This window comes from Bos indicus x Bos taurus, chromosome 13 (assembly GCF_003369695.1).
Source record: "Bos indicus x Bos taurus breed Angus x Brahman F1 hybrid chromosome 13, Bos_hybrid_MaternalHap_v2.0, whole genome shotgun sequence".
Taxonomy (NCBI): domain Eukaryota; kingdom Metazoa; phylum Chordata; class Mammalia; order Artiodactyla; family Bovidae; genus Bos; species Bos indicus x Bos taurus.
The window spans coordinates 29,957,722-30,029,810 of record NC_040088.1 but is presented as its reverse complement, the minus strand read 5'-3'; the positions used below and the strand labels follow the sequence as shown (position 1 = coordinate 30,029,810).

Here is a 72,089-nt window from a genome sequence, read left to right as displayed (position 1 = left end):
TAGGTACAGAAAACAGTAGATACTAAGGACAGCTAGAAATCAAAATCCCTTCCAGAAAGGTGATAATCAAGACTGGTTCATCTGACAGTTTCTAGGAGTTGATTTTAAAGAGTGGCCAGAATTCTTGACAGGATTACCTGGGAAGTTGGAGGGTGCAGGGGCAGGCTTCTCATTCTCTCTTTTTTTGCTATCTCTTTTGCTCATTTGTTTGCTCTCTATCACTTCTGTCTCAGGCTATTTTTTCTCTCTTCTCCCCTCCTCTGTCCCTCATTTTTCTTCTCCTTCCCTTTTCCCTCTTTCTCTTCCTTGTTGTTGTTTTAGTTGCTAAGTCATGTCTGATACTTTTTCGACCACGTGGACTGTAGCCTTGCAGGCTCCTCTGTCCATGGGATTTCCCAGGCAGGAATACTGGAGTGGGTTGTCATCTCCTTCTCCAAAGAATCTGCCCCACCAGGGATTGAATCCACATCTCCTGGATTGGTAGGTGAATTCTTTATTACTGGGCCACAAGGGAAGCCCCTTTCTCTCTGTGTATGCTTGGTAAGTCGCTTCAGTTGTGTCTGACTCTTTGCGACCCTGTAGACTTTGCCCACCAGGCTCCTCAGTCCATGGGAATTCTCCAGGCAAGAATACTGGAGTTGGTTGCCACGTCCTTCTCCAGGGGATCTTCCCAACCCAAGAACTGAACCCATATCTCTAATGTCTACCTGCACTGGCAGGCGGGCTCTTTAACACTAGCTCCACTTGAGACTCTTTTAAATCTAAATCTATCTTCTCTGAACCTTTTGTGTGCTAGATGACATTCTCCACTAGAGGGAGCTGCCCACCAGCCCTTCAAACCCTGGGGCCAGATCTGCTTTCCCTGGTCCTGGTGAATCAGCTTGGGAGAATGAGTGACTGGGCCAGAGGGGCTGTGTTGGGGAGGGGAGAAGAGACAGGAATATTGGAAATGGCCAGACCTGGACCAGCCAAGGGTGAACCAGAATCCACTGACAGCTCTCCAGAACAACAGGAAGTGGGATAAGATAACTCCCTACAGGCAGTGTGAGCTACTTGGTCTTTAGCACCAGCAAAAGGGCAGACAGGTTGCTGGGCTGCAAAACCACACATCTTCACAACAGGAGCACTGACCCTGCATTCGATCTCTCCCTGAAAGAACTGGCCTTTTCTGCTAACTCCGAGAATTCTCAGGGGGCAACGAGCCTATTACCTTTCGACTTCTCCATGGCCTTTTTTTTCTTGTCTAGAGGAAATGAGAAAAATGTCCACCCAGCAGGATATACAGTCTATGTGAAAAACTCCAAACTGCTCCTTTCTGACCAGAAGCAAGTTACATTATTTCGTTTTTTACTCATGCTGAGGTTTTTCTCTCTGTCTTATTTTTCTCCTTCGCCTGCATACATGTGTCTGACCCACTACTGCAAGGTTAGCCCCCTGAGAACATCACTTTGATTCTACCACCCCTCTGTGCAGCTGTTTGATGTGCCCTCTGGTCTGCAGTGGGGAAAGGGCAGCTTCTTTTTCTGGCATCAGGCCCTCTTCTGTTTGGTGTTCAGGTGCTTTTGCTGTAACACCTCCTCAGCCTGACCCCTAAACCCCTTCTTCAGCTCCCACCCCTTACACACTCCCAGTCCGTGCATCTGGTCATGTTCACTGACTCCTGTAGGGCATTACTGTGTGCCAGGCCTCTCACATATGTTGTCTGACATAATACAGTTGGGACAGGCAGGAGAGGAGCAGGTCTCAGGGGTCTCAAATAGTAGAACTTGGATTCAAAGGCAGGGCTGTCTGCTCACCAGTTCAATGTGTTTTCAGAAATTTCTCCCCCCTCCATCCTGCCTAGGCATACAAATATTAGTGTTATCTCAAGTCTTTTGTAAATTTCCCTCTTAAATACTCTGTATCATATTTATTTCCTTCTAAACTGTCATATCTGCCCACATCATTCCGTTCTCATAGTTGGCCCTGAAACTTTGGGACCTCTTCCAAGTCCAGACCAGGGTTCTGTCCATTTAGGCCTCTCCTCCGTGCTGAGACTCTCTCAGCCCTGAAGCAGACACAGGCTCTTATTTTCGGAGTGGCCAGATTTCTGAGTCCAATGGATCGGTATCATCTGGCAGGGTTGCCACAGGCATTCTGCGACCTCAGGCAAAGCACTGCCCTTCCTGAGCTCCGTTTCCTCCTCTGAGCGAGAACAGTTATGCCCTCCAGGTGGGAACCAGCTAGGGCTCCTTCCTTTGACCCATGCTTGGCATCTAGATATTGGGGTGCACAGAGGGTGCTTTTTGATGATCGTGATGGCAGTCTCTCTGATGCCCAGACCATGCTGGGTTGAAAGCAGGAAAATGCTGAAGTTCACTATTATTATGGAGAAGCTATGGAGAAACAGAGGCAGCTTCAGTGTAACAGAAAGAGGCCTTGATTTGGAGTCTGTGACGGGAATGTGAGTTCTGTTTGCTGTGAGGCCCTTGGGTGAGTTACTAATCTTCTCAGCCTTTTTCCCTTTAACATTAGGAATGCAATTAAAAATAATTCTTTAGGTGACTGTCATGAGTATTTGATGATAATAATTATCATTTGGGACTTCCCTGGTGTCTCAAATGGTAAAAAAAATCTGCCTGCAATGTGGGAGACCCAGGTTCGATCCCTGGGTTGGGAAGATACCCTTGAGAAGGAAATGGCAACCCACTCCAGTATGCTTGCCTGGAAAATCCCATGGACAGAGGAGCCTGGCAAGCTCCACAGGGTCACAAAGAGTCGGACATGACTGAGCAGCTAACACTCACACTCACACAATTGTGTTTATAGAGTGATTATAAATGATAATTATTTATAATTATCTCATATGCTTTACTAGTTATTGTATATTATTTTTAAACTAACACTGGGCATTAAGAATCATCCCCATGTCACAGATGAGGAAACTGAGTTAAGTTGTCATGCAGTGGAAGGACTGGGAATGCAAACTTGGGCTGAGTGTGACCCCAAATCCTATGCTCCTACCCCTTCTCTGTGCTGTTGTTATTGTTGTTCAGTCGCCAACTTGTGTCCAACTCTTTGCAACCCCATGAACTGCAGCCACCAGGCCTCCCTGTCCCTCACCATCCCCCAGAGTTTGCCCAAGTTCACGTCCATTAAATTCTCTGTGCTGCCTGCCTTCATATGACCTGTCCTGAGAGCAGTGATACACCCTTCCCTGTCCCAGGACTGAGGGAAGAGCTGAGTCTGGCCACTGAGCACAGACCCTGAGTCCTTACTTTCTGGCTAAGAACCCTGGTTCTACTGGCCAGTTTTGGAACTTAGACAAGGTACTTAGGCTCTGGACCTCAGTGTCTTCATCAGCAAAACGAGAATAGGAGCAGCTCCCTCCTCCTAGGTTTGCAGTGAGGACTAGGGTTAGGTCTCAAAGTCAGCAAGCAGTGTTGTGAGGTGTGGGTGGGAGTCAGGTCTCTTTGCAAACTGCTGTTGTCCCTGTAGCTTCATTTTGTCTGGCCTCTGATATCAGCTTCATAGTTGAACTCCTGTCAGAATGCAACCTACAAATACTGTGGAAGATGAGATGGTGAGGCTTGTCAGTGGAGATGCTGAGGGTTTGTTTGTACTGGGTTTGGGCTCCTCTGTACCTTCTCACAGGCTGGGTCTCCTCTACAGGCATGAGCAGCTACTCTTCTGCCCTGCAAGGCCCCTTTCAGCGCTCTGAGCCAGGCACAAACATCCAACTGACCTTCACATCCTCTGGATTCTCCACGGGTCAGGTTACTGTGACCTGGCTTAAAAATTCCCACCAGCTGTTAAAGTCCCAGACCAGCGTCCACCCTCGTGGAGACACCTACAATGTGACCAGCAGTGTGGTCATCCTTCTGCAGGCTGACGACGTGCATTCCCTTGTCCACTGCCAAGTCAAGCACATGTCCATACTGGTTTCCCAGAAAACCATCAGACTGGAGCAGTACCTCCGTGGTAAGGATGTTCTCTTTGTCCAGATGGCTTAGTGCAGAGTCAGGCTGGAAGTTTTCTGAGTCTTGGTTTCCTTGACTGATACATGGGACATCCCCTCACTTTGTTGTGGCAAGAATTCAGCATAATGAAACTGGTAAAGTAATTAACACATCTCTTGCTCGTATCAATCACAGAGAAGTGGCAATTATTATTACTCACATTTACTATTCATATCACCTCTCAGAACTCAGTTTATTCAGCTGTAAAATGGAGACAACATATCTTCTGGGAATTGAATTTTATTATGTTAATTAATATATATTAATTTTATTTATATATATAAATTTATAATTTTTATATGAAAAGAATTTAAAGGCCTTTGTGAACTTCTAAATTTTAGGTAGAATGATGACTGTTTTTATACTCATATGTAGGGAAGGGCCTAATTTTCTTTGTTTTTTTAGACCATTCACATTTTTTAATATAAATTTATGTATTTTAATTGGAGGCTAATTACTTTACACTATTGTATTGGTTTTGCCATACATCAACATGAATCCATGACGGGTATACACATGTTCCCCATCCTGAGCCCCCCCCTCCTCCCTCCCCATACCACCCCTCTGGGTCATCCCAGTGTACCAGCCCCAAACAACCAGTATCACGTATTGAACCTGGACTGGCGATTCATTTCATATATGATATTATACATGTTTCAATGCCATTCTCCCTAATCATCTCACCCTTGCCCTCTCCCACAGAGTCCAAAAGACTGTTCTACACATCTGTGTCTCTTTTGCTGTCTTGCATACAGGGTTATCGTTACCATCTTTCTAAATTCCATATATATGCATTAGTATACTGTATTGGTATTTTTCTTTCTGGCTTACTGCACTCTGTATAATAGGCTCCAGTTTCATCCACCTCATTAGAACTGATTCAAATGTATTCTTTTTAATGACTGAGTAATACTCCATTGTGTATACGTACCACTGCTTTCTTATCCATTCATCTGCTGATGGACATCCAGGTTGCTTCCATGTCCTGGCTATTATAAACAGTACTGCGATAAACATTGGGGTACATGTGTCTTTTTCAATTCTGGTTTCCTCGTTGTGTATGCCCAGCAGTGGGATTGCTGGGTTGTATGGCGGTTCTATTCCAGTTTTTTAAGGAATCTCCACACTGTTCTCCATAGTGGCTGTACTAGTTTGCATTCCCACCAACAGTGTAAGTGGGTTCCCTTTTCCACACACCCTCTCCAGCATTTATTGCTTGTAGACTTTTGGATAGCAACCATTCTGACTGGCATGAAATGGTACCTCATTGTGGTTTTGATTTACATTTCTCTGATAATGAGTGATGCTGAGCATCTTTTCATGTGTTTGTTAGCCATCTGTATGTCTTCTTTGGAGAAGTGTCTGTTTAGTTCTTTGGCCCATTTTTTGATTGGGTCATTTATTTTTCTGGAATTGAGCTGCAGGAGTTGCTTGTATATTTTTGAGATTAATTCTTTGTCAGTTGCTTCATTTGCTATTATTTTCTCCCACTCTGAAGGCTGTCTTTTCACCTTGCTTATAGTTTCCTTTGTTGTGCAGAAGCTTTTAACTTTAATTAGGTCCCATTTGTTTATTTTTGCTTTTATTTCCAATATTCTGGAAAGTGGGTCATAGAGGATCCTGCTGTGATTTATGTCGGGGAGTGTTTTGCCTATGTTCACCTCTAGGAGTTTTATAGGTTTTGGTCTTATGTTTAGATCTTTAATCCATTTTATTTTTGTGTATGGTATTAGAAAGTGTTCTAGTTTCATTCTTTTACAAGTGGTTGACCAGTTTCCCCAGCACCATTTGTTAAAGAGATTGTCTTTTCTCCATTGTATATTCTTGCCTCCTTTGTCAAAGATAAGGTGTCCATAGGTGCGTGGATTTATCTCTGGGCTTTCAATTTGTTCCATTGATCTATATTTCTGTCTTTGTGCCGGTACCATACTGTCTTGATGACTGTGGCTTTGTAGTAGAGCCTGAAGTCAGGCAGGTTGATTCCTCCAGTTCCATTCTTCTTTCTCAAGATTGCTTTGGCTATTCGAGGTTTTTTTATATTTCCATACAAATTGTGAAATTATTTGTTCTAGCTCTGTGAAAAATACCATTGGTAGCTTGATAAGGATTGCTTTGGGTTGTATACTCATTTTCACTATATTGATTCTTCTGATCCATGAACACAGTATATTTCTCCATCTATTAGTCCTCTTTGATTTCTTTCACCAGTGTTTTATAGTTTTCTATATATAGGTCTTTTGTTTCTTTAGATAGACATATTCCTAAGTATTTTATTCTTTTCATTGCAATGGTGAATGAAATTGTTCCCTTAATTTCTCTTTCTGTTTTCTCATTATTAGTGTATAGGAATGCAAGGGATTTCTGTGTGTTGATTTTATATCCTGCAACTTTACTATATTCATTGATTAGCTCTAGTAATTTTCTGGTGGAGTCTTTAGGATTTTCTATGTAGAGGATGATGTCATCTGCAAACAGTGAAAGTTTTACTTCTTCTTTTCCAATTTGGATTCCTTTTATTTCTTTTTCTGCTCTGATTTCTGCGGCCAAAACTTCCAATTTTCATCTGTATTTTTTAGAGAAGGTTAATTTTTGTTTTCTTGGCCTGGATCAGGCCTCACTGCTGCTGCTGCTGCTGTTGCTAAGTCACTTCAGTTGTGTCCGACTGTGTGCGACCCCATATACAGCAGCCCACAAGGCTCCCTGTCCCTGGGATTCTCCAGGCAAGAACACTGGAGTGGGTTGCCATTTCCTTCTCCAATGCATGAAAGTGAAATGTTAAAGTGAAGTTGCTCAGTCGTGTCCGACTCTTAGCGACCCCATGGACTGCAGCCTCCCTCCATGGGATTTTCCAGAAAAGAATACTGGAGTGGGTTGCCATTGCCTTCTCTGTGATCAGGCCTTGACTGGTCTGCAAATAACATGATTTGAAATTCTTTCATATAATGCCTAATAGGAGCTTAGTGATAATCTCATTATTTTCAACAATTCTAAAGCCCAGAGGAGGTAAGTGAGTTGTCCAAGTTTGCATGCACAACAGTAAAATTAATTTCTTAAATATTTATAGGACTTTAAAGTTTACAAAATATTTTCCTCATTTTATGCTATTCTTGTGGAATAAAATACATCATTTTACATGGATAAAATATTGATATTAATGACATTGTCAATATACACACTTGTGTGGATTGACTTATTTAATGTGTACAACCGCCCTGTACTGTTTATCCCATTCATGATTTTATAGAAGGAAACTGAGTTTGTAAGAAGTGAAGGTTGCCTGAGGATATGAAGCTGCTGAGTGAGAGAACTTGGATGTGAATTCAGGCTTTTCGGACTCCACCATTCACCAGCTGTGGGACCTCCTGCTGGTTGTTTAAGTTCTCTGAGTGTTGGGATCGCTGACTGTAAAATAGGAAAATGATACTGCAGGGACTCCCCCTTATCTGAAAATTTTTATATAATTCCCTGGAGTTAGAACAATTGTATAGAGAAGCAAATAGATAATAAGAATATTCACCATAAATTGATTATTTATAAATTATATTAATCAAACTAACAAAAATTAAACACAGAAAAAAATATTAAAAGCAGCAAGGAAAAAGCAACACAAAGCGTACAGGAGAATCCCCATAAAGTTAACAGCTGATCTTTCTGCAGAAACTCTGCAGGCCAGAAGGAAGTGGCAGGATATATTTAAAGTAATGACAGAGAAAAACCTACAGCCAAGATTACTCTACACAGCAAGGGTCTCATTCAGCTTCAGTGGAGAAATCAAAAGCTTTTCAGACAAGCAAAAGTTAAGAGAATGCAGCACTACCAAACCAGATTTACAACAAATGCTAAAGAAACTTCTCTAGCCAGGAAACACAAGAGAAGAAAAAGACCTATAAAAACAAACCTAAAACAATTAAGAAAACGCTAATAGGAACATATATATTAATAATTACTTTAAATGTAAGTGGATTAAATGCTCCAACTAAAAGACACAGACTGATTGAATGGATAAAAAAGAAGATCCATATATATGCTGTATGCAAGAGACCCACTTCAGACCTTGGGACACATGCAGACTGAAAGTGAGGAGATGGAAAAATAGATTAACCTCCTCTTTAAATCCTTACTGCTCATCACTGCCTGCATCAGGTTGGGCTTGCAACTACAGAAATAATTTTGTGTTGTTGTCTGGATTTCCTTGGAGGCAAAGCCTGAAATGAGGTGTTAGGTACAGGTGGTTAGGAGACGATTTAGTGAGACTGGGATAAGAGATGGAATGAGTGACACAAGGAAGAAGGGACACCCCAGAAAAGGTGAGTTATTGACCTGGGGGCCCCTGTGGATGACTGAGGCTTACTGCCACTGGGGACCCTCTGAGAAACTCTATAGACTATTCCTCAGGAGTGTCCATAGAGGAGGGAGCTGGAATGTGCCTTCAGGGGCTTTTGGGTGGCATTTCATGGTTGTGGAGAAATTCAGATGCAGAGCATTGAGGAAGAGCTTCAGGAATCTGAAATAGAACGTGGCACCACCCAGCACCAATGGGCTGAGGTCAGGTGGCTACAAGAGGTGGTGTGGAGCCCAGAAACCCTCTGCTTTAGGAGGAGGGTCTTTCCTTGACTGAAGTATGGCAAGCATCAGACCACACCGTGCAATTAGAACCCTAATTCACTGTTGCTAAGTGAAATCAGAGATTTGGCAAAGTGTATTTCAAGTAATTGATGTAAATGATGTGTTAGAACTGCTGGGGTCTCAGGTGAATTTTCTGGCCTTAAAAGATGAAAGAAGATGGAAAATTTCTATGATCCTAATGATTCTGTGGGCACTTTGAAAGATAACATTCTGGTTTAAAAATGCATGCCCCTTAAAATTGACAGAATAGTCAAATGATTTCAAATAATTTTTAAAAATTAACTTTTAGGCTGTGAGTGTGAAATTTGAAATGTAGGGTTTGATGGTATTGGCATATGTTTTTTAGGAAAATATTATGCCAACTTCCTTACGCTCCCAACACTTGTTTCTTCTAAAAGTTGGTGCATAGTTGTCATTATATGCTGCTGTGCTCAGTCACTTATTTGTGTCCAACTCTTTGTGACTCCATGGACTGCAACTTGCTGGGCTCCTCTGTCCATAGAATTCTCCAGGCAAGAATACTGGAGTGGGTTGCCATGCCCTTCTCCAGGGGATCTTCCCAACCCAGGGATTGAACCTCTGTCTCCTGCATTGCAGGCAGATTCTTTATCATTGAGCCACTGGGGAAGCCCAGTTGTCATTATATTCTATGTTTAATTAAAAGGTAAATTAAATAAAAATACTTGTATAATTGAAATGTTGTTCATGTTCAAGTTTGAATCAATTCCTTTTTGACAATTTCATTGAAATGGAGGCCTGAGTTGTGTAGGGTCCTTCTATTGGCTTTTTGTTGTCTTTTCTGATACCAAGTAGCACTTTGTGTTTATACCATTTGGTTGTGAAGAATAAATAGCACATGCACAGTGACTCAAGCTCTGTGCTCAGCACATGGGAGCAAATATCATCAGCTGGGTTTTGGTCTCTGTCCTCCCAACATTGTCCTGAATATCTTGCAGCCCAGAGAACTCACTGGTGGCTAGAATGGTCTATCTGAGACCCTCCATGCTCTTATTGGTCCTTGTCAGCCCCATGGCACTTGCTTGGTGGTACCTTGTTCTGGCCTGTCCTCCAGGCACTGCCTAGTTACCAGGCCATCACAATCCCTTCTCTGGATTTTGCTCTTTGCTTGGTAGGAATCCCTGCCCGTGGGCTGAAGGGGAAAGAATGACAAGAGATAGGGACATTCTAGGGATAGTGACAGGGACATTCTGGGGATGGTGTCTTGCTTGGCTGTCCCACCTATGAGCAGCATCATAGATGCAAGCATATAGGTCAAGGTGAATTGAGTATAAAAGAAATAATATTGGGGGAACAAACATACTCTTAGTTCTTTCAAATTGTACTACATGAAGAGTTATTTTCTCTACCCTAGACCAAGAGCCAAAGTCTGTATAACTAGACCCCTCAAGCTTAGACAATTTCGAATAAGAGTGTGGGAAACAAAGAGGTGACGGGCACAAGGTCTTGCATTTGACAATGGTGTCAGTGCAGGGACCAGAATCTGATGCTCACATCCCTTACTTTAATTTAGTGCTGTGTATTCCTATGAATTCTACTGAAACCCTTAATGTGTTTTTTAGCATTTAAAAATTTCTCCAATTTTCTTTAGTATGCATACATTTTCTTCACAGCTAAAAAGTCTGGTTGAAAAAATTCTAGAAGTTGTTAGGTCATAATTCCCAGGAGCCTGCAACCATAAATGATTATAGCCTTATAGTTTGGGTGTCAGCATAGCGAATGTTAAAACATACTGTCTCTGGTGGAACCCCTGCTTTGCCACCTGTGACCTTGGGTAAATACTTAACTTCTCCAAAAGTAAGCTCCTTTCTATGTCAAATATTAGTATCCTGCAGTCATGAAGATTAGAGGCTAGGAATCTTCATCAAGTCATAGAGTAAGTCTACTGATTCATAGGTTCTTAAATGACATTCAGGTTCACCTTTTCCTATTGAATGTCCACAGTGGAAAAGAAAGGAAAGATTAAGATGGATTCATCATTCCATGCTTCCGTCCAAGCATGCATTCACTCATGCACTTACTTATGCATGCATTTGTTAACCAATACCTAACTCCTCTATGGTAGGCCCTGAGCAGAGGACCTCTATCTTTAGGGAGCTTGCCGGTTCCCATGGTGAACTTCCTATAATACTTGTCTGCTTTCTTTGGGCTGTGACAGTCCCCCCTACAGTGACTGTGTCCCAGTCTTCACACTCCTTGGACATGGTGGCAGTTACCTGCCACGTGCAGAGATTCTATCCACAGAATGTGCATCTCAGCTGGTTGGAGAACTGCCATAGGTTCAAGGGAGCTGTGCAACCCTTGTCCAAGCAGAATAGTGATGGGACCTACACCTTGGAAAGCTTGCATCTGGTGAATGCCTCAGTGCGGGAGTCTGAACATGTACTTACCTGTAAAGTGCAGCATGAGACCCAGCCTCCCATCCAGGCCAGCCTCATACTGTCCACAGCAGTGCAGGACACATACAAATTCCTTGGGAGCACAGGTAAGCTTACCCCTACACCTGTGAGCAACTGGGTGGCCTCTGTCTCCAAGTGGAATGAGGTATTAACTCACAGAGTCCCGTTTTATATCTCCTCTGCCCCTTGTCACTTAGGTCCAGAGATGCCTGCCCTTATCTTGATGGCTTTCCTCCTGGGCTTCAAAGTGGTGCTGGTGATCAGTTTCATAGCCGCCTATTTTCACAGGTGGTGGAACCTGTAACAGGTGAGGTGGTGGCAGTCTTATTCTTTAAGGAAGGAGATCAGAGCCACCTTCCTGGGGTGGCAAGAGGAGTCAAGGCAAGCTCAAATATCTTATGGCAATCCAGCTTCAAAGGAGAGATGGGAACAGACTTATTTTCTCCAAATGTGTCTTGGAATTTCAGAGGTTTCCAACTCTCATTATTCTGTGCCTGGGAATTTGAAGTTTTTACAATTAAGTTAGTTGGGACCTGGCAGGTGAGAGTCCAAGGTATGTAGGACACTGGAGGTGAGGGTCCACAGTCAAAAAAGTTTGAGACCCAAACTCCAAAGAGCCCTTCCATAGACTGTTGTATATTCATTTATCACATGGTGTATCCTCGGAATGAATAAGGAAAGTGTTACTAAAATCAACTTATGGAACCTATCTTGGGGACTTGGATGTGCTATGTAATAATACAGATGGATGTGGGATGGGAGAGACTTTAGAACTCAGAAAGAGGTGTTTGGGGCTTCATTCTGGTCAGCACCATGAACCCAGGCCAAGCAAAGTGCCTCCCATACAGTATGTGCTCAAAAACACTTGTGGAAACAATGAATGAGTGTTTTTCCCTACAGGTCCTGCATACTCTGTGATACACCGCCTCCCTCCCTGTGCAAGGGGCTCAAGTGGAAATAAGCTATAAGGACTGGGGATGACTCAAGATTTCCCACCCTTCACTCTGCTTTCCCCACCTCCAACATGAACACACTCCCTTCCACACACCCTCCTATGTGCCTTCTCTCTGACCTTTGGAACTGAGTCAAGGATGGACATTGGTCATGTTGATCCAGAATGTCTGGACCCTGATGCACTGAGCTTCAAATTGTTCCTGCCTCCACCCCAAAGAGAATCAAGTAGATCAATAAAATAGGTTTCCATTGTGCCCCTGCTCACACACACTTAATTTTCAGAGCACTTTTTACTTTTATCCAGAGCTTTTGCAAGTGTGATTTCATTTTAACACACATGTATTTTAAATCACTAAGTTGAATAAGATGTTTCCATTCTGAAATTTATAATATAAAAATACCCACGTAACTACCTACCATGCTATGTTTGCAGACTGTTAACATTTTGCTATTGTGATCTGTTGTTCCTTTGAAAATTACTGTACTAGATTTGGTATTCATAATCTCAATCATGATTTTATACTTCTACAACATATGTATAAACCTTAAGCAATATATAACATTACTTGCATGTTTTAACTTTTATATAAATGTTATTATACTGTATAGAGCCTGCTGGAAATTTTATTTTTTATACACAACAAGTTTTTTTTCTTTATTCATAAATAAACGTATAAATGAATTTATACGTTCATTTATGTAGCTTAATTTTATTAATTTCCACTGCTGTATAAGTTCTACTGTGACAGTATGCCACAATTTTTGATTTTTCTTGTGATGGATATTAAATATTTATGTAATGTCTTGCTAGTAGAATTTTGCACAAATATTTTTGTCTTTGTTTCTTGGGCACATATGGGAGAGTTCCTCTTCGTCTGGTGTGTCCATAAAGTGGACTGCTGGTATCGTCTGGAGCTTTTGTTATACATTAAAAAAAAGATTTTCAAATCTTGATCAAGTTCTGCTCTTTCTATTTATGCCTTTGATCTCATTTTGTGTGTGTGTGCCTTTGATCTCATTTTTCATGTGTGTGTGTGTGTGTGTGTGTGTGTGTGTCTATTACAGGTGGGGATATTATTGGGATCTTATATATATATATATATATATTTTTGATCTCTGCTGCCCCTTTTCCATATATCAAGTTCCTGTAAATTTCTGGTTCTTTTACTGATTTTATTTTGTTCCATTGTGCTACTTGTCTATTTCTCTGACCAAACTACCTTACCTTAGAATAGCTTCATAAGCTTTAATGCCTTGGCTGGGCACATCTTCCCACCTTTTCTTTCCTCTCTTTCTTTCTTTCTTTGGCTGCACTGGGTCTCAGCTGTGGCACATGGGGTCTTCACTGCGGCATGTAGGCTTTCTCTACTTGTGAGGCATGGGCTCCAGAGTGGGCAGGCTCAGTAGTTGTGGCATCTGACCTTAGTTGCCCTGTGGCATATGGGATCTTAGTTCTCTGACCAGGGATTGAACCTACACGCCCTGTATTGCAAGCAGGTGCTTAACCAGTGGGCCACCAGGAAAGTCCCTTCCCACCTTTTATTGTTATTCAAAACTGTCATGGCTATTTTTGGCCCAAACACATTTTCTTTTACTTTATTTTCTGCTTTTTAGAGATTGAAGTATACTTGATTTAAAATATTATGTTAGTTTTAAGTGTATAACATATGATTCAAGATTTTTGTAGCTTATACTCCATTTAAAATTACAAAAATGGCTATATTTTCTCATGCTGTGCAATATATCCTTCTTACTTTTTAATCATATACATAGTAGTTCACAACTCTTCATCCCCTTTCCCCTCCCCACTTGTAATTACTATTTGTTCTCTATGTCTGTGAGTCTGTTTCTATTCTGTCATATACATTCATTTGTTTTATTTTTTAGACTCCATGTATGAGTATTTGTCCTTGTCTGTCTGACTTACTTCACTAAGCACAATACCCTGCAGGTCCACTCACATTGTTGCAAATGGCAGAATTTCATTTTTTTTTTAATGTCTCAGTAATATTCCATTCCAGGAATATTCCACATATATGTATAGTGCATATATTCCATTCCATACATATATATACATCTTTCTTATCCATTCATCTGTTGATAAGTTACTTTGATATATCAGATATTATAAATAATGCTGCTATGAACATTGGGGGTGCATGTATCTTTCCCAATTAGTACTTTTTTTCCATCCAGATAGAATGGAAGTGCTGGGTTGTATGGTAGTTCTATTTTTAGTTTTTTGAGGAATCTTCATACTGTTTTTCATAATGGCTGCATCAATTTACAATCCTACCAAGAGTGTACTATGATTCCCTTTTCTCCACATCCTCACTAGCATTTGTTATTTGTAGAATTTTTGGTGATGGACATTTTCACAGGTATAAGTAGGCATTTGTAGTTTTAATTTGCATTTCTCTGGTGATTAGCAAAGTTGAGCATCTTTTCATGTACCTGTTGGCCATCTGTATGTCTTCTTTGGAAAAATGTCTGCTCTGATTTTCTGTCCATCTTTTAATTAGGTTGTTTGTTTTTTTATATTGAGCTGTATGATCTCATGTTTTGGATATTGTGCATGTGTTAGTCACTCAGTCATGTCCTACTTTTTGCAACCCCATGGACTGTAGCCTGCCAGGCTCCTCTATCCATGGAATTCTCCAGACCAGAACACTGGAGTGGGTAGCCTTTCCCTTCTCCAGGGGATCTTTCCAACCTAGGAATTGAACCCAGGTCTCTGGCATTGCAGGTGGATTCTTTACCAGCTGAGCCACCAGGGAAGCCCATATTTTTGATATTAACTATGCATTAAATACAGATTAAAAACTCCTTATTGGCCGTATTATTTGCAAATATTTTGCTCCATTTTAGGCTATCCTTTTGTTTTGTCAGTGATTTCCTTTGCTGTGCAAAAGCTTTTAATTTTATTTAGGACTCTTTTTTTTTTGCTTTTGTTTCTTTTCCTTAAGGAGACAGATCCATAAGATATTGCTTCAATTTATGTCAAAGAGTTTACTATATTCTCCTCTAGGAATTTTATGATTTCAGGTTTTACATTTAGTTCTTTAATCCATTTTGAGTTTATTTGTGTATGTGATATGAAGGAATGTTCTAATTTCATTCTTTCATATGTAGCTATCCAATTTTCCCAGTACCATCTATTGAAGAGACTGTCTTTTCTCTACTGTATATTCTTGCATTCTTTGTCATAGATTACTTGACCACAGTGCATAGTTTTATCTCTAGTCTCTGTATTCCATTCCGTTGATCTATGCATTTGTTTTATGCCATTACCATGCTGCTTTGCTTATTGTCAATTTGTAATATAGTCTGAAGTGAAAAAGCATGATACCTCCAGCTTTGTTCTTTTTTCTCAAGATTGCTTTGGAAATTCAGGATCTATCTGGTTCCATATAAATTTTAGGATAATTTTTCTATGTCTGTGAAAAATGTCATAGATATTTTGATAAGGATTGCATTAAATCTGTAGATTGTATTGGGTAGTATGGACATTTTAACAATATTAATTCTTATAAGAACATGGGATGTCTTTCCAATTCTTTGCATCATCTTCAATTTCCTTCCTCAGTGTTTTATAGATTTCAGAGTGAAGATCTTTCATCTCCTTGTATAAGTTTATTCCTAGGTATTACATTCTTTTTGATGATATTTTAAATGAGATTGTCTTCTTCTTTTTCTGATAGTTCATTGTTGGTGTCTACAAAAGCAAAAATATTTCTGCATGTTAATCTTGTATCCTGAAACTTTACTGATACTTTTTTTAGTTCTAATAGTTTCTTTGTGGAGTCTTTAGGGTTTTGTCTATATAGTATTATGTCATTTGAAAATAATGACAATTTTTCTTTCTTTCCTTCTAATTTTAATGCCTTTTATTTCTTTTTCCTCTCCAATTGCTGTGGCTAGGACTTCCATTATTATGTTAAATAGAACTGGTAAGAATGGGAATCCTTGTCTTGTTCCTGAATTTAGTGGGAAGACTTAGCTTTTCACCATTGAGTATGATGTTAGCTGTGGGTTTGTCATAAATGGCCTTTATTTTGTTGAGATATATTACCTCTATGCCAACTTTGATAAGAGCTTTTTTCATGAATGGATGTTAAATTTTGTCAAAGGCTTTTTCTCTGTCTGTTGAGATGATCATGGGATTTTTATCCTTCCTTTTTTTATGTGGTATATTGCATTGATAGACTTGTGAATATTAAGCTATCCTCTTATTCCTGGCATAAATACCACTTGATCATGGTATATGATCTTTCTAATATATTGTTGAATCATTTGCTAATATTTTGTTGAATATTTTTGTCTCTATATTTATCATGGATGTGGGACTGTAATTTTCTTTTATGTACTGTGTTTGTTGCGTTTTGCTGTCAAGGGTATTGTGCCACATAGAATGAATTTAAAAGTATTCCATCCTCTTTAATCTTTGGAATAGTTTGAGAAGAATAGCATTAGCTCTTCTTTATATTTTTGATGGAATTCCCACGTGAAGCCATCTGATCTTGGACTTTAGGTATGCTCTGAGTTTTAAAATTACAAAGCCAATTTCACTACCCATGATCAGTGCTCAGATTATCTATTTCTTCCTGATTCAGTGTTGGAAGGTTGTATGCCTCTAGAAATTTGTCACTTTCTTCTAGATTGTCTAATTTTTTGGCATATAACTGTTCATAATATTACCGTGCTCCAGCCCCAGCAGGATCCAGGGGTACCCTCAGGAAGGATGGCGTCGGAGATAGAGAGAGATGACACGGGTCTTATAATGGATTGGGAGCTGGTGGTCCGGGGTCAAAATGAAAATAAAAATAAAGAGAAAGAATAAGGGAGAGAGAAAGAAGCTGATGTTCCTTGGTTTACACAGAAAGCCAATAAAGCCCCTGGCATGGGATTGCTCTGTTCATGGAGGCCACAGGCGCCCTCTCGGTGGGGTGAAGATGCAGGGCGCCTTCCCGATTGGGTCTTAGAAGCCTGGGCAAAAAAGTGAACTCAGAGAGCCTCTGTGCTCCAAGGAGTCAGCCTGAAAAAAGAAGAGAGAGAGAGAGAAAGAAAGACACAGAGACCAGAGCTCTGGTGAAGTGGGATCTGCAGCTTTATTTTCAAAAGGAACTTTTATACTCTGAGTTACACATTTCTCAAAGTAAAAGATACAGAGTCAGCTCAACATTCCATCAATTTTACCTTTATCGAAACCAGGACATTTTCTGTACACCTTTTCATAAACAAAGGTCTTATGTTATGTCTGGCCCTGTGGCCTGTTAACATTTCATGACTCTTTTCTGATAAAGGTTGATCAGCCAGAAAACTTGTTTTCCCTTAAAGTGTTTTTTCTTTATTTCTCCCAGCCTCAGAAAGTACTAAATAAAGTTACATTCTCACGGAGCGAAGGTGCAGTGGGTCACAACAAAGAAAGAACTTATTAGCTCAAAGGTCTGATGTGGTTAATACCAAGGCTACTACTTGTTTTTCTTACATTCCAACTACATTAACTCATGCACTCACAGGTGCACAATGGATAAGGGATATGGGAACTTGGCAGCAAGCATTGGCCTAATAGTAAAGCCCTTTACCAGTACTACTCTAATAATTTTTCATCCCTCAAAGGGCTCTATGCTCATTAGGACTTTTAGAATGCTTAGGCTTCCCGTGCCTTTCATGGTTGGGGAGTTGTGAGCAATTATGTGCGTTAGTTGCAAGAGTATGGATAAACCTGCCAAGCAAGCTAAAATAGCAACAGAGGGGTTAAAGTAAAAATGCTCCTTTAAAGCCCAGGGGACTCATTAACTAGAGCCCTAAGTTGATTTTCTTCAGAGAAAGGTGGTCGGGGATAGCCCCCTGTAAATGTCAGAAGAGTTGGTGAAAGGCATAATATAATAAACAATAGACAGACAGATTTTGGTTTCGGGGAAGATGCTCGAGCAGGTCCAGGGAATCCCTCGAGTCCTGATCTGCCTTTGCCTGTCAGGTCTTCTCCACATGACCTTTGTCATGGGTGGGATCTCCCGTGGTGGTTCCCGGCACCATGATATTTTGTATCTCTGTGATATCAGTTGTTATTTCTCTTTCATCATTTCTTTCTTTTTTCTGCTTTTTAAAGTTTTTTTCCTTTTGTTTTTATTACAAATAATATTAAAATAAAAGATTTACATGAATTTATCAGGCTTTAGGTGTTTTGAAAATCTTTTTCATCATTTCTTATTTTGTTTATTTCAGTTCACTATCTTTTCTACTTTTGAGCCTGGCTCAAGGTTTATCAATTTTGTTAGTCTTTAAAAAAAATCAACTGTAGTTTTCATTTATCTTTCTTATTGTTTTCTGTCTCTATTTTCTTTATATTCCCTCTGATCTTTATTACTTTTTTCATCCTGCTGAATTTTGCCTTTCTTCTCCTTTTTCTAATTCCTCTAAATGGTAGGTGAGGCTGTTTATTTGAGATTTTTCTTGTTTCTTGATGTAGGCCTGTATCACTATAAACTTCCCTCTTCAAACTATTTTAGCTACATCCCATAGATTTTGAAAAATTGTGTTTTTGTTTTCATTTGTCTCATGAAATTTTTCAATTTCCTCTTTGATTTCTTTATTGACCCACTGACTTTTTTCATTGCATAATATATTTTTTTCAAAATTTTTATTTATTTAATTTTAATTGGAGAATAATTACTTTACAAAATTGTGATGGTTTTTGCTATATATCAACATGAATCAGCCATAGGTATACATGTGTGCCCCCCATCTGAGCCACCCTCCCACCTCCTCCCCACCTTATCCCTCTAGGTTGTGCCAGAGCACCGGCTTTGAGTGCCCTGCTTCATGCATTGAACTTGCACTGGTCATCTATTTTACATATGGTAATACACATGTTTCAATGCTATTCTCTCAAATCATCTCACCCTCGCCTTCTCTCACTAAATCCAAAAGTCTGTTCTTTACATCTGTGTCTCCTTTGCTGTCCTGCATGTAGGATCATTGGTACCATCTTTCTAAATTCCATATATATGCATTAATATACAGTGTTTGTCTTTTTCTTTCTGACTTACTTCACTCTGTATAATAGACTCCAGATTCATCCACCTCATTAGAACTGACTCAAATGCATCCCTTTTATAGCAGAGTAATATTCCAGTGTGTATAGGTACCACAGCTTCCTTATCCATTCATCTGCCAATGGACATTTAGGTTACTTATGTCCATGTCCTAGCTATTGTAAATAGTGCTGCAATGAACATTGGGGTACATGTGTCTCTTTCTTTTTTTATTTTTCCAGCTTTACTGAAATATAATTGGCATGTAACACTGTATAAATTTAAGATATACAATATGTTGATTTGACACATTTATATTTTTCAAAATTATTACCATTTTAGTGTTAGCTGACATCTCCATCATGTTGCATAATTACCATTTCTTTTTCTGGTCAGAACATTTGATCTATCCTCTATCCTCTTAGCAACTTCCCTGATAGCTTCCCTGATAGCTCAGTTGGTAAAGAATCTGCCTGCAATGCAGGAGACCCTGTTTGATTCCTGGTTCAAGAAGATCCCCTGGAGAAGGGAAAAGCTAGCTACTCCAGTATTCTGGCCTGGAGAATTCCATGGACTATAGTCCATGGAGTCACAAAGAGTCGGACACAACTGAGTGACTTTCACTTCACTTCTTAGCAACTTTCAGGTACATGGTACAATATCATCAACTATAATCACCTTGCTGTGAAACAGATCCCAAGAATTCTGGTTTCCTCAGAGTATACACCCAGCAGTGGGATTTTGCTAGGTCATATGGCAGTTCTATTTCCAGAGATTTTTTGGGTTTTTTTGTGTGTGAACCAAAAAATGATTTTTTAAAAAAATTTTCAAGATAAAAGCACCAGATTATTGTTTTCTTCTCGGGATGGAAAGAGGAGTGGATCAGAAAGTTCACTGCGTGCTTTTTAAAGTGCTTTCTCATTGAACATTGAGGCTGCAAGTCTGAAAAAAAAATAAGTCATTGAAACATGTGCGATTGACTATTCTTTGCCTGACACTTAGTGGTAACTTGGAGAACTGCAGTTTTGACCTGTGGGAGGGAGCTCCATGGGAAACCACAGGGAAGACAAAAGGCTTTGGGTTTGTTCTCTGCATTCACAGGAACCTGAATGGATCACCAAGAACTGACCCTGGAAACCTGGAAGGTGGGCTGTGGACACAGAGCCTACCAATAATCTGATTCCCTGTCATGCTTCAAGAGGGACCCAAAAGTAGGAGACAGAAAAATGTGTTTTCATATTTGCTCTTTTAATATCATGTCACTTTTCTCAGCTCATGATTTTGTGAAGAAAATAATGAAAATCAACATAGCGCTTTGCAATGAAAAGAGATATTCAGGGCAAGAACTTAAAGAACAAACAACAGGGACTTTCCTGGTGGTCTAGTGGTTATGACTTCCCCTTCCAGAGCAAGGGGATGCAAATTTGGTCCCTGGTTGGGGAGCTAAGATCCCCCATGCCTCAGGAGCCTGAAAACCAAAACAAAACAGAAACAATATTGTAACAAATTTAACAAAGATTTTTTAAATGGTCCACATAAAAAAGATCTTTAAAAAAGAAGCTAGCTAGGAATATAAGTGGGTATCACCTTTCTGGAATCCTGTTTGGCAAGCTGTATAAAATTGTTTTTTGAAGTATTGCCTCCTTTCTTGTCATGGACTGAATGTTTGTGTCCTCTCCCCACCCCTCATGCTTTAGCCCTTCATCAGATTTACAGGTTGAAGCCTAATCCCCAGTGTAATGATATCTGGGGATGGAGTTATTATATTCCTAGTTTTTTAAAGAACCTCCACATTGTTCTCCATAGTGGCAGTACCGGTTTGCATTCCCACCAACAGTGTAAGAGGGTTTCCTTTTCTCCACACACTGTCTAGCATTTATTGTTTGTAGACTTATTGATGTTGGCCAGTCTGACTGGTGTGAGATGATACCTCATTATGGTTTTTATTTGCATTTCTCTAATAATGAGTGAGGTTGAGCATCTTTTCATGTGTTTATTAGCCATCTGTACATCTTCTTTGATGAAATATCTGTTTAGGTCTTTTGCCCACTTTTTGGTTGTGTTGTTCATTTTTCTGGTATTTAACTGCATGAATATTTTGGAGGTTAATTCTTTGTCAGTTGTTTCATTTGCTGTTATTTTCTCTCATTCTGAGGGCAGTTGTTTCACCTTGCTTTTAGTTTCCTTCATTGTGCAAAAGCTTTTAAGTTTAATTAGATCCCATTTGTTTATTTTTGTTTTTATTTCCATTACTCTGGGAGGTGAATAGCAGAGGATCTTGCTGTGATTTATGTTGGAGGGTGTTCTATGTTTTCCTTTGAAGTGAAGTGAAGTGAAGTGAAGTCGCTCAGTCGTGTCTGACTCTTTGCGACCCCGTGGACTGTAGCCTACCAGGATTCTCCGTCCATGGGATTCTCCAGGCAAGAATACTGGAGTGGGTTACCATTCCCTTCTCCAGGGCATCTTCCCGACCCAGGGATTGAACCCAGGTCTCCTGGATTGGAGGCAGACACTTCAACCTCTGAGCCACCAGGGAGGCCCATGTTTTCCTTAAGAGTTGGAAATCAGAGAAATTAAGGAAATAACCCCATTCATCATTGCAACAAAAACAATAAAATACTTAGGAACAAATTTACATGAAGAAACGAAAGACCTGTATATACAGAACTGTAAAACATGATGAAAGGATTTTCCAGGCAAGAATACTGGAGTGGGGTGCCACTGCCTTCTCCAGGGGAACTTCCCGACCCAGGGATCGAACCCAGGTCTCCCGCATTGTAGGCAGACACTTTACCATCTGAACCACAAGGGAAGCCCAAAAGAAATCAAAGATGGTACAAATAGATGGAGAAATATACCATTTTCTTGGATTGGAAGAATCAATATAGTGAAAATGAGTATACTACTCAAAGCAATCTATAGATTCAGTGCTGCTGCTGCTAAGTCGCTTTAGTTGTGTCTGACTCTGTGCGACCCCATAGATGGCAGCCCACCAGGCTCCCCCGTCCCTGGGAATCTCCAGGCAAGAACACTGGAATGGGTTGCCATTTCCTTCTCCAGTGCATGAAAGTGAAAAGTGAAAGTGAAAGTGAAGTCGTGTCTCACTCTTAGTGACCCCAGGGACCGCAGCCTACCAGGCTCCTCCATCCATGGGATTTTCCAGGCAAGAGTACAATCCCTATCAAACTACCAAATATATTTTTCACAGAAACTAAAACAAATAATTTCACAATATGTATGGAAACACAAAAGACCCTGAATAGCCAAAGCAATCCTGAGAAAGAAGAATGGAACTGGAGGAATCAACCTGCCTGACTTCAGACGATACTACAAAACTACAGTCATCAAGACAGTATAATACTGTCACAAAGACAGAAATATAGATCAGTGGAGCAAAATAGAAAGTCCAGAGATAAATCCACCCACCTATGGACATTTTATCTTTGACAAAGGTGGCAAAAATATAAAATGGAGAAAAGACAGTCTCTTCAACAAGTGGTGCTGGGAAAACTGGTCAATTAGGTGTAAAAGAATGAAAACTATAATACTTTCTAACACCATTCACAAAAATAAACTCATAATGGGTTTAAGAGGGTTAAATGTAAGACCAGGAAGTCTTGTTCATGGTATCTTTAAATATTACTAATACTGCTTTCAGTAGTTTTGTCTAATGATTGTAATTGAGGTATATCATAAATGTTATTCCAGCAAGCTATAAAACTCTTACCATTGCTAAGAGTTGTTCTTCAGTTGCTGAGTCATGTTGAACAATTTGTGACTCCATGGGCTGCAGCACATCAGGATTCTCTGTTCTTCACTGTCTCCCACAGTTGACTCAAACTCATGTCCATTGAGTCATTGATGCCATCCAACCATCTCATCCTCTGTTGCCCCCTTTTCCTCCTGCCCTCTGTCTTTCCCAGTGTTGGCTCTTTGCATCAGATGGCCAAAGGACTGGAGCTTCAGCTTTAGCATCAGTCCTTCCAATGAATATTCAGGGTTGATTTCCTTTAGGATTGACTGATTTGATCTCCTTGCAGTCAAAGGAATTCTCGAAAGTCTTCTCTAGCATCACAGTTCAAAAGCATCAATTCTTCAGTGCTCAGCCTTCTTTATGGTCCAACTCTCACATTCATATGTGACCACAGGAAAAACCATAGCTTTGACTAGAAAGACTTTTGTCAGTAAAGTGATGTCTCTGAACTTTTAATACACTGTCTAGGTTTGTCATAGCTTTTCTTCCAAGGAGCAAGCATCTTTAAGTTTCATGGCTGTGGTCATTGTCTGCTGTGATTTTGGAGCCCCTAAAAATAAAGTCTGTTACTATTTCCATTTTTTCCCCATCTATTTGCCGTGAAATGATGTGATGGGATGCCATGATCTTGGTTTTTTGAATGCTGAGTTTTAAGCCAGGTTTTTCACTTTCCTCTTTCACCTTCATCAAGATGCTCTTTAGTTTCTTTCTTTCTGCCTTAGGGTGCTATCTTCTGCATATCTCAAGTTGTTGATATTTCTCCCAGCAATCTTGATTCCAGCTTGTGATTCATACAGCCTGACTAACAGCAAAGGCATTAAAAAAAAAAAAATAGTGTAACTCTGTTAACATTAATCCAATCATCCAACTTAGTTTTATCTTTCATAATGATTCATATGCAAATTTTTTATGTGTCAAACATTTCTAAGTTCTCCATATGAGAACTAGAGCCTCCCTAAGTGAAAGAAAGTGAAGTCATTCAGTCATGCCCGACTCTTTGCGACCCCATGGATAGTAGCCTGAACCAAGCTCCTCTGTCCATGGGATTTTCAAGGCAAGAGTACTGGAGTGGGTTTCCATTTCCTTCTCCAGGGAATCTTCCCAACCCGGGGATCGAACCCAGGTCTCTCACACTGTAGACAGATGCTTTACCATCTGAGCCACCAGGGAAGAGCCTCCCTAACCTCCTGCCAGTTTCCACCTCTGAGAGAAAACCACTTTCAATTCTTTTAACTGATTATTAGATTTTAGTGCCAAATATCATAGAGCATGGGTTTCTCAGATGGTGCTAGTGGTAAGGAATCTGCCTGCTAATGCAGGTGACATAAGAGATATGGGTTTGATCCCTGGGTTGTGAAGATCCCCTGGAAGAGGGCACGGCAACCCACTCCAGTATTCTTGCCTAGAGAATCCCCATGGACAGAGGAGCCAGTCTCAGTCCATAGGGTCGCAGAGAGGCTAACACCACTGAAGTGACTGAGGACGCACACACATGTTATATAGCATGCTGCTATAGCAACTTTTTGTTTTCTCACACTTAGGCATTATTTGGAGATCAGCCCTGGGTGTTCTTTGGAAGGAATGATGCTAAAGCTGAAACTCCAGTACTTTGGCCACCTCATGTGAAGAGTTGACTCATTGGAAAAGACTCTGATGCTGGGAGTGATTGGGGGCAGGAGGAGAAGGGGACGACAGAGGATGAGATGGCTGGATGGTATCACCGACTCGATGGACGTGAGTCTGAGTGAACTCGGGGAGATGGTGATTGACAGGGAGGCCTGGCATGCTGCGATTCATGGGGTCGCAAAGAGTCAAACATGACTTAGCAACTGAACTGAACTGAACTGAAGCATTATTTATGGACATGACTCTATGGAAGATGAGTAATGTTTTGTTACTCCTGACTTCATGCCACACAGATGCATCTGATTCCTCATCACAAATCTGTATGAAAGTCAAGAAGCAACAGTTAGAACTGGACATGGAAAAACAGACTGGTTCCAAATTGGGAAATGAGTACATCAAGGCTGTATATTGTCACCCTGCTTATTTAACTTATATGCAGAGTACACCATGCAAATGCCAGGCTGGATGAAGCCCAAGCTGGAATCAAGATTGTCAGGAGAAATGTCAAAAACCTCAGATATGCAGATGACATCACCTTTATGGAAGAAAGAAGACCCAAAGAGCCTCTTGATGAAAGTGAAAGAGGAGAGTGAAAAAGTTGGCTTAAAACTCAACATTCAGAAAATGAAGATCATGGCATCTGGTCCCATCACTTCATAGCAAATAGATGGGGAAACAGTGGAAACAGTGGCTGACTTTATTTTGGGGGGCTCCAAAATCACTGCAGATGGTGACTGCAGCCATGAAATTAAAAGACACTTGCTCCTTGGGAGAAAAGCTATGACCAACCTAGACAGAATATTAAAAAGCAGAGACATGTCTTTGCCAGAAAAGGTCCATCTAGTCAAAGCTATGGTTTTTTCCAGTAGTCATGTATGTATGTGAGAGTTGGACTACAAAGAAAGCTGAGCCCTGAAGAATTGATGCTTTTGAACTGTGGTGCTGGAGAAGACTCTTGAGAGTCCCTTGGACTGCAAGGAGATCCAACAAGTCCATATTAAAGGAAATCAGTACTGAATATTTGTTGGAAGTACTAATGCTGAAGCTGAAACTTCAGTACTTTGGCCACCTGATGCAAAGAACTGAATCATTGGAAAAGACCCTGATGCTGGGAAAGATTGAAGGTGGAAGGAAAAGGGGAACGACAGAGGACAAGATGGTTGGATGGCATCACAGACTCGATGGACAAGCTCCGGGAGTTGATGATGGACAGGGAGGCCTGGCGTGCTGCAGTCTCTGGGGTCGCAAAGAGTTGGACATGACTGAGCGACTGAACTGAACTGAACTGAACTGAATATAATTTTGAATAACTTAGTAGTGTCTATATTATGTTATTATGACTGAGGTTGCTATTTATAGCTGACTTGGTAGCATTCCTGGTTTTGGCTTGTGTTGATCCTCTCATCTGTGTGTTTGTATAACCAGCACCATGGTCAGCATCACATGACCACACAGTCTCTCACGTGATAGCCCTTTACAATGACATACGTCCCCACCAAACCAAACCTCTGGCAAATGCCATTGTATTTTGTTTCCATATAATTTCAAGTATGCTATATCAGTGGAATTCGTATTTTGAGATTGGCTTTATGTACTCAACCTAGTACCTTCAAGAAACTTACAATTGTTGCACACACACATATATAAAACTCATCCTTTGGGCTGTTGAATAGTATTTCCTGTTATGGATGCAGTTTGTTAAACTGTACACATATTGGTAGATTTTTTTTTTTTCAAGTTTTTGCTTTACAGAAAAATCCTCTATAACATTCATGCACAGGTTTTGTGTGGAGGTAGTTTTTGTTTTTCTGAATAAATGTCTAGAAGCGTAATTTCTGGGTCATATAATGCACTTCTTTTTGTGAAAGGAGTAAGAAGTGATTCCTTTTTTGGAGGCAGGTCATACAAGTTCTGAGATCCACGTTGCACTGTGAAATTGGCTAAATTTTACTAATTACATCTTTAAAGGACTGGAGTAAGAAATCATTACAGGAGCAGACCTGCTTCCATTCCACAGGGTTGAGAGGCCCTGGAGAAACTTCTTTTGGTTGAGGCAGGTGTAGAATCAGACTACAAGCCAGCCACGTCCTAGAGTTCTGGAATTGGTACTTTGGGACAAGCCCACAGCCACAGATTCTTCCTGGGGTCTGTGAGTTTGCCTAGGGCTCCCAAACTGGGGTTCACCATGAATGAGGTCAGGGACCCAACGGAGAGAATAGTGGCCCCAAGTTCTAGCCAAATAAGGAGCAAGTTTATTTCTATTAGGTTTGTTCACTCTCTCTGAAAACATAAGTAACTCCTCACTCTCCATGAGCCTTCTCTGTCTGAATTCTATTTCACCATCAGAAGCAGAAACTGTCTAGAATGCAGAAGCAGATTACAATTTCACAAACATTTCACATCATCATAGGCACTTCCTCTTACATCTTGGGAGGTGGGGCTTCTCTCCTCTCCACCAAGCACAGATGTTCTGGTTTTCCCTAGGACACATTTGGACACAGCGGGCTCCTCAGGCCTCTACGATGCCCATCCCTGCCTTCTGGGTCCACCCTCCTCCTCTTTGCCTGCTGCTGACTCTGCTGCTGGGACTCACAGGTAAGTATTCCTTTGGGTAGAATCTCCTTTTTCCTGCCTTCTGGACCTTCACTGCCCCAGTACTTTTAGGGTCTCCATGTAAACATGAGTGCTCAATCCATGCTACAGAAGTCCAAGGGGTAGACATTATCTGAGAGCATAAAATCAGGGATCTGAGTGTTTTCTCTGTGGATCCACACCTGCAGCCTATTACCAGAGGCTTCCAAACAGATACTTCAAACACCAACCATGACGGATTTGTGCATATTATCTAATTCTCACAATGTCCCAGTGTGATAACTATTAACAGTGAACTGCAGATGGGGAAATTGAGGCAGAGAGTAACTTGACCAATGTCACAATGTCATCTAAGGCAGTAGAGCACAGGATTAAAATCCAGGATGTTCAGCTGCAGAATTGATTCTTTGAGCCATGTTGTGCTGCTCAGCTTCTCAGAGGAGCCTAATTGCAGAAAAATCAGAAAACAGAGAAGTAAATAGTAGGTAAGTCATCACACACCATGCTACTCATTTAAAAATCTTACAGTGCGTACTCCCAAACTTTTGTTGGTGATGTGTTAGATGGTTCCTATCTGCTAACTTTTTTTTTTAACTGGGCTTTAAACATCTGTTATAATGGTGTTTGATCCTCAAAACAGCTTGTACACTATCATGCTAGGCTACACTTTAATACATGTTTGTGGATGCATGATATGTGTATGTTTATGTATGTGAATGAGTGGGTATGAGGAAGTGTTCTCAGAAATGAGATTTCAGAAAGACTTCCTTATTTTTCCCATGAGTCATTTTTCACTCTACATGAAATGACATAGACAGATAATTAGTTTCTGCTGCCTTTCAGCAACAACTCTCCTTTTAACTTCTCTATATATTTATCCCTTGGAAAAGTGAAAGTGTTAGTTGCTCAGTTGGGTCTGACTCTCTGCGACACTATGGATTGTAGCCCACCAGGCTCCTCTGTCCATGGAATTTTCCAGGCAAGAATACTGGAATGGGTAGCCATGCCCGTCTCCAGGGCATCTTCCCAACCCAGGGATCGAACCCAGGTCTCCTTCATTCCAGGCAGGTTCTTTATCGTCTGAGCCACCAGGGCTTACCCTTCCTCAAACTCTTAAGAAAACTTGGTTCTTGGTAAATGGGTAGAATTTTGTGCGTACCCATCTTGGAGTCCCCTCTTTCATGCTGGATAGGGGTGAGGAAGAAAGGAGGGGATTAAAGACACCGAGACTCTTGCCTATATGATCTATATACTCATATCCATATCTGTAATTATATTTATATCCATATTTATAAGAATCTATATCATCTAATGCTTGTTGAAGCCTGCACACCTCAGGAAATCTATTGAGTAAAAACTATTCATTTTCTTGCACATCCGTCTTGTGCCAGACACTGTTGGAAATGCTCACAGTTGTTTACTCATGTGACATCAAATCCAAACTAGAGCCTCTGGTCACCCCTACCTTACAGAGAAGAAAAAAGAGCAAGGAGAAGTTCAAGGTCACTCAGTGGTAAATGGTAGAGGTATAGTTTAAATTCAAGCAATCTGATACTAGAGCTCATGAGTTTAACCTTTGGTCTTCTTGATGCTGTGGCCCTGCTTCTATCTCATGATCATGAGATTTCAGCCACTTCTGTCAATAAGTTGCAGAGCGGGGAGTGTGGGGAAGAGGGTTTGTGGTTTTCTTCTTCTGGGCTCTTCTGCTTCTTGCATACATACAAGTCACTTTTGTTTTCCCCAAGCCATATATTCATTCTGGCATTTGGTTGACAATACACTACTGAGGACATAGAAGCAACTAGAACATTTGAGGTTATGATATACATGCAAAAAAGAAGACGTAAAAATGGCTAGCACCTGGACAGTAGCTAGTAGAGATAAGAGGGAAAAAATTCAGGTTCTGGGTGCATGCTGAAGAGGATTTTCTGATGCATAGGATGTGTGGTGGGAGAAAAGACTATGGTTTTGAGATTTGTGCATCTAGAAGAAGTATGGTGGCTCAGCTGAGATACAGAGGGTGGCAGGGGTTGGGAGGAGATTCAGTTTGGTTTCAGATGTTGTTAACTGTGAGATATCTATTTCTATCTAAAAATCATGACAAGTGGATAGTTGGACAAGCAAGTTCAGAGGAAAGACCTGGGCCAAAGATGTAAATTAAAAAATTATTGATTTATGATTGTAGAGATTTTTTTTTCCTATTCCTTGATTCTCTGATCCCTCTTCTCTACTCCCTCCATTTCTCTCTCCAACTTTTTTTCATGTTTCTTCCCGTTTTTGTCTTAGCAGTTCACCTTCCCCAACCTCAGTCTTCTTTTTCAGACTTTAAAAACTAAACCATTTGATGATGTTGACACATCACAGGACCTTCCCTGTAATAGGATGCACTCTTGTTAGGAGGCATGCTGCTGCTGCTAAGTCACTTCAGTCGTGTCCAACTCTGTGTGACCCCATAGACGGCAGCCCACCAGGCCCCCCCACCAGTCCCTGGGATTCTCCAGGCAAGAACACTGGAGTGGGTTGCCATTTCCTTCTCCAATGCATGAAAGTGAAAAGTGAAAGTGAAGTCGCTCAGTCATGTCTCACTCTTAGCGACCCCATGGACTGCCGCCCACCAGGCTCCTCCGACCATGGAATTTTCCAGGCAAGAGTGCTGGAGTGGGGTGAGTGGGTCATTGCCTTCTCCGGTTAGGAGGCATAATTGGTTACAAATAGTGCTTAAGCAAAAGTCACTCAGTTGTGTCCGACTCTTTGCAATCCCATGGACTATACAGTCCATGGAGTTCTCCAGGCCAGAACACTGGTGTGGGTAGCCTTTCCCTTCTTCAGGGAATCTTCCCAACCTATATCTCCTGCATTGCAGGCAGATTCTTTACCAGTTGAGCTACGAGGGAAGCCCCAAATAGTGCTTAGTGGGTGGACTTGTCAGTTCACACTCTGCTCAGGTGAACCACACATGTTCTTCCTAAAGAGTAGGGAAGAAATAGAAAAAAAAAAACAAAACAGGATTTGTTTGTGGCATCAAAACAACTTGTTCTTTTGATTTACATCCCAGCAATTAGGCTTATGCATGTTTAATAGGATATTTCAGATAAGAAAGAATGTGTTTGTATTTCCCTGTATCTCCTGAAACTAGATAGTCAGTGAGGCAATGAAATTAACCTGGAAAATTTGTTCAGTTCAGTTCAGTCACTCAGTCGTGACCAACTCTTTGCGACCCCATGAATTGCAGCACGCAAGGCCTCCCTGTCCATCACCAACTCCCGGAGTTCACTCAGACTCACGTCCATTGAGTCAGCATTGCCATCCAGCCATCTCATCCTCTGTTGTCCCCTTCTCCTCCGGCCCCCAATCCCTCCCAGCATCAGAGTCTTTTCCAAAGAGTCAACTCTTCACATGAGGTGGCCAAAGTACTGGAGTTTCAGCTTCAGCATCATTCCCTCCAAAGAAATCCCAGGGCTGATCTCCTTCAGAATGGACTGGTTAGATATCCTTGCAGTCCAAGGGACTTTCAAGAGTCTTCTCCAACACCACAGTTCAAAAGCATCAATTCTTTGGCATGACCCTTATTTTCAGTTTTGTTTTGTTTTGTTTTTGTTTTTGTTTTTGGCAGTTACAAACGTTTATTTTTACTTCAGTCTGATGGAGTTCATCTCCAGCAAAGTCTGAATAAGCTCCTGTTGCTATTTGAGCCATAAACTATACAGGTGTGATCTGATGGCATATATGTCAATGCTCTTGGGTCTAAGAAAGAAGTTTCTGTCTATACACTTGCAGGACTTCTGTTTTACATTTATTTAATTTTTAAAAAATTTTTTTATTTTTAAACTTTACAATATTGTATTGGTTTTGCCAAATATCAAAATGAATCCGCCACAGGTATACATGTGTTCCCCATCCTGAACCCTCCTCCCTCTTCCCTCCCATACCATCCCTCTGGGTCGTCCCAGTGCACCAGCCCCAAGCATCCAGTATCGTGCATCGAACCTGGACTGGCGACTTGTTCCATATATGATATTATACGTATTTCAATGCCATTCTCCCAAATCACCCCACCCTCTCCCTCTCCCACAGAGTCCAAAAGACTGTTCTATACATCAGTGTCTCTTTGGCTGTCTCATATACAGGGTTATTGTTACCATCTTTCTAAATTCCATATATATGCATTAGTATACTGTATTGGTGTTTTTCTTTCTGGCTTACTTCACTCTGTACAATAGGCTCCAGTTTCACCCACCTCATTAGAACTGATTCAAATGTATTCTTTTTAATGGCTGAGTAATACTCCATTGTGTATATGTACCACAGCTTTCTTATCCATTCATCTGTTGATGGACATCTAGGTTGCTTCCATGTCCTGGCTATTATAAACAGTGCTGTGATGAACATTGGGGTACATGTGTCTCTTTCAATTCTGGTTTCGTCAGTGTGTATGCCCAGCAATGGGATTGCTGGAGGATATTTAGGGCTAGCTCACTGTGGTTTTAATTTGCATGTTCCAATTAGTAGTGATGTTGAGCACTGTTTTATATGCTTGTTGACTGTCTACATATATTCTTTGGAGAAATGCCTGTTCAATTTTTTTGATCATTTTTAAGTTGAGTTGTTTGTTATTTTGTTGCTGAATAGTAGGATTTCCCTTTACAGTTGCTTTCTGTGCATCTCACATGTATTTATATTATGTGTTTATGTTTTCATTTGTCTCCAGGCATTCTCTAATTCCCCTGGTGATTTCATCTTTTACCTACTGATTTTTTAAGAGTATGTTGCTTGATTTTTATGTATTGGTGAATATCTTATTTCTGTTTCTGTTATTGATCTAGTTTGATTTTTCAAACTGTTTGACTGGTGAGTTGCTTGAATAACCCTCATTCAGATTCCATTAATTTGCCTCCTCATTCATCCTGCGTGACAATGACACATACATAGATTTTTGTTATGGCAACTGGTTTCTGTAACTGTCAGGACAGATATGTGTGATAGATAGAAAATAATCCCCCAACATAGGAGGAGCAATCAAAATTGTGAAGTAGGAGAAGCTCACCTTCTCCCACAAATACTTCAAAAATACATTTACATACAGAACAATTTTCACAATATTTACTGAGCACTGGCAGAACTTAGACTTTTGAAATGGCAGGAAAATCTCCATGCAACCGGATAGGACAAAAGAAAAAAAGAAGAAAGTAAGACAGGAATCAGGAGGGGATCTGCACACCTTGGGGAGAACTGTGAAAGAGACAGGTTCTTGCACTCTAGGAAGTCTCCTCACCAGTAGGGATATAAGCTGGGAGAGAGGGGGAGCTTCAGAGTCTCAGAGGAGAATACAACACCTGGTTTGCAGTAGCTAGACCAGACAGAGACTTGCACGGATGGTCAGTGCCATTGATCAGCACTCCCCAGCCTGAGAAAATCATGGGCCCATTGGGTGGGAGCTGGGTGCTTGTAGCTCAGGATTCAGAGATCAGACCCTGGCAAAGGATTGTGTGGAAATAGCCTGAAGGTGCAGGAGCCTGATATGACCTCACCTGAGGGTGTATTGTTTGAGGGGTGTGCAAGGGGAGGGGTAGGACCCACCATTTTCTCTGCTCTCAGGTGGCAAGATACTGCCTACACAGCTCCAGGAGGTATCACCAGTCACTCCTGCCAAGCCCTTGTTTAGAAGTAGTTGCACTCAGGAGGGCACTGTTGTGCCCTGGGGCTACAGGAATGGTCAAGAGCTACGTCCACTCCCATAATGAGCTCCAAGGCATGTGTGAGTGACCACCACTACCACGAACCCAAGAACAAGGCACCAGCCACCACATCTGCACACCCCCATCAAGGCAATAATGGTGAACATACGCTGAGGGAAGAGGTGGCAGGCATCCACACTGAAAATAGCCTCTGCACCAAAAATATTAAACCCACACAAACTACGCAGGGATGCTCCCCAAGAAATAGTCCTTCAAGACCACAGTAGATATCTTTTCTTCTAAACTCACAGAATAAGAAAAGTATAGGTAAAATGAAGACGCAAAGAATCACTTCCAGTTAAAAGACCAAGAGAATTCCCCTGAAAGAACAAACAATGACAGACGTTTTTAGACTAATAGACACTGATTTGAAAAGGGAAATAATGAAAATACTAAAAGAATTAAGCAGGCTATCAACAGAAATGCAAAATATTGTAAAAAGGAACTAGAAAAATCATTTTCTGAGATGAAAAGTGAACTAAAGGCAATGAATAGCAGAAAAAATAATGCAGAAGGAAAAAAAGTGATCTGGAAGATAGAATAATGAAAATCACTGAGTCAGAAAAGTATACAGACATTCAAGCAAAAGGAAACCAAAGCAATAAAAGCAATAAAAAAATATGAGACTTATGGAATAACAAAAAGCTTGAAAACCTACACGTAATAGAGATTCCAGAAAGGAAAGAAAGAGAAAGGGGAGTCAAAAATTTGAAGAAATTAAGGCTAGAAACTTCCCAAATCTAAAGAAGGAAACTGGTATTCAGGAACAGGAAGCTCAAAGGGTCCCAAATACCATAAACCCAAACAGATCTATACCAAGGCATATTAAAATAAAAATGGCAAAAGTTAGAGAATTCTAAAAGGTAGCAAGAGATAAACAAAGAGTTAACTACAAGGGAACCCTCAAAAGGCTATCAGCAGATTTCTCTACAGAAGGATTGCAGGCCAGAGGGGGTGGCAAGACATTGATTCAAAGTCCTAAAAGGGAAAAATCTGCAACCTAGGATCTTCTACCCACCAAGATATTTATTTAGAGTGGAAGGAGTGATAAAGAATTTTTCAGACAAGCAAAGCTAAAAGAAAACATCAATACTAAACCTATTCTAAAAGAAACATTGAAAAGTCTTCACTACCTAGAAAAGGAGTACGAACATATAGGAAAGAGTAAATCACAATTGAAAAACAGATCACCTAAATAAGCTAATACACATATTTTAAAATAAAAATTCTGTGGAAGTGATGATAAAGACAGTGAACAGCAAAAGGATTAATATGAAGATGTAAAAGGGGACATCAGAATCATATTGATGAAATGTAGGGAAGGAGAGTAGGAAAATATACCCTTAAAAAATTTCCTAGAAAGTGTTTGAACCTATATGACTATCAGTCTAAGGCAAGTAGATATATGATGGGGTTAACATACTTGAGAAACATGGTAAACACATATCAAAAACATACAATAGAGTCACAAAAACCAAAAACATGAGTATAATATAAAAGAAAATCATCAAACCACAAAAGGGAAAAGAAAGAGACAATATAGAAATATAAAATCGATGGGAAAACAAGGCATAAATTGATAATAAATACATATTTATCAATAATTAATTTAAATATCGATGGAATGAATGCTCCAATCAAAAGACACATAGTGGCATATTGGATTTTAAAAAGTAAGAGCCTACAGTATGCTGCCTTCAGGAGATTCACTTTAGGGCAAAAGATACACATCAATTGAGAGTAAGGGGATGGAAAAAGATATTTCATGCAAACAGAAATGGCAAGAAAGGCGAGGTCACAATACTCACATCATACAAAACAGACTTTAAAACAAAGGCCATAAAGATAAATAACAAGGCCACTATACATTGATAAAAGAATCAATATAAGAATAGGTTTTAATACTTATCAAAATATATTCACCTAATATACCAATCCCAAAGAAAGGCAATGCCAAAGAATGCTCAAACTACCGCATTCATCTCACAAGCTAGTAAAGTAATGCTCAAAATTCTTCAAGCCAGGCTTCAGTAATACATGAACCATGAACTTCCAGATGTTCAAGCTGGTTTTAGAAAAGGCAGAGGAACCAGAGATCAAATTGCCAACATCCTCTGGATCATGGAAAAAGCAAGAGAGTTCCAGAAAAACATCTATTTCTGCTTTATTGACTATGCCAAAGCCTTTGACTGTGTGGATCACAATAAACTGTGGAAAATTCTTCAAGAGATGGGAATACCAGACTACCTGATTTGCCTCTTGAGAAATTTGTATGAAGGTCAGGAAGCAACAGTTAGAACTGGACATGGAACAACAGACTGGTTCCAAATAGGAAAAAGAGTACGTCAAGGCTGTATATTGTCACCCTGCTTATTTAACTTCTATGCAGAGTACATCATGAGAAATGCTGGGCTGGAAGAAGCACAAGCTGGAATCAAGATTGCTGGGAGAAATATCAATAACCTCAGATATGCAGATGATACCACCCTTATGGAAGAAAGTGAAGAGGAACTAAAAAACCTCTTGATGAAAGTGAAAGAGGAGAGTGAAAAAGTTGGCTTAAAGCTCAACATTCAGAAAATGAAGATCATGGCATCTGGTCCCATCACTTCATGGGAAATAGATGGGGAAACAGTGGAAACAGTGTCAGACTTTATTTTTTGGGCTCCAAAATCACTGCAGGTGGTGACTGCAGCCATGAAATTAAAAGACACTTACTCCTTGGAAGGAAAGTTATGACCAACCTAGATAGCATATTGAAAAGCAGAGACATTACTTTGCCAACAAAGGTCCGTCTAGTCAGGGCTATGGTTTTTCCAGTGGTCATGTGTGGATGTGAGAGTTAGACTGTGAATAAAGCTGAGTGCTGAAGAATTGGTGCTTTTGAACTGTGGTGTTGGAGAAGACTCTTGAGAGTCCCTTGGACTGCAAGGAGATCCAACCAGTCCATTCTGAAGGAGATCAGCCCTGGGATTTCTTTGGAAGGAATGATGCTAAAGCTGAAACTCCAGTACTTTGGCCACCTCATGTGAAGAGTTGACTCATTGGAAAAGACTCTGATGCTGGGAGGGATTGGGGGCAGGAGGAGAAGGGGACGACAGAGGATGAGATGGCTGGATGGCACCACTGACTCGATGGACATGAGTCTGAGTGAACTCTGGGAGTGGGTGATGGACAGGGAGGCCTGGCGTGCTGCAATTCATGGGTTCACAAAGAGTCAAACACAACTGAGCGACTGAACTGAACTGAACTGAATATAGGAGCACTGAAATACACAAAACACATACTAACAGAAATAAAGGGAGAAGTTGATAGGAATAAAATAATCATAGGCTACATTAGCTCCCCACTCACATCAATGGACGGATATAGACAGAAAATCAATAAGGCAGCAGAGATCCTAAATGATATAATAGAACAGTTAGACTTCACTGATATTTTCAGGAGATTATAAAATTTTTTTTAAAAAACAGAAAACATTTGTTTCAAGTGTATATGAAACATTCTCTTGGACTGATCACATATTGGGACACGAAACAGGTCTCAACAAATTTAAGAGTGTAGAAATCATCTCCTGCATCTTTTCTGACTACAACAGCATGAAACTAGAAATGAACCACAGAAAAAGAAATGAGAACAATTACATGGAGAACAAACTACATGCTAGTAACATACCAATTGGGTAAGTGATGAAATCAAAGAGGAAATCAAAAAACACCTTGAGACAAATGACAATAAGAGCACAGCCACACAAAATCTGTGGAATGTAGCAAAAGCCATCCTGAGAGGGAAGTTCACAGCAATACAGGGTTTCATCAAAAGAAAAAAAAGAAAAATCTCAAATAAACAAACTGACCTACCACTTAAAAGAATTGGAAAAAGAAGAACAAACAAAACCTAAAGTCAGTTTGTCCCCAAAAGAAGAACAAACAAAGCCTAAAGGGAGGAGATAATAAAGATCAGAGAGGAAATAAATAAAACAGAGATTTTTTTTAAAAGTAGTAAAAAAAAAATCAATAAAACCTAGAACTGGCTCTTTGAAAGGGTAAACAAGATGATAAACCTCTGGCCAGAATCACCAAGAAGAAAAGAGAGAGCCCAAATAAACAAAATAAGAAATGAAAATGGAGACACAATATCCAATACCTTAGAAATGCAAAAACCCATAAGAGAATACTATGAACAATTATATGCCAAAACATTTAACAACCTAAAAGAAACAGACAAGTTTCTAGAAACATATACCTACCAAAAATGAATCAAGAAGAAGTTGACAATTTGAACAGACCTGTTACTAGAGGTGACGTAGAATATGTAATTAAGAAAAAAAAATTCCTTATAAACAAAAGTCTGGAACCAGATGGCTTCACAGGCAAATTCTACCAAACATATGTAGAAGAACTTACATTAATTCTTCTCAAACTCTTCCAAAATATTAAAAAGGAAAAAGCACTCCTAAGGGCATTCTATGAAGCCACCATGACTCTGATACCAAAACCAGACACAGATACCACAAAAAGAAAGTTACAGCCCAGTTTTTTGATGAAAATAGATGTAAAAATTCTCAACAAAATATTATCAAGCCAAATCTAACACATAAACAAGATCATACACCACAACCAAGTTGGATTCATGTCAAGTTCACAAGTGTGGTTCAACATATGCAAATCAATCAATGTGATATACTTCATAAAAAAATAATAGACAAAACCACATAATCACTTCAATAGATGCAGAAAAAGCATTTCACAAAATTCAACATCTGTTCATGATAAAAACTAACCAAAGTGGATATACAGGGAACATATCTCAATATAATAAAAGCTATTTATGACAAACCCACAGCTAATATAATATTCAATGATGAAAAGCTGAAAGGTTTTCCACTAAAATCAAGAACAAGACAAGGATACTTACTCTCACCTCTTCTATTAAGCATACTTTTGGAAGTCCCAGCCACAGAAATCAAAGCAAGAAATGAAAGGTATCCAAATGGGAAGAGAAGAGGTGAAATGTCAATACATGCAGATGGCATGATACTGTATACAGAAAATCTTAAAGATTCCACACAAAACACACTAGAACTGATCAACGAATTCTGCAATTCAGCAGAATAGAGGATTAATACAGAGAAATTGGTTGCATTTCCTTATACTAACAACAAAATATCAGAAACGGAATGTTAAAAAAAAAAAGACAATACCTTTTAAAAATTACAGCCCCTGAAATAAAATACTTAGAAATAAATCTGAGTAAGGAAGTGAGGATGAACCCTCCCAGATTGAAAGGTGTTCAATACTCTACTGGGAAAGAGTAGAGGGCAATTACTAATAGCTCCAGAAAGAATGAAGTAACTGGGTCAAAGTGGAAACGGTGCTCAGTTGTGGATGTGTCTGGTGGTGAAGGGCTTTCCCAGTGGCTCAGCGGTAAAGAATCTGGCTGCAATGCAGGAACCACAGGAAACATGTTTTTGATCCCTGGGTCAGGAAGATCCCCTGGAGGAGGGCATGGCAACCCACTCCAGTATTCTTGCCTGGAAAATCCCATGGACAGAGGAGCCTGGCAGGCTACAGTCCATAGGATCGCAAAGAATCAGACATGACTGAAGTGACTAAGCAGCAGCAGCTGGTGGTGAAAGTAAAGTTTGATGCTGTAAAGAATACTATTGCATAGAAACCTGGAATGTTAGGTCCATGAATCAAGGTAAACTGGATATAGTCAAGCAGGAGATGGCAAGAGTGAACATCAACATCTTAGGAATCAGTGAACTAAAATGGATGGGAATTGGCAAATTTAATTCAGATGACCATAATATCTCTCACTTAGAAGAAACGGAGTATCTCTCATAGTCAACGAGAGTCTGAAATGCCGTTCAGTTCAGCTCAGTTCAGTCGCTCAGTCGTGTCCAACTCTTTGCGATCCCATGAATTGCAGTACGCCAGGCCTCCCTGTCCATCACCAACTCCCGGAGTCCACCCATACCCATGTCCATCAACCATGTCGGTAATGCCATCCAACCATCTCATCCTCTGTCGTCCCCTTCTCCTCCTGCCCTCAATCTTTCCCAGCATCAGGGTCTTTTCAAAAGAGTCAGCTCTCTGCATCAGGTGGCCAAAGTAGTGGAGTTTCAGCTTCAGCATCAGTCCTTCCAATGAACAATCAGGACTGATCTCCTTTAGGATTGGCTGGTTGGATCTCCTTGCAGTCCAAGGGACTCTCCTGAGTCTTCTCCAACACCACAGTTCAAAAACATCAATTCTTTGGCGCTCAGCTTTCTTTATAGTCCAACTCTCACATCCATACATGACCACTGGAAAAACCACAGCCTTGACTAGACGGACCTTTGTTGGCAAAGTAATGTTTCTGCTTTTTAGTATGCTGTCTAGGTTGGCCATAATTTTCCTTCCAAGGAGTAAGCGTCTCTTAATTTCATTGCTGCAATCACCATCTGTAGCAATCTTGGAGCCCAGAAAAATAAAGTCAGCCATTGTTTCCACTGTTTCCCCATCTATTTGCCATGAAGTGATGGGACCGGATGCCATGATCTTTGTTTTCTGAATGTTGAGCTTTAAGCCAACTTTTTCACTCTCCTCTTTCACTTTCATCAAGAGGCTCTTTAGTTCTTTTTCACTTTCTGCCATAAGGGTGGTGTCATCTGCATATCTGAGGTTATTGATATTTCTCCCGGCAATCTTGATTCCAGCTTGTGCTTCTTCCAGCCCAGCATTTCTCATGATGTACTCTGCATAGAAGTTAAATAATCAGGGTGACAATATACAGCCTTGACTTGGATGCAATCTCAAAAATCACAGAATTATCTCAAGTTCCTTTCCAAGGCAAACCATTTAACGTCACAGTATCCAGGTCTATGCCCCAGCCACTGATGCTGTAGAAGCTGAAGTTGACTGGTTCTGTAAAGATCTACAGCACCTTCTATAACCAACACCAAAAAAAAAAAAAAAAAAAGTCTTTTTCTTATAGGGGATTGGAATGCAAAAGTAGGAAATCAAGAGATATTCAGAGTAACAGGCAAGTTTGACCTTAGAGTACAAAATGAATCAGGGCAAATGCTAACAGAATTTTGTCAAGAGAACACACTGGTCATAGCAAACAACCTATTCCAACAACACAAGAGACGACTCTACACATGGACACCACCAGATGGTCAATATCAAAATCAGAGTAGTTATATTCTTTGCAGCCAAAGATGGAGAAGTTCTATACAATCAGCAAAAACAAGAGCTGGAGCTAACTGTGGCTCAGATCATGAGCTCCTTATTGCAAAATTCAGGCTTAAATTGAAGAAAGTGGGGGAAATCACTGGACCATTCAGGTATGATATAATCAAATCCCTTATGATTAAACAATGGAAGTGACAAACAGATTCAAGGGATTAGATCTGGTAAACAGAATGCCTGAAGAATTACGTATGGAGGTTTGTAGCATTGTACAGGAGGTGGTGACCAAAACTATCCCCAAGAAAAAGAAGTGAAAGAAGGCAAAGTGGCTGTCTGAGGAGGCTTTACAAATAGCTGAGGAAAGAAGAGACGTGAAAGGTGAGGGAGAAATGCAAAGATATACCCAACTGAATGCAGAGTTCCAGAGAATAGCAAGGAGAGATAAGAAAGCCTTCTTCAATGAACATTGCAAAGAAATAGAGGAAAGCAATAGAATGGGAAAGGCTAGAGATCTGTTCAAGAAAATTGGAGATATTAAGGAAACATTTCATGCAAGTTTGGGCATGATAAAGGACAGAAATGGTAAAGACTTAACAGGGCAGAAGAGATTAAGAGGTGGCAAGAAAATAACAGAGAAACTGTACCAAAAAAGCTCTTAATGACCTGGATAACCATGATGGTATGGTCACTCACCTAGAGCCAGACATCTTGGAGTCTGAAGTCAAGTGGGCCTTAGGAGGCATTACTACCAACAAAGCTAGTAGAGGTGACAGAATTCCACCTGAGCTATTTAAAATCCTAAAGGATGATGCTGTGAAAGTGCTGCGTTCATTATGCTAGCGAATTTGGAAAACTCAGTAGTGGCCACGGGACTGGAAAAGATCAGTTTTCATTCCAATCCCAGAGAAAGGCAATGCCAAAGAATGTTCAAAGTACCATACAATATGCTCATTTCACATGCTAACAAGGTAATGCTCCAAATCCTTCAAGCTAGGCTTCAGCAGTACCTGAACTGAGAATGTTCAAAGTACCATATAATATGCTCATTTCACATGCTAGCAAGGTAATGCTCCAAATCCTTCAAGCTAGGCTTCAGCAGTACCTGAACTGAGAACTTCCAGATGTACAAGCTGGGTTTTAAAGAGGCAGAGGAACCAGAGAGAAAATTGCCAACAGTAGTTGGATCATGGCTCACCTGCACCTGCACCTAGAGCTCCACTTCTCTCCCAGCCGGGCGGTCGCCGGCTCTACGGCTGCAGCTCGCAAGATTGTTATGGCCTACCCGGGATACGGAGGAGGGTTTGGCAATCCACTGGGACAGCCAGGATACCCTGGACACCTAGCTTATCCAGGCAGTATTTCAACAGGAGACCCCATGTGGAAATGCTTCCTTGCCATTGCTGGCCAGGATGGTGAAGTGGATGCTGAAGAACTTCAGAAGTGTTTAACACAGTCTGGAATTAGTGGAACTTATTCTCCCTTCAGTTTGGAAACCTGCAGAATTATGATTGCCATGTTGGATAGAGATCACTCAGGAAAAATGGGATTTAATGAATTCCAAGAACTTTGGGCAGCTCTTAACTCCTGGAAGCAAAACTTCATAACTGTTGATAAAGATGGAAGTGGCTCAGTAGAGCATCATGAACTGAATCAAGCCATTGCTGCTATGGGTTATAGGTTGACTCCTCAAACAGTAACTACCATTGTCAAACGTTACAGCAAGAATGGCCGAATCTTCTTTGATGATTATGTTGCTTGCTGTGTGAAGCTTCGAGCATTGACAGATTTCTTTAGAAGAGACCATTTGCAACAAGGGGTTGTGAGTTTCGTATATGATGATTTTTTGCAGGGCACAATGGCAGTTTGAATGTCTAGAATTTGAAAGCTGAAGAAATACTGTGAGTTTCTCTGCTTAGAAGAAATGAACTGGACTCCTTAGAATTAAAGCTTCTAAGGCTTTTCCATATTCCATATATTGAATCTCTTCTCTGAGTTTTTACTTTAGCTCACAGTGTAAAGCAATAAAAGAGATGTTTTTGTATTTGGAATATTATTGCTTTTAGTAAAGTTATAACTTTAGAGATATCTGCATAATCAACATAGGTGTATAATTAAGTGATATAAATACCTCTTAGCTTTAATTTTGTTTCTTAATTACAAGATAGATTATATATTTTAAAAAGATAGATTGTATAAGAAGCTAAATGATGCAAGCCTAGATAAAACTAATTTATACTTACCTGAAGGTTACAAATTATATTTTGAAAAATTTGTTTGTAGTTGTTGGTATTTGAAAGTGAGCCAGAAAGGGAAGCCTAGATTTTGTGCAATCTTTATAGTAGAGGTTTTTTTATTTGCTCACATAATCAGAGAACAGAAACTTGCGACTCTTTGCCTATGAAGAAGAAAATTGTAGTTCCTAACACTTTATCCTGAATCACATTAGGTGGACCATAAATTAATCTGTGGTGAAATAAAACTACAGGAGGCATTGTTTTTCCTTTTTTAATTTTTTTGCAGTATATGTTTTTCTTCAGTGTGTTTTTATTGTCTTCTGTGGAACAAAATTCTTAATGAACATAACTTCTTTCTCTGTATAGGTAACCTAAAATGGCATCTTTGTTTAAATTTAGGTTTTCTGCAAATGACATATTTTTAATGAAATCTCAATATTTAAGTTTGTTATTTTAAACTACATTGTTTATACATATTGCTATTAGCTGTTTATAAAATTAAAAAAAAATCAAGTAATCTACCACTTTGTTTAAATGTTTAGAAATTACACTTTTGACTTTCTTGACAGCGTTAGTCTGTGATTTTGACATTAGTAAACCCATAAGTCTTTCTCAGTAATTGTGATGTGGGTCCTGAGCATGGTAGACAGCATTTCATTTTTTACTATGAAAACTGAAAGTGGAGTCACCAGGTTCTTAGCATTTTAAGATTACTGATATAAGTTGTAGTTAATCAGTCCCTTGGCAAATATGCCTCAGTCTTTCTAAATGAAGAGTTAGTAAACCACATACTTTTATTACACTTTAACTGAATATCTTCTAGCTTAAAGGTGAATACAAATTAACATAATTTTAATATGGCTTGTGATTGAATTAATAATATAGTTTTTCATATAAGTTTCATAAAAATGGAGGATGAATGGTAGTATCTTAAAAAAAACTTTTATAAAGATACAGAATTGTAAATCAACTTTCATTTTAAAAAAACTTGGAAAGGAAGTAATGTATACTCTTGTTGATATTGATAATTTTATATAATTAGCTGTCAAATTCATTTGGTTAGATTTATAAAAATGTGTGAATGAATAAATCATGTAATTTTGTCAAAAAAAAAAGAAAGACTTCCTCAGTGATCAATGCAAAGAAATAGAGGAAAACAACAGAATGGGAAAGACTAGAAACCTCTTCAAGAAAATTAAAGATACCAAGGGAATATTTCATGCAAAGATGGGTTCGATAAAAGACAGAAATGGTATGGACTTAACAGAAGCAGAAGATATTAAGAAGAGGTGGCAAGAATACACAGAAGAACTGTACAAAAAAGATCTTCACGACCCAGATAATCACGATGGTGTGATCACTGACCTAGATCCAGACATCCTGGAATGTGAAGTCAAGTCGGCCTTAGAAAGCATCACTACGAACAAAGCTAGTGGAGGTGATGGAATTCCAGTTGAGCTATTTCAAATCCTGAAAGATGATGCTGTAAAAGTGCTGCAGTCAATATGCCAGCAAATTTGGAAAACTCAGCAGTGGCCAAAGGACTGGAAAAGGTCAGTTTTCATTCCAATCCCAAAGAAAGGCAATGCCAAAGAATGCTCAAACTACCGCACAATTGCACTCATCTCACACGCTAGTAAAGTAATGCTCAAAATTCTCCAAGTTAGGCTTCAGCAATACGTGAACTGTGAAATTCCAGATGTTCAAGCTGGTTTTTGAAAAGGCAGAGGAACCAGAGATCAAATTGCCAACATCCGCTGGATCATGGAAAAAGCAAGAGAGTTCCAGAAAAACATCTATTTCTGCTTTATTGACTATGCCAAAGCCTTTGACTGTGTGGATCACAATAAACTGTGGGAAATTCTTCAAAAGATGGGAATACCAGACCACCTGACCTGCCTCTTGAGAAATTTGTGTGCAGGTCAGGAAGCAACAGTTAGAACTGGACATGGAACAACAGACCGGTCCCAAATTGGAAAAAGAGTATGTCAAGGCTATATATTGTCATCCTGCTTATTAAACTTCTATGCAGAATACATCATGAGAAATGCTGGGCTGGAAGAAGCATAAGCTGGAATCAAGATTGCTGGGAGAAATATCAATAACCTCAGATATGCAGATGACACCACCCTTATGGCAGAAAGTGAAGAGGAACTAAAAAGCCTCTTAATGAAAGTGAAAGAGGAGAGTGAAAAAGTTGGCTTAAAGCTCAACATTCAGAAAATGAAGATCATGGCATCTGGTCCCATAACTTTATGGCAAATAGATGGGGAAACAGTGGAAACAGTGTCAGGCTACTTTGAGGGGCTCCAAAATCACTGCAGATGGTGACTGCAGCCATGAAATTAAAAGACGCTTACTCCTTGGAAGGAAAGTTATGACCAACCTAGATAGCATATTGAAAAGCAGAGACATTACTTTGCCAACAAAGGTCCGTCTAGTCAAGGCTATGGTTTTTCCTGTGGTCATGTATGGATGTGAGAGTTGGACTGTGAAGAAAGCTGAGCACCGAAGAATTGATGCTTTTGAACTGTGGTGTTGGAGAAGACTCTTGAGAGTCCCTTGGACTGCAAGGAGATCCAACCAGTCCATTCTGAAGGAGATCAGCCCTGGGATTTCCTTGGAAGGAATGATGCTAAAGCTGAAACTCCAGTACTTTGGCCACCTCATGCAAAGAGTTGACACTTTGGAAAAGACTCTGATGCTGGGAGGGATTGGGGGCAGGAGGAGAAGGGGACAGCAGAGGATGAGGTGACTGGATGGCACCACTGACTCGATGGACGTGAGTCTGAGTGAATTCTGGGAGTGTGTGATGGACAGGGAGGCCTGATGTGCTGTGATTCATGGGGTCACAAAGAGTCGGACACAACTGAGAGACTGAACTGAACTAAAATGATGGGGAGAATAACCCAGATTATCATTGTGAACCAATACACCCTTATAAAAAGGAGGCAGGAAAGCCAAAGTGAGAGAAGCACAAGTGACAATGGAAGCAAGACTGGCTCATAAAAAGATGGAAACCATGAGAAAAGGAGTGCAGACAGTCTCAAGAATTTGGAGAGGCAATGATCACCGCCTCCAGGAGAAATATCTCCCAGCTGACTCCTTGATTTTAGTCCAATAATATAATTTTTGGTACTTTGACATCCAGCATTATAATGAGACTGTCATTTTAAACCACTAAATGTTTGATAATTTCTCTCAGAGCCTTAGGTAACTAATATAACATGACCATGTCATTGGAAAAAAATTCCAAACACTTGGATCAATGTTTTACTTTCTTCTTAAACTTCATATTCATTGTGTGTTGGGAGCTCTACATATCACTGTCACTCAAGTATCCAGGTCATTGGAGCTAAGTCCGACATGAGAATGTGTATTTCTAGGGAAAGGGGACATTGGTTCATAAAGGTTTTTACAGTTAAATGAAAACCATGCCAAATACATTCATCACTTCTCCTTACAACTCAGTGATCTAAGAGGTCATGTGGTCTCACCTAATGCAAAGGATAGAAATGCATCACTCCCTGAGGACACACAGTGAACAGCCAGAAGTATTTGGTGGAGCACGACACTTCCAGAGAGGGCTTAATGCCCAAATCCAGTCTCTGCCACATCACTGACCTCTCTGTGCCTCAGTTCTTACCTTGTATAAGGATCTCACAAAACAGGCTCATTGTGCAGGTTACATGCAATATACATGCAAAAGCCTGAGTTCAAGGCTGGGATCATGGAATAAAAAGTCGATGAAGGCTGCCACATCACTGACCTCCATGACTCAGTTCCTCTCTTGTATTAGTGTCTTACATTATAGGCTCATTGTGCAAGCTACATGCAATGCACATGCAGTGTGCTGAGATTAAGGCCCATTAATGGTGCATTCAGACAATGAAAGCTGTTCTTGATCGTTGATAAACATGTGAGAAAACATGTTTTGAATAAGGATGAATAAATAACTACTTTGTGTTTTCCTCCAGGAGCGGCAGGTGAGGGGGAGCTGCAGGTGATTCAGCCTGAGAGGTCAGTGTCTGTTGCAGCAGGAGAGACGGCCACTCTGCACTGCACTGTGAATTCCCTGAGCCCCGTGGGGCCCATCAATTGGTTCAGGGGAACTGGACCATGTCGGGAGTTAATCTACAGTTCAAAAGAAGCCTCTTTCCCCAGAGTAACAAGTGTTGCAGATTCCACAAAGAGAAACAACATGGACTTTTCCATCCGCATCAGTAACATCACCCCAGCAGACGCTGGTGTCTACCACTGTGTGAAGTTCCAGAAAGGAGAACGTGGTGATGTGGAGTTTAAGTCTGGACCAGGCACTCATCTCATTGTGAGCGGTGAGTATGGCTTGGGTGTCCTTCATCCCCTGGTCTCTGACAAGTCAACAAGAATGCCCTTCACTCTTTGAGCAAAAAAAGGAATCTGGTACAACAGTGATCTGGACATGATCTGATTTTACTCCCTTCTACAAATCAGAGTATTTGAGGCCATAACGGTTGTGCTATTTGCTCCAGGCCCCACAGCTGGTAAATGTGGGAGAAGTCTGGATCCCCCATCTACCTGGTTCCACAGTCCTTGTCTTTTCCTTCACATTCAGTCCTTTGATTCCAGGGATAAAGGGAATGAAAGTCTGAGTGACTTGATCCTTGACAGGCCAGGCCTCACTTCTTATCTCTGGAGAGTGCACCCTCAGTGTGGCTGAGTCTTCTCTTTATTCAGCACTTATTGAGCACCTACTGTGTGCCAGGCCCTGCCCTGGATGCTGTGGAAGCAGCAGTGAACAAAGCAGGTGAGGGCTCTTGAACAAAGAAGGGGAGGGCTCTTCTCCCATGAAGCTTATGTTCTCTTCCTCCCAAAGAGGAGAAGTCCATCGAGGGCAGGGAGGGGAGATGTGTTATTCTTTATTTCCTATTCAGAACTTACTAAACTGGGAAGAAATTCTAAGAGATGCTGTTTCAGTGTTTCTTCTTACGGCACTGCTTGGAGACAATGCCGAGAGGTTGGGTGTTTCCTTCTGTCATTCAGGGATTGACTCACACAGTCACTAAAGGCTCCCAGCAGAGCTGTTTCATCTCAGAATGTCCCTCCTCAGGGAAGCAGTTCTCCATGTGGGTGACTTAGGAGCAGTGCCACTGAGGCAGCAAAGGTGCTCATTTAGATTTTTCTGCCAAAGGCCCTGAATCCTTGACTCTCAGCCTTAGGCATCATTCTCCCAACCTCCTATGTACAGATGGGGCCCTGAGGCCAAGAGATGATGGGGGCCCAGACCACAGTCACATAGTCAGTGAAAGGATCCATCAAGAACCCAATCTGATTCAAGGCCAATCTCCTTCCTGCACCAGTATTGGAACTTGTTTAATGGAAGAGCCTAGTGCATAGAAGTTGCAGAATACAAATACAAATACCAGGGTATTGATTTTTTTTTTTTTGGCCAGAGTTCCAATATGTTTCTAATGAGCAGCCATATTTAAAAACAACTGGACTATATGAGGGTCTGTGACTTTTATCTAGTCTGTTTCACTTTTTCTATTTCATATTCAGTGCTCCCATTTCATTTAGTTTATGTTTTCCAGTTTCTCCATCTCTTCTTTTTGTTGATGTTCATTTCTCAAACCTTTATCTAGTATAGTAGAAAAGCTTTTGTATACATATATATAAATTATGTATAACATATATATATTAGAAAACTTATGAATTTTTACCTAACTAAAAAATTTATGATATTTTGATTCTACTTGTTTGACTTAGTATTAATAGAATGCTAGATGTCTATTTAAAAATACAGATATGCAATAAGAAGTTCACTAAATAGACAGGGAACTATAGTCAGTATCTTGTAATAGTTTATAATGGAAAATAATTTCAAAAATAGCGTATGTATATATGTATAACTGAATCGCACACACAAAATAATTATACTTTTTGAGATTTAGTAATGTTTATTTTTTTGCCAGTTTTTTTAAATGTCCTGTGGACATCTAACAACAATGAATGAGATACAAAATTTTAAATATATTGTGTCAGATCAGATCAGAACAGTCGCTGAGTAGTGTCTGACTCTTTGTGACCCCATGAATCACAGCACACCAGGCCTCCCTGTCCATCACCCACTCCCGGAGTTCACTCAGACTCACGTCCATTGAGTCAGTGATGCCATCCAGCCATCTCATCCTCTGTCGTCCCCTTCTCCTCCTGCCCCCAATCCCTCCAAGCATCAGAGTCTTTTCCAATGAGTCAACTCTTCACATGAGGTGGCCAAAGTACTGGAGTTTCAGCTTTAGCATCATTCCTTCCAAAGAAATCCCAGGGCTGATCTCCTTCAGAATGGACTGGTTGGATCTCCTTGCAGTCCAAGGGACTCTCAAGAGTCTTCTCCAACACCACAGTTCAAAAGCATCAATTCTTTGGCACTCAGCCTTCTTCACAGTCCAACTCTCACATCCACACATGACCACAGGAAAAACCATAGCCTTGACTAGATGGACCTTTGTTGGCAAAGTAATGTCTCTGCTTTTCAATATGCTATCTAGGTTGGTCATAACTTTCCTTCCAAGGAGTAAGCGTCTTTTAATTTCATGGCTGCAGTCACCATCTGCAGTGATTTTGGAGCCCAGAAAAATAAAGCCTGACACTGTTTCCACTGTTTCCCCATCTATTTCCCATGAAGTGATGGGACCAGATGCCATGATCTTCGTTTTCTGAATGTTGAGCTTTAAGCCAACTTTTTCACTCTCCACTTTCACTTTCATCAAGAGGCTTTTGAGTTCCTCTTCACTTAAGGGTGGTGTCATCTGCATATCTGAGGTTATTGATATTTCTCCCGGCAATCTTGATTCCAGCTTGTGTTTCTTCCAGTCCAGCATTTCTCATGATGTACTCTGCGTATAAGTTAAATAAACAGGGTGACAATATACAGCCTTGACGTACTACTTTTCCTATTTGGAACAAGTCTGTTGTTCCCATGTCCAGTTCAAACTCTTGCTTCCTGACCTGCATACAAATTTCTCAAGAGGCAGGTCAGGTGGTCTGGTATTCCCATCTCTTTCAGAATTTTCCGCAGTTTATTGTGATCCACACAGTCAAAGGCTTTGGCATAGTCAATAAAGCAGAAATAGATGTTTTTCTGGAACTCTCTTGCTTTTTCGATGATCCACCGGATGTTGGCAATTTGATCTCTGGTTCCTCTGCCTTTTCAAAAACCAGCTTGAACATCTGGAAGTTCACGGTTCACATATTGCTGAAGCCTGGCTTGGAGAATTTTGAGCATTACTTTACAAGCGTGTGAGATGAGTGCAATTGTGCGGTAGTTTGAGCATTCTTTGGCATTGCCTTTTGTTGCAATTGGAATGAAAACTGACCTTTTCCAGTCCTTTGGCCACTGCTGAGTTTTCCAAATTTGCTGGCATATTGAATGCAGCACTTTCACAGCACCATCTTTCAGGATTTGGAATAGCTCAACTGAAATTCTATCACCTCCACTAGCTTATTCGTAGTCATGCTTTCTAAGGCCCACTTGATATATATTGTATAGGATATGATTAATATAAACTAATTAAATATAATTCAATTATATTTAAATTATTAATAACATCAAGATATTCCTATTCTTATTTTTTCTGCATTTGATAAAATATTCTCAGATAAATGTTAATATGTCTCACTATGTTTATATATTTTTCTTTTCCATTAAAAAAAAAGGAACTCCATCTGACTCCAGGCAAGGCTCCTTCCTTCACTGGCATTGGGCCTAGTTTTCTGGAAGGGCCTGGCACATAGAAGTTGCAGAATAAAAACTCCTTGGGCTTCCCTCAGAGCTCAGTCGATAAAGAAGCTGCCTGCAATGCAGGAGACCCAGGTTCAATTCCTGGGTCGGGAAGATCCCCTGGAGAAGGAAATGGCAACCCACTCCAGTATTCTTGCCTGGAGAAACCATGGACAGAGAAGTCCAGCAGGCTATAGTCCATCGAGTTGCAAGAGTCAGACACGACTTACTGAGTAAACCACCACCACCCAAAATCTTGAATTAACCATGGAACAGGCTCCTTTCATTGCTTTCCCAAAGGTCCAGAAGGTCCCTCACATTCAGAACCTGAGCCTGAGGTGACTGGAAAACTCTCCCTACTTTCACCCACATGATCCCAAATCCCTCATTCCATATCAGCACCTAGAGCTGCCCTGGTTTTCGACAGCTACTTAACACAGCATATGGAGACAGCATCATTTATCTCCCAATCTCCTGTTGATGGAGACTAAGTTGTTCCCAACCTTGGGCTACTGAAACAGTGCTAAGGTGGATAAGCTTTCCAAGTGTCACTCTGCTCAGAGGGGAAATACCCACTGGAAGTGGCATTGCTAGTTCAGACAGTATGTGGATTTTAATTTGTGTGATGATATTGCCTGATTTTCTTCCTAGTCTTGGTAGCAAATAATCTCCCTAAACGTCTAGATGTCAGCACGGAAGGTGTTTTTTCCTGATTTCTCAGATATTATTAAACTTCCCAGATGGTGGGTCCCCTGCTCAGTCTCAATACAGCTAGTAAGTGGCTCCCCCACCTCTCAGATCTGCTGGCTCCCAGGGCTGTTCATCCTCTTCCTCAGGCCGCCTGAGAGATGATCCCCTGGATGAGAAAGGAGGGAGGGGAGGCGAGCTGCTGCCTGTCAGATGGTGAATCCTCCTTAGGCATTTACTCATTATAAACAGTGTTCAGAAGGAAAGGTTGTCTGTTTACCACTTTTACAGATGAGGACTCTCAGGCTCAGAGAGGGGATCTGATTTGTGAACAGGTAGAGGAGCCAAGATCGAATCCCAGGCACTCACAGTCACACAGCCCTGTTCTCTGCACACCCCACTGTGCTTATCAAAGTGTTGAGCAGACTCCAGCCCTGTCCTCTAAAATCTTATTTCATTCTTTTCTTTAGAGATAAACATTTTAAAAGGCCCTGTAAGAGAGGTAAGTCCAGTTTTACAACCCAGATGAGACAGATCATTCAGTGTCACATGATGTGCTGAAAAGTTCCACAATGACACAGAAATAAGTTTGGGGAATTAGCTATTTTCAACACTCTTAAAAGCATCAGGAGATTTTCTCCCCATTGTTGTGATGTTGCCCCTTCACCAGGCCCCTGAGGAGCAGGTCCGGGAAGGGTGGTGTGGACAGAGCCCAGAGGGGCCGCTGCGACCCCAGCAGCACCAGGTGTGCCCACTCCTGGTTCTGTGGACTGAGGATGAGGAGGGGGAGGTGTCCCCTAGAGGGTGGTGGGGCCCCGTGTGAGCGAGAGTTCCTGTTCTAGACTCAGGCGTCGGGAGCCCACATCTTCCCTTGTGGTTCCAATGTCCCCAGGGCCGGGCCCTCAGAGGCTACTCCTCCCTGTAGTTGTTGGAGTCAAGAATCTGAGGCAAAAGAGGGGTTGGTGGTCAGTGTGGAGGCTCCTGAAGGTGGGCACTTGCTCTGCTGATGGACCTGAAAGCTTAGACTTGACAGGAAACACCAGGACACAGTCAGAGGGTGAGAGGAGACAGTCCCTTCATTTCTCTCAGCCTCAGTTTCCTCATCTGCATGATGGTGGTCATCATGTCTTTCAGGAAGGATTTGAGGAGCTCTGTCCAAATTACCCGCACAGTTCCCTGTACTGGGCACCCCCCTTCCTCACCTGTAGAAAGAGGATGATCACACAACCTTTGCAGAGTGTCCTGAGGGCAGAATGACCTGGTGAAAGGAGAGCCCCTCAGGGAGCGATGGTGCTGGCCTCCCAGGCTGTGGGGTCCTGGGCATGTCTCAGTTCCCTCTTGTCCTCAGTTTCCCCATCTACGAAATGATGGTGATCACACAACTTTCAGGGGTCTGTGATTGACTGGAGAGGGCCTAGGAAGCTCTGGATTGGGGCGGGGGTGGCGGTTAGGGTGTTCCTGAGCTCAGTGCAGTGTCTGAGAGCCTGGGCCAAACACCTGCCTGGGAACTCATCCCAACTCTGCCCCATCCCAGCGCTGGGACCTCTGCCGAATCTCTCCCCACTCTGGGCCTAAGCGTCCTCATCCCTCAGGGACAGCCCCGTCCTCACAGAGCAGCTGAAAGGACTGAATGAGGGACACATGTCAAGAGCTTAGAGCAGACCCTGGCATGTGATACATATTCCACTAACATAAGCCCTGATGTGTTGGAGCCAGAAACTCTCAGACAGGGTCACTTTCCCTCCAGGACTGAGTACAACTGAGTTACTGTGGAGCTGGGTGCCTTTCGGCCTCAGCTGCTCATTGGAATCACCTGGAAGATGGTGGCAAGATCTCAGGACCTTGGCTGTACCCTAGAAATTCTGATTTAAGTGCACAGACATGGCCTGGACAGCTGAGTGTCTTAACTCCTGTGGAGGATGCTGGTGCCCAGCTAGGGCAGAGGAGCCTGAGCTGTGTGTTCTCGAGGTCACCGAGAGGGAAGGCTATGGTTTTTCCCTGATAGAGGTCAGTCCCCTGTTGTGCCTGGGTTATAAGAACAGCTCTCCCAGATGTGAGTGCTTCAGAATAAACTGTGATGGTGACAGATCTTCGAAGGCCCAAGAAACTCAGCCTGAGTGGAGTGGCAAGGACACCCACACCCCAACAGAGCTCACCTGGGTTGAGAGGGCCTTCCTACTCACTCAGACCATCCTGTTCAGACCAGAGCTTCATCACTGGGGAAACCTTCCCATCTTTAAACACCTGTGTGCCTAAACAGGCATTGGAATCCCTGCAAACACTCCCTTCTCAGCCTGGAGCCCTCTGGCCTCAACAACCACAGTGACACTGATGAAATCTGTCCTGTCTCCTTTCAGAATGCTTCCAGGTTCTATAAAGAGCTAATCTGCAGGAAAATGCCTGTGGTCTCTTGTGTGTTTTGAAAGCTAATTCCCCAAACTTATTTCTGATGGGATTATGTTTATAATTGGGGACAGATTCATAATTTGGTGTTTCTACTATTTTTTTTTTAATGTCGATTTTTTGCACGGCAGCTGTTTGGAGCAGAATATGACTCTCCTTGGTGCTTCAATTGTGCTTTTGTTTTGGCTTCTTACTGCCTAAAAAATAAATACGTAGTTTCAGAACTAGAATGACCATATCTTATGATAACAAGGGCATCTCTGGTGGCTTAGATGGTAAAGAATGTGTCCGCAATGCCGGAGACCTGGGTTGAATCCCTGGGTCAGGAAGATCCCCTGAAGAAGGAAATGGCAACCCAGTCCAGTATTCTTGCCTGGAGAATCTCATAGACAGAGGAGCCTGGAGCGCTACAGTCCCTGGGGTCGCAAGGAGTCGGACACAACTGAGCGACTAACACTTTCACTTTTCTTTTATGATAAGATCATGGATGTTATTGATTAAGCACCTACTATATGCCAAGCTCTGTGTTTTATATACATCCTCATCTTACCAGGTGGTGCTTGTATCCGCTTTGTCCAGAAACAGTGAGGCTCAAGGGTAAAGAACTGCGACACTAAAGTCAATCAGTCCTGTGTGCAGTGAGGTGAACTCTGACCTTAGTTGCCACGTGTCCTTGAACAGCTTCACTCTCCCTGAATTTTGTCCTATATATGGGGACACACTCAGGCCTTCCTCTCAGAGCTGTGGGGGGGATTAGAGAGCTGAGGGTGATCAAGAGATCAGGCCATCTTTAGGCTCTGAGGAAACTCTGGATAAGTAGTAACTGATCACAGTACCTCATCCCTTTAGGGATGTCCAGGATGCTGGAGTTTATACAATTTGACATATTAAGGCAGCTAATATGAGGAACATATAGCTATGTATGTCCTCAAATGTTTGATGAGTTTTAGGAAGCAAGCTAAATATTTAGAAATGCAAATATCTGTAATGTTTGCTGTCTACAGACTTTTACAGGAGGTATTGGGTAATAATGAACAATTGAGAGACACCCTGCAGGACTCCTCTACAGGGACTCTCACATTTGACTTGCTGATTTGTGTGAATCTGGGTTTCTTGTAGGCCTATGTCTGTGTCTCTATGGATTTAATAACAGTTAAGAAGCTAAGCTGGAGAAGGCAATGGCACCCCACTCCAATACTCTTGCCTGGAAAATCCCATGGACGGAGGAGCCTGGTAGGCTGCAGTCCATGGGGTCGCTGAGGGTCGGACACGACTGAGCGACTTCACTTTCACTTTTCACTTTTATGCATTGGAGAAGGAAATGGCAACCCACTCCAGTGTTCTTGCCTGGAGAATCCCAGAGATGGCGGAGCCTGGGGGCTGCCGTCTATGGGTCGCACAGAGTTGGACACGACTGAAGCGACTTAGCGAAGAAGCTAAGCACCTGTGGTTTCTCAGCACTCGGTGATCTTTCTTTTCAACTCAAAACTAACCCAAGAGAAAAACCCGACTCAAAAAGATACCCGTTTGCACCCTTCCTTTGAAACTCAGGGGTTGATATATTAGTCCAATTGGCATTTTGTGGGAAGAATAACTACCTGAAAGACAGTTCTGAACATAAATAGAGTCCAGGTTAAAGAGAGACATGTATTTGTTTAGTTTTGTGAAGCATCTTGTTTTACTCCCAGCAAAAACACTTCCAGCACCTGATTTAACTCTCACTGAAGCCTGGGCAGGTTAATGCCAGCTGCCCTCTTTCATAGACGAGGAGCTAGAAGGGGCCACACCACCCCTCTCATCCGCTGGCCACCCTGCTTCAGCTTCTGTGTGGTCCCTGTGATCCTGCTTCCCTGCATTCCCTTCTGTAAATGCATTTTCTGAAGTTAGTTAAGTTTTCCAGGCGAGCCCAGTCAGGAATAGTTAATAAAAAGAGTGAGCCCCAAAAGTACTTTTGTTCCTGTGCCCAAATTGGTGGGAAATCACCTGGCAGAGGAAAGAAGGTGGACTCTGAACTCAGGTCTGGAATTCCAGTCAGCCCTGCCCCTGATTCAAAGTCACCCCTAGGAACCTGTAGGTCTCCCCGTAACATGACTATGGTAACACTGCCCTCCCAGAATTATTTGAACAATTTAAAAATAATATATTTGCAATTTCTTAACAGTGTCACAAGTTTTTTGTTAGTGATGATAATCACAATCATGTTCATTGTTAAGCCCTCTCCGCCCATGGTATCTGGCCCTACAGTGAGGGCTACGCCTGAGCAGACAGTGAGTGTCACCTGCAAATCTCACGGTTTCTCCCCCAGAAACATCTCCCTTATATGGTTCAAAAATGGCAACTGACCAGTGTGGATCCAGAGGGAGACAGCATTTCCTACAGCATCTCCAGCACAACCAAGGTGCTGCTGGCCACGGGAGATGTTCACTCCCAGGTCATCTGCGAGGTGGCTCATGTCACCCTGCAGGGGGGCCCTCCTCTCCATGGGACTGCCAACTTGTCTGAGACCATCCGAGGTAGATGCCCCTCATGTCAACTCAAGCCCTCCCCTGCCCCCAAGGCCCTAACTAGCTCCTCCCGCCTGCTTTTTGCTCCATGCCTTGAATTGCCTGGAATCTACTTCCTGACATTCCTGCCCAACACCAGGCTTCTAGTTGAGCTATTCACTCACTTCTATGGACACCTGTGCCAAACACGATGCTAAATAGTTTTCTTTGCTTTATCAACGGCTTCTCCAGTTACTGAGCACCTACTATAAGCCATGGAGAAGGAAATGGCAACCCACTCCAGTGTTCTTGCCTGGAGAGTCCTATAGACAGAGAAGACTCAAGGGCTGCAGTCCATGGGGTCTCAAGGAGTCGGACACGACTGAGTGACTAGGCAACACTATAAGCCGGGCCCTTATGTGCCTAGGGATTTCATTTATTTTGCTGCAGTTATTGTGTGCCTACTGTATGATAGGGACTGATCTTGCTGATTGCAAACATTATAACCCTAATAGGAGCTATCAGTTTTTGAGCACCTACTGTGTGCCCTGCACTGTGCTTAGTGATTTCATTCCTATGCAGAGAAACCCTTTGAGCACTTGCTGCCTGCCTGGCTCTGACCTGGGTGCGGTGACCTGTCCCATTTGTCAGAGCTTCTTCTCTGTGCTCTTTCAGTTTTACCCACCTTGGAGCTTACACAACACCCTATGGGGAACCAGATGAATGTCATCACCTGCCAAGTGAACAAGTTCTACCCCAGAGACTTGCAGCTGATCTGGTTGGAGAATGGAATCATATTCTGAACAGAAGTGACCTTGACCCTCATAGAACACAAGGATGGAACCTTTAACTGGATGAGCTGGCTCCTGGTGGACTCCTCTGCCCACAGGGAGGCTGTGGTGCTCGCCACAGTATGATGGGCAGCCAGCGGTCACCAAAAAACATACCCTGGAGGTCTCTGCTCATCAGAAGGACCAGGGCACCCACAAACTCCCTGGTGAGGACTCCACTCCAACTGACCCAATTCTTTATTTGTTTTTATATAATGAAGGGAGTACTTCATGCTTTTTATCAAACAATCTAGAAGTCAATAGATATAAACTAGAACTTTAAAGTGAATTCCCTCCTTACCATGGGTAAGAGTATGGTATATTCTTTATAGATCCTTTGACATAAACATCCATGACATTAAGAGAGAGAGGAAGGAGGAATATCATCCTGTTCAGTGTCCTGCCTCTTTCTTTCTTCAAATAACGTTTCTGTGTTCACCATTCCACATCTGCCCACTTGCCACCTCCTTACTCTTTCTAACCTCTTCCTGGTCTCTTTTCAGCCTAGACTTTTCCATCCATATCAGGAACATCACACCAGTAAATGTCTGTACTTACTACTCTGTGAAATTCTGGAAGGGGAGCCGTGAGGACATGAAGTTAGAGTTGTACCAGGCACCCAGGTGACCATGAGTGGTCACCGCATGGGCTCCTCTGTCCTTTGATTTGTGACAGTGGACCAGAAATGATCGCAATCGCTCACTGCACATCAACTAAATGCAACTGTCAGTTCATCTCCTTTTCTGCTTCAGCCACCCAGAGGGCTTGGAGTTTACATAAGGGACTCAGGGAGCAGTGGGGATGGGGGTCGGTCTTGTGTTGTTGAAGATGTGTTGCCTTTAGTCCAGGTCATTGGGCTAAAGTAATCAAGGTGAATGAGTTACTGAGGACAGGAACCCCAAGCCTGCACAAGAGATACATGCTAATTACAGACGTGTTCTCCCACAGCGTGGACTTGTTCCAATGACAGTGCCCCTCCCTTTATATAAGTAAGACATCTTGTAGGCTGTCATATAACATCAAGAGAGGGCCAAGTCAGGTTTCCATGAATCTTTCTCCAGAAGATCTTTCAAAGGCCCACATTTCTTCCAACATGCCTATGGTATTGTCCTCATCTACTGGGTCGATGCTGGGTCACTGAGCGTCCAGGTCCCTGCCTGCTGGAAGAATTAAGAGAGGAAAGGGAGAACAAACAACTTCCTTTAAATTAGTGATATAGAGAAGTTGCATAATTGTGTTCACAACTTATGTGTGTCAATGGTGTCTGCAATTGTGTGGTCTTTTCGTTAGGGACATTATTTTCTATAAAACTAATACCAGTGCACACTTAATATAATCAATACTAATTCCCAATATCACTTAAAGTGGAATATAAATTCAAATTTTTCAAAATACCTTTTATAATTATTTTTTTTCACCAAAATTGTTTTTAATTCATCTGTAAGTTTTTGACAAAATTTTCCCATGACACCGTATGGGTCATGAGAATCTTTTTTTTTTTTTTTAATTTGAAGCAAATTTCAATTGTTTAAGACTATTCAGAACATTCATTTCATATTGTGTGAGCTGTGGTAGGCTGTGCTTTTTGAGTTATTTCTTCCATTGTCTCTGAGTTTTCAAATTGCTGTCTGTACAGTTGTTCGTAAAATTCTCTTATTATCCACTTATATCTGCAGAGTCTGTATTAATGTCTTCCATTTCCATTCCTGTTATTGGAAATGTGTCATTCCTCCTTTTTTATTTATTTATTAGAAGCATTTCATTTTAATGGTGTTTTGAAAGAACACACTCTTTGTTTCAGTTATTTTCTCTATTGTTTTTGTTTTAAGTTTCATTGATTTTTCTCTTCTGTTTTTGACTTCATTTATTTTTCTTATTTCTGTATTATTTCCTCTCTTCCTTTTGCTTTAGGTTATCTTGCTTCTCATTTTCTAATTTCTTGAAGCAGAAATTTAGATTATTGGTTTAGACTTTCTTTTTCTTTAGTGCCACATCTGGGTCTCTTTCTGTGCTAGGGAATTAGGAGAGCGGACCTGGGTGGCTGACTGCTGTGTTCTTCCTCCAGTCCTGAGGTCTCCAGCCTGTTCACCTCTTCTTCCACCTAGAGTTCTCCTGTGCTTATCCTCTGTGTTATTTCTAGGGTTCAGGTTATACTTAACAGGGAGTGTAGGAGAGAAGAGTTCATGCAATCTTGTCTACAGTGGCTTGGAAATGTTTTCTAATCTTCCATCTCCTGCTTGGACTCAACCAGGGTTGGTATTTCTGGGCTGTCCCATCAAGGTTGCTAGTGTAGTAAGGCTGGAAGCGTTTTTTGAAGCATTTAGGTGGGCAGGCTGAAGAGAAGCATAAAATGCCGATGTGACCCTTCCACCCAGACCCAAAGCCTACCCTGAGCATCTGAGGGATCCAGCTGTTGCACTCCTGGGTCCAGGGGTCTGGGGTGAGGATGCATATCTTATTGTTTGTTCTTACGGTACTGAGATGTCTTACAATATTTCTAGCCTCTCTTCTCTCAGTACAGCATAATCTAACATTTAAAGGAGTTCTTGGTTAGTTGGTTTTCATAGAGGGAGAAAGGTTGTGAGTCCTCTCGTTCTTTGGTTCTCTTTCATCTTTCAGGAACATAAACCCTGAAATCCCTTCCACTATGTTTTTCCTTTTTCCCATTTTCCCTTCACCATTCAATAGCCAAACAGTACTTTTTCCTTCTTTTCACCTAGAAGCTGGGGCTTCCCAGGTATCTCAGTGGGTAAAGAATCTGCCTGCAATGTAGGAGTCATAGGTGTCATAGTTAGATTCCCGGGTCAGGAAGATTCCCTGGAGGAGGGCATGGCAACCTACTCCAGTATTCTTGCCTGGAAAATCTCATGGTCAGAGGAGGGTGGCAGGGGTCACATGTGTCCATGGGGGCACAAAGAGTCGGACATGACTGAAGTGACTGAGCATGCACGCATGCACACGAAGAAGTTAAGCATTTTAAATTGTGCCTGTCCATTTATTCACATCTCTCCTTGAATTAGGTTCCTATAGTCACTGTAAGTAGTTACCATGTTCAGTGATTTAATACAAGTGCATTAATACATATATATACACACACACACACAAATATGCTTAATATAGTTGTAGAGGTCAGACGTCTACGATGTTGGCTGGGCTGTGTTCCCTCCAAAGGCTCTAGAGGAAAATCCATTTTCTTGCCCTTTCCAGCTCCCAGAGGTGCCTACATTCCTTGGCAAAGGGCCCCACATCACGCTGACCTCTGCTTCTGACATCACACCTCCTTCTCTGACTCTCCTGCCTCCATCTTTTACTTGTAAGGATCTTTGTGATCACATGGGCTCTACTCAGAAAATCCAAAATAACGTGCCATCTTAAGATCTTTAACTTGATTACTACTGATCACCTCTTTTGACACATATGGTAATCTACACACAGATATGGGGGATTGTGTGCCAACCATATTAAATCAAGAATAGGTTGAAACCCTTTCCTGTGATCTATGCACTGTTCTGCAGGACACTTTTTTTAATATTTTCAAAGTTTAGGCAGATTTAATACTCATGATGTTATTTTCAATATCTAGATTCCTAACCTTATCAGACTTGACTATTTCTCCTGAAATTTTCCTAATAGCTGACTGAGGATGGGATTGCAGCCTAGTGAGAGACTGTGCACTAGGACTTGCTGAATTTTCTCTTGTCTCACAGTGATTTTCACTTCTGGAGTTTTCTCTTCAAGTTATAGGACCCTTGCAGCCTGGGAAAAGAGAGTGTGAGATGAGGGATTCCTGTGCCCTAATGTCTGCCTCAAGCTTGAGGCCAGGCGGCAGGTCAAAGCCACAGAGTGTTGGTGGGCCCAGGCGGCCTCAGATGGAGTAAGTGGAGGCCCTGGGAATGGTTCCTCTGTGACCCTTCTAATCAATCGCCTTGTCGCCTGATTTCCAGGCCCAGAACAGTCTTCGCCTCTCCTGGCAGTTTTCCTCCTAGGCCCCAAGACGCTGCTATTGGTTGGTATCTCCATCATCCTAATCTGCAAGAAGTTTTGAGTATAAATGTAAGTTGGGGTGGGATGGAGGGCAGGACAAGTTCTGTCCTAGAGCTTAGGGAGGCTACTCATAGACCACACAAGGTCAGGGCCCATGTGGAGTTAAGAGAAGGTGAAGTAGCTCCCTCAATCCCCTCAGGACACCCTGCTTCCCTCTCAGTGTTACCTGGTTCTCAGGAGGTGTGTGAGGTCCTAGAGGAGATGGGCTGGATCAGGGGTTTTCAAAGGGGGTCCACCGAGTCTTAGGGGTTCTGTAAAGGAAGCGGGCAGAGGGTGCTGAATGAGGAACACCTGAGCGGGTGGTTCACTTAAAATCTGGGACTTCTTGGGGCAAAAGAAATCCATATTTAGGGCAATGTTGAGAAGTTTGGATCAGCTGTTCTGAGGGGTGTCTTGCTCTGATCCTCTGTGTAACAGTAGAAAGGCTTAGGAAGGGGCACGAGGGGCGCAGGACCTGGGGAGGAGGGAAGGAGGCTGAGTAGGTAAAGTTCTATCTCAGGAGCTGCCCATCCTCTCAGGACAGTTATCCTAGGAGGAGAACACCTGGGTACATCAGAGGGATTCATGAAATGTTTCTTGAGTGATGAGCACATAACTATGACATTTTCCCACAGCTCCATCCTTCCCTCCTGCCTGGTGCCACCCTCTGTCTCTGCTGTCTCCTTCCCTCCCTGAAGGGCCCAGCCTTGGAGAAGAACCCAGCTAGAAGCTCCCACAACTTTGCTCCAAATGCCCCCCTTCCATGGAGACCTGCCTGCTCACATGTTCTTGAAGCCCTCAGAGCTGTGTCTTCATACTTGGTCCTGAGTGGGGATCATGGGAAGTAGTTCTGGGGACTGACTCATGACATATCCCTGGAATGTGAGAAATAAGTCAGATCAACACAGGTCAGGTTATCTCTCACCTGTAACCCTGGACTTGGCTCACACTAATGTTCTCTGCAGAGAAGTTATTCTGTCTTCTGTTCATCGGACTCCTCACCCTTTGAGTATAAATGATGCCCTATCTTGGTTTTAAGAAAAATTATTCTCCTTCCTTATTGTCTCAATAGCCTATTTTTCAAACCCAAAGAGTAGTGTTCCCTCCTCTCTCTGTGATGGAAAGAGTAGTCTTTCTATCATTTTGCATCCTTCCCAACCCTGTTGCTCATGATAAATACACTATTTCCAGAAGCCTGGAGTCATCCTTGATTTCTCTTTCTTTTATATCACATATTCAGTTCTGTCTTTAAAGTGATTATGTCCAGTAGCGTGATGGTAAATCTTTAACAACTGACTGTTAAGAAAGAAAAAATAAGCCTGATTGGTAATACATGTCAAATTCTTGATGTAAAATGCTTTCAATGTGGTCAATTTCAAGTTCACAACCATTTAGCAACTTAAATAATTCCTGAAAATGTAAATGTTGTCTCTCTTGAGCCAGTCCAAGCTTCTCACAGCTCACCACTGAACATAATCTGCACACTCTCATCCCCATCACCACTCCCTGGTCCCAGACACCATCATCCCTTCCTGCACCACTGCTATAGTCTCTAACTGGCTTTCCTGTTTCAGGCACAGTGATTCTCGGACTGTCAGTCAAATCCTATCTCTACCCTCACCTTCTTCCTCCAACATGTCTGCTTGGCTCGCTCTTTTCCTTCCTTGCAGTCTCTGCTCAAATTTACCAAGGCACCTTCCATATACCACAATGTATAAAGTATCAGTTCCAGTCTCACCATGGCATTCCATGAGCTCTTAATCTGGTTAGTTTCCTGAGCACTTATCACCATCTGACATAAAAGATAGGCAGCTCTCTCTTTGAATGGTAGAAAAGGACTATAAAAATTACTGTGTAAATGAAATCATGGAATCTGATCTCAGTAATGTTGGGATGAATAATGATTGTTTTGTGACTTTTAAAATTTGTTTTTAAAGCATTAGAAACTCTGATTGTCAGCAACTAACAATATATAGTTTGACAAAGTAGAAACATTGAGTATTACATCAATTAATTTGCCTGCTTTCTTCTTCTTGTATAATTTACAATATAAGAGCATCTTTTTTCCAACTTGGTGAATTATGCTCCTTGGTAAGTTTGGATCAATTTCCAACATTTAGTGCTTGTACTCTCAAAGTTGTGAAATCTTTACAAAACTTCCTTTGATTTGAAATATTTGCTGCTGTCACATCCTCTGGGTCATTTTCACCCTTTTCTTACCACCAGTTTCCTTATTTATGTGGTAAGCTGGCCTTCACTAAGTTCTTCTGACTGCATATCTGGAATCTTTCTTCCAGTATTAGGTTACTACTCCCATGGTCAACTATTTTTTCAGTAATCCATTTGCATTCAATTTGAATATAACTTCTGGCATCATCACTTTTTGTCTCTCCATTGCACTTTCATTTGTTGCCAATTCCCTTTTACAGTTATTCACCTTGTAAATGACATATGAGTTCATCACTGGGAGAATGGAGACAACACAACTACTTATTTTTCTGTCTGTGCCAAAACAGAGTAAGAGTCACGGTGACCAATCCTGCAGACTTTTGAAGAATTAACAGGATTGGTTATTGAGCATGATGAGCATCTGTTAGTACACAGTGATTTGTGGACTGACGTGGAGTTAGCAGCAAAGTTGTACTTCATGCAACTGTTCACAGTAAATTTCCTGTGATAACTGAAATCTGAACCATGTGTTGGGGGTTGGTGTTATTCAACTAAACTAATGCACCATGCAACATGAACTCTGATATATGTGTTGTCTCTTCCTCAAACAAGACGTCAGTTTTATGAGAATAGACCGAATCCTCAGTTGCCAGAACATTGACTGCCACATACCAGGCCATTAATGTTTAATAAATGAATGAATTCATTTTTACTAAATGTTGGATTTCAAAATAAAAATGATTTAATTCAGTCACCTGACTCTTGTGTTCTAAAGTCCTTTCATTAAAGGCTAAACTCTCCTCTTTGTGTTTAGAAGTCCTATCAAAAATTCAGGATCCTTCAGAATATAAGGAAGTGAAAAGCCAAAAGAAAACAAAACCAAAATGCAAAAACTGACATTTACTAGAGTTTGTCAAAGGGGCTCAGGAAACAACTGAAAGAGGCCCCAGTGGACAAAGCTGGAACAATTTGAGCAACAAATATATTAAGTATTGGATGTAATGCTTTTGTCACTTCAAAATTCATATTTAAAATGTTAATGCCCAATGTACCGTGCTTCCGGTTGGTGCATTTGGAGCACAAGTAGTTCACAAGGGAGCCTCTGTCATGAATGGGATTAGTACCTTCCAAAAGAGACCCACAAGGCCTTCCTAGTTCTGTCTGTCATGTGAGGATACAATGAGAAATCTGCACTCCAAAAGAAGGATTTCGGATCAATCCAAAATCATGCTGCTACTATGATAGTGGAATTTGAGCCTCCAGAACTGTGAGCAATAAATTTCTGTTTTCTGTCACTCCGTCTGTGATATTTTGTTATAGCAGCCAAAATAAGTTAGGATTACAACTTCAGATATCAAATAAATATCTGTGAGTCTATATTGATGTAAATACATCATTGAATATATTGATGCATGGAGCAGAATTTTAAAAAATCTTCTGTACAGGAAAGTCTTAAGTAATTTATGTAGATACTTCACTCTAAAAAAGAGAAACCCAGTTTACCACTCCTGAGGTATGGGCTGCTTGTGGTGACTCATTTCCAAAGAAGACAGAATGGAAGGAGGAAAATGGGTAACTTTACCGTGGGGAAATTTGACAAATACAAATTATCCAAGTCATTAAATGTTCTTCAACAATCAAAATCAATATCAATAGGCATAAATCATGTAGATCTGATGAAAATGGCACTTTTCCTCTGGGACTTTCTTCCCACAAAACCTATAACCATAGTTTAATTATGAGAAAGGGGTCAGAAAAGTTGTAGTAGAGGGACATCCTACAATAAAGTTGAGAAGTATTTATCAGATCTGTCAAAAATCATCAAAAACAAGAGAAGTCAGGAAACATCACGGCTGAGAGGAGCCCAAGGAGAAACATGACAAGTAAATGTGTGTGGTACACATCCTGTGTGATCCTACACAGGATCGTTGAAAAGACAAGGACTTTATGAAAAATGTAAGGAAGTCTGTTATGGCCCAAATGTTTGTGTCCCTCCAAAATTCGTTTGTTCAGATTTAATCCCTGATGTGATGGTGTTTGGAGGTGGTTCTTTGTGAAGGAGTTAAGTCTTGAGGGTGGAGCCCTTTCCTAGAATGTCATATATTTGGAATCATGCAACATGTAGATTTTTGCTTTCAGTTATTAAAAACAATGTAAGATTCCTCCACATCTGTTGAAGGATTGAGAGCTGATTGCATTTTAGTCAAGAATAATATTTGATTATCTGGATTCACCAATTTCTTTACCAACTCATCTAGGTGATTTTCAAGTTTTTGCAAGTATGAATAAAGCTGCTATGAACTTCAGGGAGAATATTTTCCAGGGCTCTTGCCTGATACCTCAAATATCCCTTGGATTGTAGGTGGCATGCTCCATCTGTCTCACAACATCTTCTTTCTGTGAATGACAGCTAAACTGTGCCTAAACTCCTGATTCACACAAGTATGAAGTAATAGACTTGCATTTTTTAAGCTACTATGTTTGTGGTAACATGTCATTAAGCAATAATGCATGCACTCAATAATGCATGCACTAAAACTGAAAAATCCATCAAGAGGAAGTCCTCCATAGTTTCATAGAACTCATCTGGCAAGCACTCTGTGTATCTTCTGTGAACTTCATGCCAATGCTGCTTATGAACCACCCAAGAACACATCCAAGAACAATTAACTACCAAGGAATAACATTTTGTTGGCTAGGGCTGAGCATTGATTAACATGAAACACTTTGATAGTTAAGAATTTTCACAGTCTAAGAATCAGTTTTCACCCATTAGGAAAAATATCACTTTCATGGAGAAAAACAAGTATTAACATTTATTTTGGTGAATTGGGATAAGTTGACTTTTGCACCATAGAAGAACTTGTGGAAAATGGGAGGTGGCTTTTCCTCCAGGTAACTCTCTGAATACTGTTTGTTTGTTAAGATCGCATTGTCCTTAGCCTGGGGCCTTGTCTCTGATTCCAAAACAGAAAAAAGAGTCTGACACAGACTCTATTTGACATTTCTTGTTTATTAGAAATGTATTTGTCCTCGTTGCAAGTATGTTTATTTAAGTGCCTGTTATGCTCCAGGCCATCCTTATATCCTAATGGAGAAGAGAGCTGCCATCTTCCTTTCTGTGCATTGGTTCCCTTCTTCTAACCCAGGTGGCAACCACATTTATAATTTTTATACTTTGGTGCCAGTATATGTGACTGAAAGAATGTGGAATGAAATCTCACCTTGATCTACACCAGAACTTCAAAACATCTTGAGCAAGACAAGGAACATGAGCAATGAGGTGACATTTCTTCCAAGAACTTCAGATAATGAGTTCCAGGTGAACCAGCCTGAGAGTTTAGTGTCAGTCAAGGCTGGAGATGCTGCAACCAGGGCTGCAACATGTCTTCTCAGTCCCCAGAAGGTCTTGTCCAGTGGTTCAGTTGGGACTGGGCCAGAATGATAACTAATTTATGGTTTCAATGGAAGGCAATTCCCACAAGTATTCCAAGTGGAAAACACAATGACCAATCAATTAAATTGATTTCATCTGCATCGATGATGGGTCACGTGGGATGTGACACCAGCACTGTGTGAGGTTAATGACAGGGCATCCTGAGAAGTCCGTATATCTTGTTCAGGTAACTAAGTGTTCACAAATGGTAGAGATAATCTGATAAACTACATCCCTTTGCTTGGTAAAAGTAAATTTTTTATGCAATATGCACTAAACCATTATCACACACTGGATATTTTGCTCCTTCATTCACAAACAACCCCAAAGGCTAGAATCCTGTTGATGGCCCTTCTGGTTATTCTTTCAAGAATCCTGTGTCCAGTACTGTTTCAAGCCAGGTTGAGATGCTATGCCCTTCTGTGATGGCCAACTTAAGACATTGGACATTCCAATTAAAACCCAAACATAAGACACTGGGCATTCCCAATTAAAACCTGAATATGACATTGGACATTCCCAGTTGAAAAAAAAAATAGATGTTGGAAAAAGGCAACTGAATGTGTGCACTGTAGGGTCCAAAAGGCTGGGAAACCGAGACCTGGATGGCTAACAAGTCATTCTAAAATGTGAAAGTCGCTCAGTAGTGTCCGACTCTTTGCGACCCCATGAACTATACAGTCCATGGAATTCTCTATGCCAGAATACTGGAATGGGTAGCCATTCCCTTCTCCAGGGGATCTTCCCAACCCAGGGAGCAAGCCTAGGTCTCCTACATTGTAGGCAGATTCATTACCAGCTGAGCCACCAGGAGAAGTCCTTCTAAAGTTTTAGACAAATCTGGGCTCCAAAATATTTATTGCATCTCTTATGACCTATTTCTTGACCCTGAATATCAGAAACAGATACTTGTAGCTACATTTTCATTTCTGGATTTAGGATGAAATATCAACATGGGTGAAGTTTGCCCCTAGAGCCCTTATATCAGCTGAGCCAAAGCAACAGAATCTGTAAGCAAGCAGAATCTCTTCCAGTCTGCAAATGCCACTCACCCATTTCCAACTGGAATATAACTGGGGCCTGTGGCAGTTACCTGGAGGGCCACCACAATTCAGTGTGGGAGCTCATTCCCTGCACAGGAAGTCAATGAATGGGTATGTCCTCCTCCTATGGCCAGAATTGGCTCTGGGGAATCATGACTAGAAGGAGTGAGTGTCACTCAGTTCCAGATTTTGTTTACAAAATTCTTCCAGGAGAGGTTAAGTCAGACTCCTGACCCTTGACCTTTCCCTGGTCTGCTCTTAGAATTGTACCCTAAGGTCTGTTGTTCTTTCATTCTATGGGCACAACCAATGTTTCCTGTTCCTTGCCACCTTCTGATTTAATACTGTGAAATATATTGAGACGAGTGTGTTTCTCTGTTCTGAACACAAAGCTAGCAGAAGGAAGAATGTGAAAAATTAGAGCAGAGATAAACAAAAGCAATGAAAATCAAAAGAAGGCAGTAAGAGAGGACGGGAGGAGGAGAAAGATACAAGAAACACAGAAAACAATTAACAAAAGGACAATAGTAAGTCCTTCCCCATTAGTAATTATTTTCAATGCAAATTGATTCAGTTCTTCAATACATCAATGCATAGACATAGATCTGGATCACCCGAACCTGCCTGCAATGTGGGAGACAGGGATCCCTGGGTCAGGAAGATCCCCGGGAGAAGGGAATGGCTACCCACTCCAGCATTCTTGCCTGGAGAATTCCAAGGACAGAGGAGCCTGGCAGGGCTACAATTCATGAGGTTGCACAGAGTCGGACACAGCTAAGTGACTACTACTTTCACTTCTTGCCCTGCTGCTGCTGCTAAGTCGCTTCAGTCGTGTCCGACTCTGTGCAACCCCATAGATGGCAGCCCAACAGGCTCCTCTGTCCCTGGGATTCTCCAGGCAAGAACACCGGAGTGGGTTGCCATTTCCTTCTCCAATGCATGAAAGTGAAAAGTGAAAGTGAAGTCCCTCAGTCGTGTCCGACTCTTCGCTACCCCATGGACTGCAGCCCACCAGGCTCCTCCATCCATGGGATTTTCCAGACAAGAGTAGTGGACTGGGGTGCCATTGCCTTCTCCGACTTCTTGCCCTATTAGTACTTATTTTAATTGTAAATTGATTCAGTTCCCCAATACATTAATACATAGACATAGATTGACTAAATGGGGAAAAAGCAACCAGGATACAAGCACAGGGTATCTGTAAGAGTCTAAATTTAGATCTATGAACATACATAGTCTGAAACTGAAAGAAAAGAATAATGTGCTCCATAAAAATAGTAACAAAAATATAGAAGGGGGTAGAACTACCCCAGTAGTAGATAAAATAGAATTGAGCTTAAAAAACTGATACAAGAGTCAAAGAGTACATTATGTACTGTCAATAGATCAATTCTACCAAGAAAATTTTATAAATGGTTGTACATCAAATGTCAGTCCTCTACATATAAGAAGCAAACTTTGCCAGAATGGAAGGGAGAACTAGACAGAAATAAAACACTAGAAAGAGATTTTAATACCTCATTTTCCATAATAAATGAAAAACCAGAATGAATATTAATAAGGACAGAGGACTTGAATAACGCTATAGATTAATTGGCTTCCCAAGTGATGCAGTGTTAAAGAATCCACCTGCCAGTGCAAGAGACACAAGAGACACGGGTTCAATCCTTGGGTCAGGAAGATCCCCTTGAGTAGGAAATGGTAACACATTCCAGTATTTTTCCCTAGAGAATTCCATGGACAGAGGAGCCTGGTGGGCTACAGTCCATAGGATCACAAAGTGCTGGATATAACTGAGCACACACATCTAGATTAATTGGACATCACAGGCATGTTAAGGACATTCCACCAAATAACAGCCGAATATACATTCTTCTCAAGCGCACATGGAATATCCTCCAGGATAGACCATGTGGTAAGCAACAAAATAAGTCTCAACAAATTTTAAAATATTGTAATTATAGAAAGCATCTTCTCTGATTACAATTGAATGAAATTACAAATCAATAGCAGAAGAAGAACATGAAAACAAAGATATTTGGAAATTAAACACACAACCAATATATGAAAGAAGAAATCATCAGGAAACTTAGATAATACTTTGAGATAAATAAAAACAAAAACAAAACTTACCCCCTTACCAAAAATTATGGATACAGAAAGCAAGGCTCTAATATTCCTACCTGTATTTAATTAACAATGCTTAGCTCTATTTGCCTTACTTTGAAACATCAAAGAAAAAAGGTTTTCTTTTGAGAGTGAGAGAACTTGTGACCAGTTCCTGGGAAAAGAAGACACAGAGGGCAGGCAGGCAGGGGTAATTTCAGTGGATGTTTCTTTCTGTTTTTTTGTTTAACTGTCCCCACCCCAAAGATCAGTACCAAACCTTCTGGGATGCAAATCCAGGTGAACCAGAGAATCTCTGGTGCCATGTGCACTACTTCTTTTTTTCAGTGTGTCCAATAATCTTTGCTGGTATTACTAGATCCATAATTTATTTTTAAAATTTTATTAGAGTATAGTTGATCTACAATGCTGTATTAGTTTCAGGTGTACAGCAAAGTGGTTCAGTTATACATGTACACGTATTCATTCCTTTCAGATTCTTTTCTCGTATAAGTTATAACAAAATATTTAGTAGAGCTCCCTTTGCTATATAGTAAGTCCTTGTTGGTTATCTGTCTTACGTATAGTAGTGTATGTTAATCCTTAGCTCCTGATTTATCCTTTCCTCTAGGTTTCCCCTTTGGTTAGCATAAGTTTGTTTTTGATACCTGTAATTAAAAGACGCTTACTCCTTGAAAGGAAAGTTATGGCCAACCTAGATAGCATATTCAAAAGCAGAGACATTACTTTGCCAACAAAGTTCCGTCTAGTCAAGGCTATGGTTTTTCCAGTGGTCATGTATGGATGTGAGAGTTGGACTGTGAAGAAAGCTGAGCACCGAAGAATTGATGCTTTTGAACTGTGGTGTTGGAGAAGACTCTTGAGAGTCCCTTGGACTGCAAGGAGATCCAACCAGTCCATCCTAAAGGAGATCAGTCCTGGGTGTTCATTGGAAGGACTGATGCTAAAGCTGAAACTCCAATACTTTGGCCACCTCATGTGAAGAGTTGATTCATTGGAAAAGACCCTGATGCTGGGAGGGATTGGGGGCAGGAGGAGAAGGGGACGACAGAGGATGAGATGGCTGGATGGCATCACCGACTCGATGGACATGAGTTTGAGTGAACTCTGGGAGATGGTGATGGACAGGGAGGCCTGGCGTGCTGTGATTCATGGGGTCGCAAAGAGTCAGACACGACTGAGCAACTGAACTGAACTAAAGTCTGAAAATAAGTTCATTTGTTCTGAAGATAAGTTCATTTGTAATGAGGCTCCACATATGAATGATATCATATGATATTTGTCTTTCTCCATCTGACTTATTTCACTTGATGTAATAACCTCTAGGTCTATCTATGTTGCTGCAAATGGCATTATTTTGTTCTTTTTTGTAGTTGATTAGTATTTCATCGCATGTATGTACCACATCTTATCCATTTCTCTGCGGATAGACATTTAGGTTACTTCCATGTCCTGGCTATCATAAATAGTGCTTCAGTAAACTTTGGGGTGCTTGTGTCTTTTTGAATTATGGTTCTCTCCAGATGTATCCCCAGGAGTGGGGTTGCTGGATCATATGATACTTTTATTTTTAGTCATTTCAGGAACCTCCATACTCTTCTCCTTAGTGACTGTACCCATGTGAGCCACTTCTATCCCCCCCACCTGCACCTCGTTGGGTTGGAGAACAGGAAAAAACAAGACCTTTAGAGTTCCCCCAAATCACTAGAAACCCAAATGGGACCTATTCTCTGGAGCACACCTGCAAGGCAGAGTCCATGCTGTACGGGAGTAAGTTGCCTGCTGGGTGGTCCAGAACGAGCAGCTCCCAGTCCAGGCCAACATCACCCTGCAGGCTCAGGTGCCTAGACTGGGGGAAGGTGGGTACAGTCTCTCGCCAACCCCTCTGGGTAGCATGGCTGAAAATATCAGGTGTGAAGACACCTGCCATCTGCCTGGGGTGCAGACAACAGTAGGTGAGGGACTCAGGGCAGCAGGCGATGAGGTTAAGGAAGGGAGGACACTCTGGGCTGATGATCAAAGTCTCAGGCACTCATCCTCAAATTTCACTTCTCCATCCTCCACATCCTCCTCAAGAAGAAGGAGTTGGGCTTCTGTCCCCAGTTCCATGCACTCTTCTGGTTGAAAATTCTCTGTGTTTCTCTGTCTCTCTTGACTGCAGTAAACAATAGACACTAAGGCCAGCTGTGCCCCCAGATTCCTCCCAGGAAGGCTTTAATCAATACTGGTTCCGCTGGAAGTTATTGGAAGTCAATTTTAAAGAGAGGCCAGGATTCTTGACTGGCTTAGCTGGGAAACAGAGAGACACAGGTGTGAAATTCTCATTCTCAGGTGTGTGTGTCTCTCTTTTTCTCTCCTCTGTCACTTCAACTCCTCCTGCTCATTCTTCATCTTTCCTCCCAACCGAATCCTCTTTCTCCTCCTCATTATTTCGCCCTGTGCAGTCTCAGGTGACCTTCTCCACAAGGAAGAGCTGCCTGCTAGCAGCTCAGACCAGAGGAAGGATGACTTTGTAAGTCAGCTTGGGAGAGGGCTTCCTTGGTGGCTCAGCAGTAAAGAATCTGCCTGTAATGCAGGAGATGTGGGTTTGATCCTTGGGTCAGGAAGTTCCCCTGGAGGAGGGTACGGCAACCCACTCTAGTACTTTTGCCTGGAGAAGCCCATGGACTGAGGAGCCTGGGAGACTACAGTCCATAGGGTTGCAAAGAGTTGGACACAACTGAAGAGACTGAGCATGCACGCATGTGGGTTGGGAGAATGAATGACTGGGAATGAGGGCAGGGATTGTGGGGAGTGGGAGGAGATGGAGAAAAGTTAGGTTCAGGATTAGGATTAACTAGTTCCAGGCCAAGCAAAGATAAAGGAGAGTAGGGAAGGAAAACTCCTTATAGGCAATGAAAACTTCTCTGCCTGCAGCATGTATGACAGCCCAAGCAACCACTAGCAAAACATGTGTAAGGGATGCTAGGCGCAGATCC

General features: G+C 41.3%; 1 protein-coding gene, 1 pseudogene and 1 gene segment (V, D, J or C); all 3 read left to right on the top strand.

Moving 5' to 3' along the window:
• The window catches only part of LOC113902710, a 17,135-nt gene extending 5,790 nt beyond the window's left edge, over window positions 1–11,345 (top strand). The window contains 3 exon segments of the C gene segment in view: window positions 3,652–3,960; window positions 10,813–11,127; window positions 11,239–11,345. Of these exon segments, the coding sequence occupies window positions 3,652–3,960; window positions 10,813–11,127; window positions 11,239–11,345 (731 nt within the window).
• Window positions 11,346–26,868: 15,523 nt separating this feature from the next.
• Window positions 26,869–63,264, top strand: LOC113903307 (signal-regulatory protein beta-1-like). Its single transcript, XM_027559263.1, is given in 9 exon segments — window positions 26,869–27,007; window positions 46,129–46,485; window positions 47,290–47,294; window positions 55,214–55,337; window positions 55,340–55,513; window positions 56,159–56,372; window positions 56,374–56,480; window positions 60,258–60,366; window positions 60,972–63,264. Coding segments are annotated over 8 exon segments (1,212 nt in total). The 5' UTR covers window positions 26,869–26,877; the 3' UTR covers window positions 60,359–60,366; window positions 60,972–63,264.
• On the top strand, window positions 41,116–42,058 carry LOC113903308 (annotated as a pseudogene).
• Window positions 63,265–72,089: the final 8,825 nt, after the last annotated feature.